The 72,089-nt window shown below is 36.5% G+C and overlaps 1 protein-coding gene and 1 pseudogene across 4 annotated transcripts; both read left to right on the top strand.

Annotated features, from left to right (window-relative positions):
- The first annotated feature begins 30,182 nt into the window (after positions 1 to 30,182).
- Positions 30,183 to 34,989, top strand: LOC126609838 (uncharacterized). 4 transcript variants are annotated; one of them, XM_050277762.1, is made up of 5 exons: positions 30,183 to 30,484; positions 30,586 to 30,816; positions 34,149 to 34,556; positions 34,646 to 34,830; positions 34,919 to 34,989. In XM_050277762.1, the coding sequence occupies exons 1-3, from the start codon at positions 30,439 to 30,441 to the stop codon at positions 34,442 to 34,444; spliced, it is 573 nt and encodes a 190-aa protein (XP_050133719.1). In that variant the 5' UTR covers positions 30,183 to 30,438; the 3' UTR covers positions 34,445 to 34,556; positions 34,646 to 34,830; positions 34,919 to 34,989. The 4 variants fall into 4 exon arrangements, with proteins under 4 accessions (XP_050133719.1, XP_050133718.1, XP_050133720.1 ...); XM_050277761.1 differs by having other exon boundaries at positions 34,646 to 34,989; XM_050277765.1 differs by having other exon boundaries at positions 30,190 to 30,484; positions 30,637 to 30,816; positions 34,646 to 34,989.
- Positions 34,990 to 51,220: 16,231 nt separating this feature from the next.
- On the top strand, positions 51,221 to 56,456 carry LOC126611865 (cytochrome P450 90D2-like; annotated as a pseudogene).
- Positions 56,457 to 72,089: the final 15,633 nt, after the last annotated feature.

Here is a 72,089-nt window from a genome sequence, read left to right as displayed (position 1 = left end):
ACGAAAGAGAATGGTCTCATGAATCTAACTTGTTTAAATTACATTCTCCTAATTACATATTCCTTGGACTTATCGTTTAAGCATATAACATTTATATGAGACGGCTTAAAGCAATAATCTTTGCCCTTGATATTAAACTAGATTAGTTTAACATGTGAAATGTCCGTAAAGTATCATCATATGATTGGTTTTAGGGCACATTTCCAACAATCTCCCACTTGCACTAGAGCCAATCAGCTTGGTCATGAATGATGATACCTTTTCTGTAGTCATTTCAAAAATGGATATCTATATGTTATCCATAGAACCAACCTTGAGAATAACGACGTCACCATTATACATGATTCTTAATCATGTGGTTTAGTCCCTCATTTGAGTTCGGATCTTGATGAGACCTTGATTCCCTGGCTTGAGCTATCGCTTCATTAGTGTTGTAGTGTCGGTACACTAGAGACACTTTCTAGTTGGAACCGAATAGAGAGTTCATAAATGAACTTTCTCATCCAAACAACATTGTTGTAAGCTTCTTTATGGCAATATATTTTGCATGCATAATGGAACACACTAAAGTCATTACTTTTAATGTTTCCATCCAAATATCTCTTTAGTCATAATAAAAGGATATCTGATTATCTCTTCATTCATAATGAAGAAACATCCAATGATGGATTAGATTCATAATCTAATACATTTACGCTTCCATTACGTTACTCTAATTCTTCCTCATTCTTTGAGGAATATATCCTTTAGTATTTCTTAAATACTTAAGGACTCACTTGACAGTTGCCATGGTTCTGATCCTGGGCTTGCATTGATATCGTCTTGTACCGATCTTGGTACAACTCATATCAATGTTTTTCATACAATATGAAATACGTAAATCACCTTTCTGCATATGCATAAAGGATTCTATTTATGCATTATGTTTCCTTAGGAGTCAAAAGGGTACGTTCCCTTTGAGAAGAGCAACTTCCTAGTCTCACTAAAGTTGTCCTTTTGATTGAAGTTTATCATCATATGAGAAACTTTCTAGCATCTTTTGTCTATCATTAGGGCTTGATATAATCCAATTATATCCTGAAATCTATCATTATAGATTTCCATCCCATGTTTATAGACTATGTCTCCCATATACATTATATCGTTATAGAATGTTTAAAGTCATAACTTTAACGAGGAAGTATTCTTTTCGTTTCCAAAATTAATATATCATATATGTGTGTGTGTGTATATATATATATATATATATATATATTCAAATTTAGGAACATGATTAACTCCCACTAATCTTTTGTAAACCTAGTAAACAAAAGATTCATTTACACCTTTATGAGAAATCAAACGATTTGATCTTTCTCTCATAAGACGCTTATAGCTCCCACTAGTTTGCTAAGATTCATGATGGATGGATCTCTACAACTTACATGTCTTGTGATTCATAGTTTTAGACATATATTATCAAGACTATCTTAATAATGGTTTCGGAAACCCATATTATGTCCAAACATTGAATCACCATTTAGTTGTAGCTAGCATTTTTCGAATTAATTGAAACCAAGACTATGTCAAAGATGGTTTCTTCAAAGTCAACCATTCTCTTTGATTGTAGTCACCTTAAGCTACCATTTAGCTATAAAGGTTTCATTATTTCAGGTCAAATGGTACTTTACCATTTCCTTGAGTATATGTCGTATATACACTCAATGTAGTCATAAGGATTTTCATTATTATTTCTTTCGAATTAAGAGGTGTAACTCTATGACATAGTCATAAAGTTCAAACCATTCAACTGAGATAGTTTATAAATCCTTCTCGACTACCTTGGAGCTTGTGGTATAGGAACTAGGTTGTTATATTTGTTGATCACTATCTTGTCTCTCAAAGAACCCATTCTTTGAGTTCTATCCCTCGTTCATTTGCTCTATCTTAGGCAAATCCTAGTGTAGGATTACAATGAACTACCCAACAAACAACATTTGTTAGTTGGTTTATAGAAGTGATATCCAAATGTCAATTTAAGGATACCACAAGATAATTCTTTAAACAAATATTGCTTATTAGCACAGAACCCCAAATCTTAACATGATTAAGATTTGTCTTTCTTTCCAACTACATCCTATGGAGTCATGAAAATTTTGGAAGATCTTCTCATAGACAATCATATTGTCTTAGAAGTATATATCCTATATATGGGTAATTGATAACATCCAACGAACTAAATCTTATTCGAGTTCGTTATTATCTTAATGGAGAAATCCATTATCTTATGATGCTTCTTTCCTTGATATCTTTCAAGGAAACTGTTCTAAAGTGTTACCTTTCTTTGGATCAAATCTAAGGAGGTAAATACTTTAGACGTCTTACTCATCAACTTACATTCTTGAATTCTTTGAAACCTTTTGCAAAGTATTCGGACTTGTGTTTATTCAAAATAAACGATAGTCCAACCGAGAGTGATCTTTGGTGAATGTCATACAACATGAGTAGTATTTTGTTGTGGACAAGTGCCACTAACATCTAATTGATTTAACCTCAACAACTTTGTGATTCTTTCTTCCTTTCCAAAAGAATAAAGATTCAAACATTTTGCCTCTATACAATTTTAACAAGAAGGCATTGGATCCGGATCTAACGATCCGAAGCATCCATCTATGACCAACTCGTAATTTATGTTTTAGAGGTATCACAACTCAGTTGGGATTAGTCACTACCTTGCAACCTTTTGGGTTTTAAGCATCGTTATATTCTAAACAGTTAACACTACCATATGATCTATACTATAGAGATAATCAATTAGATTACAATAATCTAATCATTCATTAATAAAGAATAATGTTTTGTCAAACAAAACATTCATCCATTTCTTATACAGAATTAAGTTCCTTTATTCAAATTGGAATGTAAAGACAATCTTTGTTTTTCCATTTTCTTTGGTAGTTCATATGAGGAAGTAAGTACTACCTGCTTTCGCAGAGATCTATATTTGATTCACGTTTCGAATGTGAAGTACTTTCTCTTCTCTCATTAATCTTCTACTTCTTATTAGCCACACTTTTACAACGATTGTAAAACATAGTTACTAATACGGAATCAAGCATTCAAGTAGAAGAACCAACTGCTTTGAACTTTTCAAGAACAATTTACAACACCTTCAAAAGGTGTGTTCTTGACACTTGCAAGACATTTCTTGCAAATACCCCTTCCAATGTCCATCATTTCATAAAGAAAATTTGTTCCGTTGGAGTTATTTCGCCTTCTTCATTTGACTTCTCCTTTGACTACAATAGTCATGGTCCCTAAACTCCCACTATCTCTCTTGAAACTTATTTCAATTGTGTTATACACATCAAACAATTTGGAGAGCGTGTGGTTATTGTTCACTATATAGTTTACAATAAACTTAGTGAACCATTTGGATAGGGACACAAAAGTGAATTCCTTGCCTAGTTTTCGTCTCGTGAAATGGTTTTAACACTTCAACACTCAATGATTCAAAATCATCATAAGTCTATGTTGATGGACTATTTTTGTTAACCAACCATTATGTTCTAAACATAATTACAAACTTTCAAGAGTTGTTCAAGGCAACTCTCATTTCTTCATACAACAATTTGTAAGTTAAGAATCATGGCACATAAAGTGTCCATGCCCTTGTGCTTACTTCTCAAGTTCCTTGTTTATGTAACAAAGAAACAAGCACTAATGTTTGCGTTAGCTAAGGGTTGTTCAAAGCAACTCTTATTTCTTCATACAACAATTTGTAATTGAAGAATTATGACATTAAAAGTGTTGTCCTCTTTATGATAGACTTATCTAACATGTTCTTCCAATGATACATTATCAATAGGAAGATTGAGAGGATGAGACTACTTAGGTATATATACAAGCCATTATAGACAATCTATGGGATTGTAGTACCAAGTTTGGAAACTAAAGCTTTCGGCTTTTTCTTTGTCAAGTTTTGGATAGTGTTTGCAAATATATTGGTAAATAAATACATAACGAATATAAATTGATTGATTTTAAGCCATTTGATCCGGGTCTTTAAATCAAATAGCACCACCCACTATTTTTGGCAAATTCCATATCCCTCATCGGAATTCGAGAGTTTTGGATGAAACTCTTAGTAGGGTATGGGAGACTCATCATTACCAAGCCCACCTCACAATGATATGATGTTGGCTAGCATCAATAATAATGAGAGAGTACGCTTACTCATTTGCATCTCTTGCAAGTACCCATCTTATTTGGCCTCTAGAGAATGAAGCCTCACAATGATATGATGTTGGCTCCATTACACTTAGTTAAGTCATTCCCGCCATGCAAGTTCAAGTAGGGGTTCAAGAACAACCTCACAATGATATGATGTTGATCATTCTCGTTGCCTACCTTCACAACATCATGTATGCATATACAACTCCTTCTGAGTGTAAGCACGCACTTTGTACTCCCCCATGATAGGGTGAAATTGGTGTACGAGTCACGAACGATTGGAGCCTACCACGGTGGAAGGCCACGAAAGAGTGTTCAAAGCACTCTCACGCTTATCAACTTAATAATGGTTTGGTTGAGGGTTTTAGGTCTCATCACATATAAGCATGCATTTTAATCTTATTAAAACAATTTGGTCCTATTACAACTATTGGTCTATGTGATTGATTTAGTTGTATATAATACTCCCACTATGCTTGTAAAACGGTTTTTAAAACAAGAGTATATGGTACTACTAACATAAGGTTTGCATTCATTGATGGACTGGAGCAAGGTGGATGAACGAAATTGAAGACTAAAGAGGCTAGGAATGTGTTAAAGAGAAAGAAGAATTAGTGTAGAAAGGACAAAGAGCTCAGCCACAAAGGGGTGTCACTCTACCATTCACCTTTCCATCATTGTTGTGCACCACCATTGCACTCCCTTTGGATTCCTATGACGTGCATCATCATCCATGTTCTTTCCATTGACTCATTTGTTGCATCATTCCACTTCATTTCCTTCATCTACCATGTGCACAATTTCCTTTCACCTCCTTGCACTCATTGATTCACCACTTACTCACCTTTCCACTCATGCCATGCATAATCACCCTTGTCCCTTTCATGCACCAGATTTCTTGCACTCATTTCATGCACCATTACACTCATTACACTTCATTGCCGTGCACCACCCTTGTCTCCTTCATTATTTTTTATTTCATGCATCAATACATTGAATCATTACACTCAATTACTGCACACTCCTTGTTCCCTTCACCCATCATATTTCATACAAATTTTACCTCCACTACATGCACTCATTGATGCACCATCCACCACCTTTGGAATCACATGTCGTGCATCATTGATAGGAGCATATTTATGCGACTTAGTATGTTTGTTTTCGTGCATTTATGTTCTTAGTTCTTAGTTATGTTAGTAGTTTAAGCCATTTTTGTGTGTTTGTAGGTTCTATGGGCCAAGAATGCAAGAAGATGCATTTTGGAGCATTTTGGAGCATTTTTGGGCCAAGATTGGATGGTGCAAACATGGAGACATGAGGATGGACGAATTTGAAGTCAAATGAGGCTAGGAACATGCTAAAAATGTGGTGAAACAAATACAAAGTGCAAGAAGGGATAGGTTTCTAGAAGGATTGGCCAAAACTTCACTCAAAAACCTCAATGCCGTGGCTTTTACTTCAAAGCAACCAGAAATTTGAGTGGATGATGCAATGCTTAACTCACCATGACATGTGAGTGGATGATGCAATGCTTAGCTCACCATGACATGTGAGTGGATGACTCAAAAACTACCCCAACAACAATTCTCCACCATTGCCGTGAGTTTACCTACCCATTCCACCAGAAATTTGTGCTTAAACAAGTCCATCCTCTCCCTATAAATACCATGCAGCAACCTCATTCAATTCATCCAGAAATTAACCATTCTCCAAGCCTTTCCTTGCCTCTCCTACATATCTAAACCCCTTCCCATCCATTCCTCCAAATAACCAACCCTTCAACATCATTCCAACCTTGTTGTTGCGGCAAGGAGAAGGAGAAAAGTCCTTGGACGCGCTTGCTATCCAACATGGATCGTTGGAACGTTTAGGTGCTTTCTTCCCTTTGTTTTTCAATGTTTAAATTTGTTTATCTTTGTTTTGTAATAATGAGGAACTAAACCCCCCTTGGCTAGGGGGGGATTCGAAACCATGTTAATGCTTGCAATATGATTTGATTACTTTTAATTGCGTTTCATAAGTTATGAATTCAATTTACTTATCTATTTGATTGATAACATGTTTATGTATGTTGATTAGGGATGCATACTTAGTTTGCATGCATAAATATGATGCTAGAGTATAAGGGAATTTCACCTAATCGTTATGAACTTATATTCATAAGTAGTAAAAGTCGCTAGTCACGATTGTGTTAAGTAAATCCTTGGCAAGAGTAACATGCGTATTCCATAGTTATGAATGCCTCGTCAATGCTTATGATTTCCATTGAACTTAATGATCTTTGATATGTGTCTCTATCATGCGTATTCCATAGTTAGGGTCCTTGATAAGAATAATTTGGTTGTAATGCGTATTCCATTCAATTCAATGAACCTAGGGAAATCTGAGAATTAATTTATGCATTTCATGGTTAATTTGGGGCGTTGAGAATTAATAAGTTATTGAAATGCAATTGGAAATCATTTTGTATGCAAGCAAGACATGTGTGGAGAAGAACCCCTTAGTTAGCCTTCCATTATCCATTCAACCAAAATTTGTTTAAAATCTATTTAAGTTTTTAGTTTATTCGTTTTTACTTTCAACTTCACCAAACTCAAATCCCCCTTTTACTTTCTTGTTTTAAAATCTTTTGTTTACATTTTTAACTTTGTTTCTTTTTGTTTTTGAGTCAGTTTAGAGGTTTTAGCAAGCCCTCCTAATCCCCGGTTTAGAACGATCCCTACTTACATACTTTGCTACAATTGTCAAAAAGAGGGTTTAATTTGTGTGTCAAGTAATAATACCATCAAATTTTGGCGCCGTTGCCGGGAATTAGCAACTTTGCTAGATCCCCATTGTTTCTTTTTATTTTCTATTTTTTTTTTGTGTTTTAATTTTAGTTTTAATTTTATTTGATTTTGTTTATTTCAGGTACTAGTTTATGACTCGTAGTTCTCAACCAGTTCGTGCACATATATCGGAGTTTGACGACAATTTTGAACGAACTTTGAGAAGGAAAAGGAAAGTACCAGAACCTAGTCCACCTAGTTCTAGTTCTGAATCTGAATTTGAAGAAAAGGAGGAGGCAGAAAAAGACATGGAGGTGGACAATCGAACAATCAAAGAACTTTTAGCTTCGGGATTGGACAATGCCGCACCTCTATGCATCCAATACCCCGCAGCAGCCCGAGGAAAGACAGAAGAATTTGAATTGAAATCAAGCTTGTTACACCACATTCCGAAGTACCATGGGTTGTCCATGGAAGATCCTAACAAACACTTGAAAGAATTCGAGGTGGTGTGTTCGAGCATGACCCCCGTCAATGTCGATGGGAGTATTTTGAAGATGAAAGCCTTCCCTTTTTCTCTCTTGGAAAAGGCGAAGGATTGGTTGTACGAATTGGCGCCCGGAACCGTCACATCATGGGAAAGCATGAAATGGGCCTTCTTGGAGAAGTTTTTCCCAACTTCTCGAGTCATCCTCCTACGGAAAAGGATAAGTGGAATTCAACAAGAGGAAGGTGAATCTTTTCCTACTTATTATGAACGTTTTAAATCTCTTGTTGCTTCTTGTCCACAGCATCAGATGAAGGAGGAACTTCTTTTGCAATACTTCTACGAGGGGCTACTACCTATCGAACGTCAAATGCTAGATGCCTCAGCGGGTGGAGCCTTGGTGGACAAGACCCCCACGGCAGCAAAGACTTTAATTTCCAACCGTGCGTTGAATGCTCAACAATACGAAGGCGTTGGACAAAGGAGTAACCCACGACCACATCAAGTCAATGAGGTAAGTGCCATAACCGAACTTTAAAATCAAATGGCTAACCTTACTACTTTGCTTTCTCAGGTAGTGGAAGGTCCAAAAGTGTAAAACGTGGCAGCTTGTGGCGTGTGTTCCATGCAAGGCCACCTTACGGACAAGTGCCCACAGTTGATAGAAAATGGAGGGTGGGAGACCCTCAATGCCGTGGGATTTGGCAACCAATACCAACCAAGGAATGACCCCTTTTCCAATACTTACAATCCCGGTTGGCGTGATCATCCAAATTTCAAATGGCGAGAACCCCAACAAGGCCAACAACAAAGCGGATTTAGGCAACAACCCCCGGGTTTCTATCAAAAGCCGTTTGCACCAACTCAACCCCAAGCACAACCTGCCCAAAAATCAGGTTCGTCTATTGATAATGATCAAATTTTTAATTTACTAACTTCTATGGCGCAGGGAATGCAAAATAGGGACAAAAAGGTGGACGAGTTGGAGAAACAAGTAGGGCAAATTGCCGAGTTCATGGGGCAGTTTCGAGAGCAAGGCAGGTTGCCTAGCTCAACCATTGCAAATCCAAAAGGAGGCTTTGAATCTGCCAAGGCAATCATGTTAAGAAGCGGGAAACAAGTTGGAACAACCCCACCACCATCCAAATCAGCCCCAAACAAGGTGGAGGAAGTGATAATTGAAGAGGAGGAACAAGGGTTGGCCACGGCAAGGAAAGAGGTTCCTTTGCCGCAAGTCTCCATGGCTCCTAAGCCATCCAATCTGCCAAATAAAGGTACAACCGAGTCCAATTCCATTCCTACTAATGATTTTCCTTTGAATGTCCCCTTTCCTAGTAGGTTCAAGCAAACAAAGAAAGAAGAAGCTGAAAAGGACATTCTAGAGACGTTCCGGAAAGTTCAAGTCAACATTCCCCTTTTGGACGCCATCAAGCAAGTCCCGAGGTACGCCAAGTTCTTAAAGGAACTTTGCACCACAAGAAAGAGGATTTCGAACAAAAAGGTGGTTCAAGTAAGTGAAAATGTCTCTGCTGTGTTACAAAGGAAATTACCTCCTAAATGCAAAGATCCGGGAAGTTTTACAATTCCATGTGTTATAGGCAATACCAAATTTGAACATGCTATGTTAGATCTAGGAGCCTCAATTAACGTCATGCCATACTCAATTTATGCATCAATGAACTTAGGAGAACTTAAAAACGATGGTGTTATAATTCAATTAGCCGATCGTTCTAATGCATATCCGAAAAGAGTTTTGGAGGATGTATTGGTGCAGGTGGATAACTTGATATTTCCAGCGGATTTCTACGTTCTTGAGCTTCTGTGATTCAGGCCCCCGTTCCAATTCCCGTTTCCACTAATACGTTGTTACCTTCTGTGATTCAGGCCCCCGTTCTTGAGCTTAAACCGTTGCCGGATCATTTAAAGTATGCATTCTTGGGAGAGGAAGAGACGTTGCCCATCATTGTCTCTTCATCACTCACGGCATTAGAGGAAGAAAAGTTGATTCGGGTGTTGAAAGAGCACAAAACAGCCATCGGATGGACATTGGCCGATATTAAGGGAATTAGCCCTACAACGTGCATGCATCGCATCTTTCTAGAGGAGGGGGCTAAACCAACTCGAGAGGCTCAACGCCGACTCAACCCTCCAATGATGGAAGTCGTGAAAAAGGAGATTATAAAGCTTCTCGATTGTGGGGTGATTTATCCAATTTCGGATAGCCGTTGGGTCTCACCGGTTCAAGTTGTCCCAAAGAAGTCCGGAGTCACTGTGGTGAAGAATGCCGAGGACGAGCTTGTGCCAACCCGTATTCAAACAGGTTGGAGAGTATGCATTGACTATAGGAAGCTCAACAACACCACAAGGAAGGACCATTTTCCACTACCATTCATCGATCAAATGCTAGAAAGGTTAGCCGGTCATTCTTTTTATTGTTTTCTTGACGGTTATTCGGGATATAATCAAATTGTCATAGCTCCGGAAGACCAAGAAAAGACCACCTTCACGTGCCCATTTGGTACTTTTGCTTACCGCCGCATGCCATTCGGTTTATGCAATGCACCGGCCACGTTCCAACGATGCATGGTAAGTATTTTTTCAGATTTTATTGAGAAGATTATTGAGGTATTCATGGATGATTTTAGTGTCTTTGGCGATTCGTTTGATGGTTGCTTGGAAAATCTCACATTAATCTTAAAACGATGCATGGAAACTAACCTCGTTTTAAATTGGGAAAAGTGTCACTTTATGGTAAAACAAGGCATAGTTTTAGGGCATATTATCTCTGAAAACGGCATTGAGGTGGATAAATCCAAAATAGATCTAGTACGTCACTTACCCTCTCCGACTTCGGTTAGAGAGGTTCGTTCGTTTCTTGGTCATGCAGGATTTTATCGTAGGTTTATCAAAGATTTTTCGAAGATAGCACAACCTCTTTGCCGTCTCCTACAAAAAGAAGTGGCGTTTGAATTCACCAAGGAGTGCACGGCATCATTCAATCAACTCAAGGAGTTGTTAACCACGGCACCCATCATTGTTCCACCAGATTGAAGTCTACCTTTCGAGCTTATGTGCGATGCATCCGACTACGCTTTAGGGGCTGTTTTGGGACAAAGGAAGGACAAAAAGCCACACGTCATCTACTATGCCTCACGGACGTTGAATGATGCACAATTGAACTATTCCACTACAGAAAAAGAACTTCTTGCCGTTGTTTTTGCTTTAGATAAGTTTAGATCATATCTAATTGGTACTAAAGTAATTGTTTTCACTGACCATGCAGCATTGAAGTACTTGCTCACCGAAAAGGAGGCCAAGCCACGGCTAATTCGGTGGATGTTGCTACTTCAAGAGTTCGACATAGAGATTCGTGACAAGAAGGGAAGTGAGAACGTAGTGGCTGACCACTTGAGCCGAATGGTGCATAATGAGGAGGCTTTGCCGATTTTGGAGACATTCCCCGATGAACAATTGATGTCCATAAAGGTTAGTGAGCCTTGGTATGCTGATTTGGTGAACTTTTTGGTGACAAAACAAATTCCAAGCACTTACACTAGGTACCAACATGATAAACTTAAGCATGATGCACGGTTTTATGTGTGGGATGATCCATATTTGTGGAAATTTTGCCCGGATCAAATTGTTCGTCGTTGTGTGCTTGATTCTGAATTTCGTTCAATTTTAAGTTTTTGTCACACATATGCATGTGGTGGGCACTTTGGCACACAAAGAACTGCCCTTAAGGTATTACAATGTGGATTTTATTGGCCTAGTATTTTTAACGATGCTAGAACTTTTTGCTTAACATGTGATAAATGCCAACGAATGGGTAACATTGGTGCTAGGGACCAAATGCCGCAGGTTTCTATCCTAAATGTTGAAATTTTCGATGTTTGGGGTATTGATTTTATGGGTCCCTTTCCTTCTTCGTATGGTTTTATATATATTTTGCTTGCAGTTGATTATATGTCAAAGTGGGTGGAAGCAAAGGCCACCCGGACTAATGATTCTAAAGTGGTTGCAGATTTTATTAGAACTAACATTTTTGCAAGGTTTGGCATGCCACGAGTGATCATTAGTGATGGAGGGTCACACTTTTGCAACCGGACCATTGAGGCGTTATTGAGGAAATACAATGTCAATCATAAGGTTTCTACGCCTTATCATCCTCAAACTAATGGTCAAGCCGAGGTTTCCAACCGTGAGATCAAGCAAATCCTAGAGAAGACCGTTGGGCCAACGAGGAGGGATTGGAGTTTACGGTTAGATGATGCACTTTGGGCGTATCGTACGGCATACAAGACACCCATTGGAATGTCCCCATTTCGGCTTGTCTATGGAAAACCGTGCCATCTCCCCGTTGAGTTGGAGCACAAAGCTCATTGGGCCGTCAAGAAGTTTAACATGAACCTCGATGAAGCGGGAAGTCACCGGAAGTTCCAATTGAATGAGCTTGATGAGATACGACACGAGGCATACGAGAACGCAAGCATTTACAAGGAAAAGACCAAGGCGTTCCATGATAAGATGATTAGAGGCAAAACGTTCGCAATTGGGCAGAAAGTGCTATTGTTCAATTCCCGTTTACGTTTGTTTCCCGGTAAGTTACGTTCCAAGTGGATTGGACCTTTTGTTATTACTAATGTTTTTGTTCATGGTGCAGTCCAAATCCAAAGCTTGAAAACGGGACACGAATTCAAGGTGAACGGGCATCGTTTGAAGCCATACTACGAGAACTTTGAGGAGCATACCGTGGATGACATTCCCTTGCATGCCGTGGACTCCATTGAGGAGTGAATGGGTTCTTCGTCCGGCTGTACGACGTTAAAGCAAGCGCTACTTGGGAGGCAACCCATGCATGCAACAAAGGAAGACCTAGAGAGCACTCCAAATTCCAGATTTGCGTTCCTAAACCCTTCTCTTTGTTGTTGTTTTCATTTATGCCATGTTAAATTGCTTAGTTGCTGTTTTGTTTGTTTGTTTGTTATTTGTGTTAGTCTATGCTTGAAACATTGAGGACAATGTTTGATTTAAGTGTGGGGGGGTAACCAAAGTATTTTGATACAAATTTGTAGGGTTTTCTCACTCATAATTTCTAATGTTGTTTTTCACTGTTTTTAAGCCTTTTTAAGCTGTTTTGGTGTGTTTTGAGTCAAAAATCCGAAAATCCCATAAAAATTTGAAAAAAAAAAAAAAAAAAAAATTGTTTTAAAAACCCAAAAAGAGTTGTTTTTGTGTGTTTGTTTGTGTCTTAGGGTACCTTCCAACACAATGATGAGGATTCGGTTTGTAATTGCATGACGGTTAAAGAAAGTTATAAACATAGAAAGAAGGGGTTTAATGCTCTTGATTTATGCTTGGTTATAGTTATAGTTTACGAATTCACATGTAATCACAAAGAAAAAAAAATCAGTTTTTGTAACATGCTTGAAGGAAGGAACTCAAACTAACATTACAACCTTGAGAGACTTGAGCCTAATACGTTCTTTGGAGAGTTATTAATCTGTGCATTTTTTGTTTTCTAAAGTCGTTGCATGATCTCATCATTCTTTGCTTGGTTGCTACTTAGAAGGCGTTTCATCATTTAAGTTCCAAATACTAGAACTTATGCCCGTTCCATTCAAAGCATGACATTGATATTCAAGATGAAGTTGTGTAGTGAACTAGAGCCAAAAAGCTTATCCCGTGCATATTTGTTTAAGTTTAACCCCGTTGAGCCTTGTTTAGCCTGTTTTCTTTGTTAAACCACATTTCCCTTACCTAGCCTAGATTAGGACTATCCATACCGTTGTTTTTAAAGCATAATGAAGCATGACTTAAAATGAATTCCTTTTGATTGTCCTTATGCAGAAAACAAGTGTGGGGGAATGAGATTTTTGTGTTTAGTGTGCCAAAAGAAAGTAATAAGGCACGGGTTAGAAAAGAAAAAGAAAAAAAAAAGAATAGAAAAAGTGTTGAAAAGAAAAGAAAAAGAGTTTGAAATAAGTGAGGAAAGGCTCACAAGTGTTGTTTGTTGTAGAAAGGGTCCAAAAAGTTGAAATCGGCCCTAAAAAGTTGAATGAATAACCCCATTGTGTTTAAAGTTAGTTGCTGCATTCAAAGGGAATTCTAAGCATCAATTTCATTACTTTGCTTATTATGCTTTAAAAACATTTGTTTCCTTACCTTTCATTGTTAGCCAATCACCCCTAACCCCGTTACAACCCTTAACTTCAATCTTGAGTGTTATGTGTTTCAATATGTGGAGTTTGGGATTGGTACGAGCATATGGTGTCCCTGGTTCTCGCATCTAAGTAGTAGCATTCCAGTCATGAGATCATATCTATACATGCTTAATAACTCCAGAAATTGCTTTCTTTACTATAAACATATGTGAGTGTTCGCTTTCATGTTTACATCAATCTTCTCACATACACCTAGTGTAGGGTGTGTAGTCAGAAAATCGGAGTGAAAATAAGAGTGTATCTTGTAAGGAATTGAGCAGATTCTCTAAAGCATGTTACTACATTCAAAACATAGTTTTAATTGGTTATATGTGAACTAGTATGTGGTGACTATAATTAAGTATGTGCTCAAGGGTGGGGAAGGCCAAAATATGTGGTTATGATGATCTTTTGCATGTCATGTTGCATTGAAAATCCCTAAGGTAAATATTGGAAGGTTCAGGTTTTGTTTTGTTCTTATGTTTTGTTTCTTTGTTTTGCTCGAGGACTAGCAAAAGCTAAGTGTGGGGGAATTTGATAGGAGCATATTTATGCGACTTAGTATGTTTGTTTTCGTGCATTTATGTTCTTAGTTCTTAGTTATGTTAGTAGTTTAAGCCATTTTTGTGTGTTTGTAGGTTTTATGGGCCAAGGATGCAAGAAGATGCATTTTGGAGCATTTTGGAGCATTTTTGGGCCAAGATTGGATGGTGCAAACATGGAGACATGAGGATGGACGAATTTGAAGTCAAATGAGGCTAGGAACATGCTAAAAATGTGGTGAAACAAATACAAAGTGCAAGAAGGGATAGGTTTCTAGAAGGATTGGCCAAAACTTCACTCAAAAACCTCAATGCCGTGGCTTTTACTTCAAAGCAACCAGAAATTTGAGTGGATGATGCAATGCTTAACTCACCATGACATGTGAGTGGATGATGCAATGCTTAGCTCACCATGACATGTGAGTGGATGACTCAAAACCTACCCCAACAACAATTCTCCACCATTGCCGTGAGTTTACCTACCCATTCCACCAGAAATTTGTGCTTAAACAAGTCCATCCTCTCCCTATAAATACCATGCAGCAACCTCATTCAATTCATCCAGAAATTAACCATTCTCCAAGCCTTTCCTTGCCTCTCCTACATATCTAAACCCCTTCCCATCCATTCCTCCAAATAACCAACCCTTCAACATCATTCCAACCTTGTTGTTGCGGCAAGGAGAAGGAGAAAAGTCCTTGGACGCGCTTGCTATCCAACATGGATCGTTGGAACGTTTAGGTGCTTTCTTCCCTTTGTTTTTCAATGTTTAAATTTGTTTATCTTTGTTTTGTAATAATGAGGAACTAAACCCCCCTTGGCTAGTGGGGGATTCGAAACCATGTTAATGCTTGCAATATGATTTGATTACTTTTAATTGCGTTTCATAAGTTATGAATTCAATTTACTTATCTATTTGATTGATAACATGTTTATGTATGTTGATTAGGGATGCATACTTAGTTTGCATGCATAAATATGATGCTAGAGTATAAGGGAATTTCACCTAATCGTTATGAACTTATATTCATAAGTAGTAAAAGTCACTAGTCACGATTGTGTTAAGTAAATCCTTGGCAAGAGTAACATGCGTATTCCATAGTTATGAATGCCTCGTCAATGCTTATGATTTCCATTGAACTTAATGATCTTTGATATGTGTCTCTATCATGCGTATTCCATAGTTAGGGTCCTTGATAAGAATAATTTGGTTGTAATGCGTATTCCATTCAATTCAATGAACCTAGGGAAATCTGAGAATTAATTTATGCATTTCATGGTTAATTTGGGGCGTTGAGAATTAATAAGTTATTGAAATGCAATTGGAAATCATTTTGTATGCAAGCAAGACATGTGTGGAGAAGAACCCCTTAGTTAGCCTTCCATTATCCATTCAACCAAAATTTGTTTAAAATCTATTTAAGTTTTTAGTTTATTCGTTTTTACTTTCAACTTCACCAAACTCAAATCCTCCTTTTACTTTCTTGTTTTAAAATCTTTTGTTTACATTTTTAACTTTGTTTCTTTTTGTTTTTGAGTCAGTTTAGAGGTTTTAGCAAGCCCTCCTAATCCCCGGTTTAGAACGATCCCTACTTACATACTTTGCTACAATTGTCAAAAAGAGGGTTTAATTTGTGTGTCAAGTAATAATACCATCAATCATGACATTTGCTGCACCTTTGACTCATTTCTGCACCATTCCACCTCCCTTTCCTTTCTATACCATGTGCACAATCATTCATGTTCCCTAGCTGCAACACCACTCCATTTTACCCCCATGCTTTGCATCATCACTTCACTTTCACCTTTGAATCATTTCAACACCACTCCTTGCACTCATTCCGGCAACACCACTCCATTTTACCCCTCATGCTTTGCATCATTACTTCATTTTCACCCTTGAATCATTGCACACACCACCAATTCACCTTCCTTGCCATGCAATTCCTCTATAAAAGGAAGTGTGTGTGGCAGCCATAAAGTTTAGTTTTTGCTTGAACATTCATCCCCATTTCAATACAACCTTCATCCAAATACATCCATTCATATTTACATCCTTTCCTCCATATAAAGAAACCTTCAAACACTTACCAACACCTTGTGCCATAGCAAAGGAAGGGAAGGAAAGTGCTTGGACGTGCTTGCTGTCCAACTTGGATCATTTGAGCATTTAGGTGTTTTCTTTCTTTTGTTTCTAATGTTTAAATTCATTTTCTTTCGTTTTGTTGTAAATATGAGTGGCTAAACCCCTCTTGGCTAGGGGTGATTTCAAAGCCATGATTATGTGTGCAATATAAATCGATAAATTCCAATTATGAACTTTTGAATCGTGAATGCAATTGGCTTAACTATTTGATTGATAACTTATTTGTATTTGTTAATTAAGGGTCGACACTTAATTGGCATGTATAAATCCGTTGCTAGAATATAAGGAAGTTTCACATAATCGTTACAAACTTATATTCACATGTAGTGAAGGTCGCTTTTAAACGATCGCGTTAAGTTTAATTCCTAGCATAAGCGACATGATGTCATAGTTGCAAGTGCTTTGTCAATGCTTATGATTTTCATTAAATGTAATGATCTTTGATTGTATCTCTATTATGATGTCATGTAGGGAACTTTTGAAGAATGTTTTGGGTTGTCGAATGATGTCATCCAATCCAATAAAACAAGGAAAATCTGAGAGTTAACTAGTGATGTCACGGTTAATTTGGAGCATTGTCGTTCATAATTCAATGAAGTAGTAACTGGAAATCAAGTTATTTGCATACATGTCATGTGTGGAGAAAAAGCCTCTAGCTATCCCATCATCTTATTTCTCAAATTTGTTTTACAATCTGTCTAGTTTTTCATACTTGTTTGTTTGTTTCAACTTCATCCAAATCAAAACCCCCCTTTTAGTTTCTTGTTTCAAAATGCTTCAAATCTGTTTTAGTTTGTGTTTTTAAGTGTTTTGATTCAAGTAAAAATCAATTTTCATCCAAAGTCATTCATAGTGTCTAGTTTAAGTTTATTTGGTTGTTTTAAGCTGTTTTGAGTATTTTAAGTTTGCTTTGAGTCTTGTGAGTCTTGTTAAGTGTTTTTAAAGTTTAGTTTTATGTTTTTGAGTCAGTTTAGAGGTTATTAGCAAGCCCTCCTAATCCCCGGTCCAGAACGATCCCTACTTATACTTGTACTACAATTGTCAAAAGAGGGTTGAATTTGTGTGTTAAGATAATTTTCGGATCAGGCCATCAGGCTAGTTCGGAACACCCACGGGCCTTAGCTCATATTTGGACCTGCCCAGAACCCTAAAACCCAGCCCGTTTCCTCTTAATTTCTGCTATTTGTTTTAAAGGCCCAAAGGGGCCTCGGATCGGTGTTATTCAAGTGGTTTTAAGCCCAGCTTTCTCTTTGGCTATTAGGCCTGCAGGCCGAGTATGTGTGGCCTGTTTGAGAGTGTGTTTATGTTTGAGTGTTGGGGTGTGTTTGTGTGTGTAGTATGTTGGGCCATGCGTGTGTGTGTGTGTGGTATGTATGTAGGCTGAGTGTATGTGTATGGTATGTGTTTATCGTGTGTGCATGTGTGCATGTGTTATGCGTGTATGGTGTGTGTGTGTCTATGTGAATGTGTGTGTGTGTGTGTATGTGTGTAAGCGTGTGCGAGGGTGTGTGGTGCGTGTGTGTGTGTGTGTGTGTGTATGTGTGTTGTGCCGTGCATATGTGTGTGTGGGTTTGAGCTTAAGCCTAAACCACCTCTTTCACCTTAATCCTTTTTAACCAAAAACCTTAGGACCCAAAACCCAAAATCTCTCCTAGGCCAATTTCGATGTTCTTAATCCGTTTTTGGCGTCCATTTCCTGGAATTCTATCGTTTGGGCATAGTTTGATAAATTGTACATTTTTGTGCTTAGGTGAAGTTGCTAGTGGGGATTTCCTTAATCATTTTCCGCACTACTCTGCTGCTACAGAGTATCTGTGAGTGGACCCTTTCTAAAATTTGCATAATTTTATAGTTTATTTGCATAAATGAAATACATGCCTTACGAGTTTATGAACTAATTTTATGTTAAGCATGTTTATTGAAATGTTGATTATCGTCTCGTTGTTTTGTAAGGAATTAATTGTTGGCCTATATTGAGCTATATTTTAATATATCGTATTTTTTATAAAAACCATGAACTGGTAGAATATCTGATGGATGACGATAGGATGCTAGAACATGTTTTCAAAACCCCTCTTTATAGTATAGACGATGGATGACTTTATACTATGAAGTGGTTATATTTGAGAGGTGTAACTATTTGTGCGTACCTAGTGGACACTATGCCGCTTGCGGCGAGGATCTGGTGTTGGCAGTTAGGTCGGGAGAAATAATCTCTAGCTACGGGCTGAGGGACACGGAACAGGCATTAGGTCGGGAGTTGGTAATCTCTGGTTACGGGCACAGAGACCACGGTGCTGGCATAGGGCCGGGAGTTATATTTAATCAGTGATCTTACTGGCAGGACACCGCGCTTATGAGACGACTTGTGAGACGATTGATATTTTGATTTCCGCGATGTTTTTCCGCGATATGTCTTTTGAGATGTTTTTGGCATGCTAGGGTTTTCAGTAAACCTATCACTTATTATGCTAGTAGTTTTCTTTGTATAAACTGTGGGGGTTAGTATCTTGATAACTGTTTTATTATTATTGTATATATGAACTTGGTCAACTCACCTTTGTTTTGCGCCCCTATTTAGATCTTAGAAACGAAGACTATGACACAACGTACGAGGCATTCCCCTACCAGTAGCAGTCTATCATTCACTTGTGTGATATCTTGTAATGATCTTTCCTTTTGTGATCTTGAATTAGAACGTATTTTGTGCACTCTAGACATCTCCTTAAACTTTTTCTTTTACCTTTAGATTCTAATGATTATTCATGTATATTTCCTCCTAATCATTACTCTTGTATTCAATAAATGGCTTTCGTCACCCTCGGGTGTCGGCCAGCACGTGCCTATTCGGGTATTCAGGGAATATCGGGGTCGGGACGTGTAAAAAAAACTTCCAAAATAAAAAGGAAAAAAAAAAGAAAAAAAAAAGATGATCAAAGAAAATGCAATCTCCAAGTCCTTTCACTTTTGAAAACAAAACAAAACAATATTACAACTAACAAAACATAACCTAATAGTTAAATAGCAAATTAACAAACCCAACCCTAGAAAAGTTTAAAAAAGCAGAAGACTTTGACTTCAGAAATGAAAAATATCACAAAAATATCATCTTTTTAAGTTTTTATCTCAATGTCTTCATAATCCCAACTGGGAAAATTACTAAACCCAAAAAAATGAAATTCAAATTATATAAACATAACATACACACAAAAATACATATACATACGTGTTTAGTTGGGCTTAACCTATGTGGGATAGCAAAGTAGTAAGATGGAGATATGGTGGGAGGAGAAGTGGGCAGTGAGGGTGGCAATAATGACTTGAATCTGGGTACGCCGGACCTAGTGCACTCTCCAATTCGATCTGATAACCCGTCAGGTAATCGAGTTGTCGGAACTGCCGAGAGATGTGTGGAAAGAGAAAGGAATGAGGGTTGGGTTGGTGCAAATGAGAGAAGGGAGGAGGGTTGGGTAGGCGCACAAGATAGAAGGGATGAAAGGTTGGGTGGGAGTAGGGGGTTAAGTTGAAGAGGGTGACATATTTTTTTTAATATCTACGTGGGCCCCATATTAACACGTGGCACCCAATCATTGTTCATGTGGGAGTCATGTCACCAGTTAACTGTTGATTTAACAACTTTAACGACACAATTATGATTTCAGGCACCACTTTAGGATGAAAAAAACTTCATGTACCAAATGTTGAAAACCAAGAAACTTCAGGGTAGTAAATTGAGATTAACCCTAAAATTTACATCAAGGATCACCTTTGACGATAAGCCTATGCTAGGGCATTAGGAGATGAGTTCTCAATGGAGTTGTCTTTGCACATATGGCGACATTTCGATTAGGTGCGGGGAGAACTGCCTATATATCCTAGGAAGAGAATCAAATTGCGTGTAGTTTGTGTGGTGCTTCTATGGATAATACTTTTTTAGCTTGTTGATGTTCCATTTTTTTTATGATCAGGGTTCTGTCCATGTGTTCCAAGTGGTAAGTTCCGTTGTTTCCTACTATAACGACCTTGTATGCATCTTCTCAGTTTGTCCCCAAGTTTACCTTCTTATGGGATTTTAATGTTTCTAAATTTCTCTTAAGACTAAGTCTCCTGCTTCCAAACTTCTTGGCTTAACGCCTTTGTTGTAATATGATCGAATTTGCTACTGATAAGCTGCCAGTTAAACTTGAGCACATTCTTGACGTTATTCCGCAAAATCGAGATTTATCTTCAGGATCCTCGCATTCTCCATAGTTGTTCATTTTCTAGTATGTAAATTTGACATAGTTGTGACCTAAATTGGCATGACAACCTCGATTCCATAAGACATGGAGAATGGTGTTTCCCAAATGGCCTTCCGGACAGTCGTGCTATAAGCCCACAGAACTCTAGGCAGCTTTTTTTGGCCATTTACTTTTCTTTTCGTCGAGTCTCTTCTTCAAGCATTGCAAGATGGTTTTGTTTGAAACCTCTACTTGTCTGTTTCCTCTTGGATATTTGGGTATGGAATTGAGGTGGCGGATTTTGAGTTCTTTGTACCAATCCATGACTTCGGAGCTGGTAAACTGTAGTCTGTTATTCGTCATTATAGTGTGGGGGATCTCAAATTGGTAGATGATGTTTTTCCAAATAAAGGGTTTTACGGCCGTAGCAGTGATTTTCGTAAGAAGTTCTGCTTTTATCCACTTAGAGAAGTAGTCTGTTGCCACTATCAGTTATTGCCTATTCCTTGTGGCTTTCATGAAAGGTCTAACCAAGTCGATGCTTCATTGCATGAATGGCCATGAACTTGTCAGAGTATAAAGTTCTTTCACATGTTGATGGTTTGTAGGGGTGTACCTTTGACATTTGTTGCAACTTTGAGCGCAGTTGCTTGCATCTTCTCCCATGCTAGGGCAATAGTAGCTAGCGGTTATTACTTTATGGGCCAACGATCTTCCTTCGGCATAGTTTCGCATACATCGGAATAGATATCATTCAGGATTTGCAAGCCAACTTCCCATGTGATGCACAAGCTATATGGTATGGAATATGAACGTCGGTAGAGTTTTCCACAAATCAATGTGTATCTTAATGCCTTTTGGATTAACTTTCTGGCCATGTTACAATTTTCTGGTAGTTTGTCGTCCCGTATGTAGTCGATTATCTTATCCATCCAGTTTTCTTAAACGTCGATGATAGTGATTTCCTCTGGTTCCATTACGTGGACACTGGGGACCTCCAGAGGTTCGAATGGAATTGTTCGTCAAAGGGAATAATCTGCATTCAAGGCTATTCCAGTAAGTGCGTTAACATGGCTGTCTTCCTCTGGGTATTTACGTGATCTCATAATTTTTGTACTTCTCAAGGAGCGCATTTGTCTTGTTTAGGTAGAACCCTATGGTAGGGGGATGAGCGGTATTGTCTCCTATGACATGGTTAATTACAAGCATGGAATCGTAGTGAATTAGAAATTATTTTACTTGAAGTTTTTCCACATCCTGTGTGCTGCTAGCAGGGCTTTGTACTTCGCCTTGTTGTTGCTTGCTTTAAATGCCAACTTAAGGGCTTGTTCAAGTATAGAGCCATCTGGTGTTTACAATATTAATCCCGCGCTGACTCCGTGTTTGTTAGACGACCCGTCTATGTAAAGCTTCTAGAGATGAGGGTTTTCTGGGGGGTTTTAAGAACTAATTCCTTCCTTAGTACTTTGTGTCGTTAGGGTGAACTCCGCTACGAAGTTTGCCAAGGCTTGGGGCTTGATCAATGTTCTAGGACGATAGATTATCTCGTGTTGCCCCAGTTTGATGGCCCACTTTGTAACTTTAGATGAAGTGTCAATGTTGTGTAAGATAGACCTCAGTGGGTATTTCGTCATGTAAACTACTCTAAATAACTGTAAATATGGCCGAAGCTTCCTTACTGCTATTACTAATGCTAAGATGAGTTTTTTCATCTTCTGATATCTTGTCTTTGGTTTGAGAAGAGCTTTTGATATGTAGTATATCGGTTTCTGCTCCCCCGAATCTTCTCGGATTAGAGCCGCACTTACTGTGTTGTCCAATACGCTAGATAGAGGTATAGATCCTCTCTATCGATGGGTTTAGACAGCAGCGGAGGTTTGGAGAGGTTTTCTTTGAGTTTTTTGAAAGCCTCTTCGCATTCGTCTATCCATATGAAGCCCTTGCTTTCCTTGATTGCCGTAAAGAACTGTTTGCACTTGTTGGTGGACCTTGAAAGGAATTTGCTAAGGGCGGCCACTCATCCGGTCAAACTTCGTATTTCCTACATGTTTTTAGGTGACTTCATTTCCATGATAGCCTTGATCTGATCTGAGTTTCATCTTCATGTTATACTTTCATAGTAGGTCGAATGATTCTTGGAGATGCACTATATGGTCATTCTTTTCTTTGCTATTGACAATCATATCATCCATGTAAACTTCCATTGTGTCTCCAATTTGTTCTTTGAAGATTCGGTTGACGAGTCGTTGGTACATTGCCCCTGTGTTTTTTAGTCCGAAAGGCATAACCTTGTAGCAGTAGGTACCTTTGGTGATAACAAAGAATGTTGCTTCCCTGTTTGGCTCATACATCTTTATTTGGTTATACCCGTAGTAAGCATCCATGAAGCTTAAGAGCTCGTGGCCTGCTATTGAGTCTACCAATAGGTCAGTTTGTGGGAAAGGCTATGGATATTTCACACATGCTTTGTTTAAGTCTGTAAAGTACACATATACTCTTCATTTTCTGTTCTTCTTTTATACCAACACAAGGTTCCCTAGCCAATGTAGATGGTGCACTTCGACAATAAATTGGGCGTCCTTGAGTTTATCTATTTATACCTTTATAGTCTTACTCCGTTAAGTACTGTGGTTCCATTTGCACTGGATAACTGGTCTAGCAGTTGGGTCTAAGTGGAGACAGTGACAGATTATTGAGGCATGTCCTCTGCTGACCATGTGAACATGTTTTGTTAACTCGCAAGAAGTTGGAAAATAGTTCTTTTTCTTGATCAGTCAGCCTTGAGTCGATTCAAGCGTTTTGTTCCGTCTTGTCAAGGTCGAGGCTAATGTAGACGACATCTTCGTCTGCTTCGGACTCTAGGTTGATGTTGTTCTGAGGGTTGAGATCCAAATTAGATTCTTTATAATTCGCTTGTGGACCCCCTGACTGTGATTGCTATGCTAATTCATCCACACATGTGCTGGAACTTTGTTCCCCTTTCCTATTGGAAATGTGCCTTAAAGCCAATCATATGATGATACTTTATAGACATTTCACATGTTAAGCTAATCATGTTTAATGTAGGGCAAAGCTTATTGTTAATCACTATTTATTGTATTATGTGTTTAAGCAATAAGGGAATCCAAGGAATGTGTTTAGTCTAAGAGAGAAGTGATCTAAGTAAGTTAGATTAACGAGACCTTTCTCTTATGTTCATTCCTAAAAACATTCCTAGCCATAGGATTGCCAATTGGGCATTGACAATTCGCTAAGGTTAGTATGTGTTATGTTTAACTCAAACGTGAGTATGACTAGTCTCAAGTCATTTAGTGTTGGGCACATAGGTGCTCAAAAGGTAATTGAGTACACAAAACTACGATCAAAATAAGAGTTCGAACATACATGTCATGTAAGAACTCGTAAGTTGCAATATGTAAAGTAGTCATTTGACCTGAGGTATCATAGATGTCTTATGGTTAGGTCCTTGGTCTTTGATCATATCAAAGGCATTCCATCGAAAGTGTCCACGACATTGTTGGGGTCAACCTATCTAGTCATGTAGGCATATGAATGCACAACAAGGGATCTTTAACCTTCCATGGTGGAGGGAGAATACTTTGAGATATGATTCGGGAGTCTTTGGCCAAAGCATACGAATATGACTTAGGAAGTTTGTTCCAAATCATATTCAATTGAATCATATAGAGAAGTATCACATTGGATAGTAGACATGAAACAAACTACCACTCAAACAATGTGATTAAGAGTATTGTATTAGAAAAGGACTTTACTGCATTGTAATTGTAACTGGATAGGTTCTCCAACCACTTCTACTTAGCTTCGATAGCCATGACATACTGCTAGGTGTCACTCATGATTTGTGAAAGCCCTAAAGATTAGCAAACACTAATCTTCATCAAAAGGAGAATTGAAATGTAGTTTCAATTCACAATCGATCGTTAAGAGTAACAATCGCCCACTGCCTCGCTAATTGGAACCTAATGGATCGTACACCGAGTAAGGATGAAAGTGAAGAAATGTAAATGAGATGGATAAGCAATTAAATGGTTTAATTGAGAATGGTCAAGATTAATTAATTAGTTAATTAATTATACGAAAGGTTTGGGCTTTCAAGTTAGTTTCGGGTCTTGGGGCCCAAAAGTGTTTTGGTCCACAAGGCCCATTATGTTTAAGTTGTATGACAACTAAAACAAAATGGACAATTAGCCCAATAACAAAAGGATGGTCGGCCATAGGGTGAGTGGTAGTGAACTTGGCATAATTGCAAGTTTGCCACTCAATTGTGAGGTGCTATAAAAGGAACTTTATAGCTATTCTCTCACTAGGGTTTTCTTTGAGGCAAAAGAGCAAAACTCCTTCTCTTTTTGCCTTCCAAAGAGGCCGGCCACACTTAGAGGAAAATAGCTAGCAATCTTCCTTCCTCTAAGTCATCCATCTCATCTTCACACCCCATCCTTGGTGTGGAGACTTAGAGACACCAACCTTTTGGTGTTCTTGGAGTTTCTCTCCTCAAATCCTCAAGGAGAAAAGGAGAAGCAAAGTAGCAACCATCCAAGAAGCAAAGGAATGAAGGCCTTCTCTCTTGGGCGATTAGCCTTTGCTTATGCAAAGAGGATTCAACAAAGGTATAATATTTCTCAACTCACTTTGTTCTTGAATTGAGTCTTGGTTCACCACTGATAGGAGCATATTTATGCGACTTTGTTAGCCTGTTTCTTTGCATTTAGTGAGTTAGTTTCTGTTTATTATAGTGATTTAAGCCATTTTCGTGTGTTTGTAGGTCCAAATGGCAAAAGTGACAAGAAAAGGTAATTTGGAGCATTTTAGAGCAGTTTTGGGCTTGGAATGGACAGCATATGAATGGAGCAAGGTGGATGGACGTTTTTGAAGATGAAAAGAGGATAGGAATGTGCTACAAATCTGGAAGAATAAAATCAAGACTTGGAAGATAAGGAATCAGCTAAAAGGAAAAAACACCTTAGCCTATCTTATCCTATCCTAATCTTATCCTACCTTATTTCCAACTGCAAGGGGAACTCCTTTTCATATTAAACCACCTCTTATCGGATTTCTAAGAGTCCTAAAACAATGCTAACAATTAATCCATTTCCTCTACAACCTTGGTGTTGAACCCTAGCCCTATAAATACACCCATCTCTCACCACAATTCGCACCACACATCCATCATACACAGAAATCCCTCTTGTGCCGCAACCTTGCAAGGAGAAAGGAGAGGAGACCCTTTGCTGTGCCCTGCAATTCAAGCTTGGATTGCTGGAGCGTTCTTAGGTGTATTATATCTTTTGTTTTCAATGTTTAATTTAAGTTATCTTTGTTTAAGTGCAAACATAAGGAACTAAACTCGTTTTAGCTAAAGGTGAATTCAAAGCCATGAACATATATTACATATGAATTGATTACATTCAGTTATTATTTCATGAATCGTGAATGCAATTTGCTTAACTATTTAATTCAGAACTTATTCTTGTATGTTGATTAAGGGTGCACACTTGGTTTGCATGCGTGAATTTGATGCTAAAATATAAGGGATTTCACCTAATAGTTATGAACTTATTTTTATAAGTAGTGGAGGTCACTGGTCATGATTGTGTTTAAGTAAAATTCCTGGTAGGAGTATCATGTTGTTCATAGTTACAGATGCCTTGTCAATGCTTATGATTTTCATAGAACTTAATGATCTTTGATATGTATCTCTATCATGTTGTTTGTGTAGGGAACTTGATAAGAATAATTTGGTTGCGACATTAAGTCTAATTCGATGAATTTAGGAAAATCTGAGGGTTAATTAGTGTTGTTCACGGTTAATCTGGGGCGTTGTCATTCATGGTTTATAGAAAGAATAACTGGAAATTGATTCGTATGCGTATGTGTCATGTGTGGAGAATGACCCTTTAGCTAGCCATTCACCCATTAAATCACCAATTTCGTCCAAAGTTATTTAGAGTTTTAAATTTGTTTAGTTTTAGTCTTAAATTCGTCAAAAACCAACTCCCCTTTTATATTTTGTGTTTTTAGTTAGAATCTATCCAAAACTAGTTTCTTTTTAGTGTTTTGAGTCTTTTAGTTCAAATTTCATCCAAAGTCATCCTTAGTGTTAGTTTTGAGTCAATTTGTTAGTTTTGTGTAGTTTTGAGTAGTTTGAGTCAGTCTTGAGTCATAAGAGTCTAGTTTAGTGTTTTTAAGTCTAGTTAAGTGTAATTGAATCTAATTTGAGTTGATTAGCAGTCCTTCCTAATCCCTGGCCTAGAACAATCCCTATTTATCCATACTACAATTCTCAAAAAGAGGGTTTAAGTTTGAGTGCTAGTGTATATCACATCAACCACAATTACTAGGCCTTAAATTTCATGGGTAAAGTTTTGTTTTTGAGTGCATACAAGCATGATTCCGCCTTTAATTGTTAAATTGCATACAAAGATGTTGCTTAAATGAACTAGTTTTCACAAATTATTCCTTCATTTCCTTATCATGTTCATACATTCGATAGGGCAACAACATATTGCCAACTAGTCTCATTTTACCTCTTTACTCCACCAGGTGCTGGGTAGCGAAGTACCTGGAAGAAATGGCCTTCATCTTGTGTAATCAGTTTCAGCCGATGATGGCATTATGAGGGTCGGGCAATCCATCACATGGAAGGCTACCAGGTGGTTGTGGGGTTCGTCCTGGATGACCAACTTTACAGTTCTTAGGGATTGTACTAGTGTCCTATTAAAGGTGTGCAAGGTTGTATTCTCTATATTGATGTTGTCAAGAATCCCCATATTTTCAGCGACATCTTTGAAGAGGATGCTAAATCCCGAACCATTGTCTACTAAAATGCAGCTGACTAGGGTGTTCGAGATGTGGACCTTAATGACAAGGTGAGTTGATGTCTTCCAAATCTCGATCATAAACATCAAGATGTTAGAGTCGATAGCAAGTGGCTTGTTGATGTTGGCAACCAGCCTTGGTTTCTTGTAAACTGCATTCCTTTCTTTTCTGGTGTTTCCAAGGTATTCTTGTTCCCCATACATGCAGTTAATCCTATAAGTCGATCGGATTGACAACCAGCCTTGGTTTTTTGCAAACTGCATTCCTTTCAAGTGCAAATATAAGGATAGTATAATGGCACAAGTACAAGTAAGGATGTCAAACCACAAGGACTAATTAGACCTCTACAATTACTAGCTTTATGTGAACCCTAAAGAAAATGCAAATAAAAACTGAATTTAGATTTTTGTTTTAAAAGCTAAAGTAACTTAAAATGCAAGACAAAATAAAGATGAATGATAGATTAATTTAAAAATGATGAGAATGGAATTAGGAATACCGATTTCACCATTGCAAGCCAATGTAATGAAAATTAAGTCAAAACGTATTCAACTCTCCAATCTGCAACTAGGGTTCGTTTTAGTTATTTATGATCATTCATTTGATGTGTGGTTGTGATCAAGTACTCCTAATCTGCAACCTAGTTGTGATGCTCAACTTAGATTACCAAATAAGGATCCATTAAGAACAAGAAAACTTTAAAAAACCAAAGAAATCACATGGTAGGATGTATGCATAGCAGTTTCTTCATTCATTCATATGTCCACCAAGATTAAGCATAGTAGGATGTATGCATAGCAGTTTCTTCATTCATTCACATGTCCACCAAGATTAAGCATGATGTGTACTATAACCTTGATCAAATAATTCATAAGCAGCCCTAATGGTGATCAAACATTAAGATTAACAAACAAATTATACTATAAAATTACTGAATGAAACAAGAACACAGATTTGTAATTTCAATACTTTAACTTAATAACATAGAGTATATTTGCAAGGCTACATCGAAATTCCCAACTATGAACTTAATTACACAACATGATTACAAAATATATAAATTTCAAGATCAACATGAGTGAAATTAAAGTTCACAAAAAAAGGTAAAATGCAACTAGTTTAACTCAAAAATATCACAAACGGACTAGGAATAGATGGCATAAATGTATGAAATATATGAGTTATCAAGTGTTGGGATGATTCTTCAGACGTCAGATCGATCGCCTCCTTCCCTTGAGTAGCCAATTTCTCTAAGCGTGAAATTGCTTCTTAGGGATCTTTCATGCGAGCCCTTATATCAGCGAGTCGGGCAAGTTCTCTTCCAAGGATAAATAAACATTCATGACATTTTTCACATCTCATCAATGGCTGTGACACCACTGTACCCCTAGTAGGCGTCGTCTGGGGAGAGGTAGGACCTTTGTTGTTAACTGAGCTCTTTGACATATCAGAGGGTGGATAGGTCTGGTTAAGAGGAATATGGGTTCTCTCTCAATTAAAGCACCAATTATTGAAACCAAATTTGTGTACCTTCATGAGCCGTGGTTGAGCACAAATCTGTGTAGTATGGAAGAACTTGCAAAATAGCGAAACAATTGTAAGCAAACCTTAAGCCGCGCGGGCGAGGGGGGTGTGCTAGCCAAAGGCTCTTTGGCGATCAAGTTAGCGAATGATTTTAGACTTAAGCAATGGGTAAGAGAATTCAAGTGAATAGATTGCGTTACCGTAGATGAACCCTAGATAGATGCATTTATACCGTGGGAGAGACCTTTTTAGTATAGAATCCTTGTACTAAGCAAGCATAATCCTTGAGGATATCTAGTAAGTAGATATTGCATCCCCTTATGAATCTGATTACTTGCGGGTAGGGACTCCAAGACTTATAAGATTTGATTAAGTCCATATCCAAAATCAAATCGCATGTTTTTGGAACAAGCATGGTCATCCTATTACCCCGAAGTAGAGTGATGGTGGCACCCTGCTTCGTCTGATACAGCTGAATCCATGATCGGACTCCTGAGGTAACAGTTTTCATATTAACTTTAGTCTAGCCCTGAAAAATTATGGTTCCACAAAGAGGATTTGTTCTTTTTTTCCGAAGAACTTATACTTCCTTCCTTTGTAGGGCTTCCAATGTTTCATTTGCTGTAGTGCATCTATACTTCTGTACATAATTTTGCTAGTGTGGACTGTTCAGAAGGTTTCATGATTGGTCTTAATTGTTGAGCCTGACATGCCCAAAAGAACCCAAATATTTAATGCAGAAGTCTCTAAAACCCACAAATTTATGAAAAAGTTACATGAAATCTGAAAATTTTAATAAAATCAAATTATTTGAATCACAAATTCAAATAAGATGTTCACATCCAATAAATTTAGAATCTACCTAGAGTGATGCTCACTCGGGAAAACTGTCGCAAATAAGTGGGCGAGTTCTTTGTTGTAGCTACATCGCTTGGTTCAGATCAGATAGAGGACATGGGATATGTTGGTCTATGGAAGGAGATGAAAATGGTGATTTTTAGGTCCATCGTTGAAGAGCGAGAACGAGAATCTTTTTGTTCAAGCATGAGTTTTTTGTTGGAATCAAAATTAAGCAGGATGGAAAAGGTTAAGAAGAAAGTGCGATCCCACATGTCAGAAATTGCAGAAGTGAAATAAAAAAAATCAAGCAGGGGTAAAAGTGAGAGAACATTGTGTCTTAGAGTAAAATGTGTTTTAGTACATATTAATTTAGATGGATTCTAGTAAAGACCGAGTTCTGCGTACCATCAACTTGAGCCCAACCTTAACTCGGCTCCCCGGGATAAAATTTCATTGATTTTGGGCTCGAGTTGAAACTTCCTAACTCAAGCTCTAGATCTGGCCGGTCTAAAAGCGGACCCTCATCAAACTCGGCCTGGCCCATTCACATCCTGATTGCAAACTGAACTCTGGTGTAGATAGTAGAGTAAGCAGAGGAAGACGACTTTCGAACTTTCGTGAGAAGAAAGAAAGGAACTTCGGGCGTTCCAGCAACAATGAGCGAAGATGGTCCGAAGCTTTACGCCAACAAACCCAAGAAAGGTAAAAGCCCAACTTCTCTGCCAGTCATTTCTGCTTTTATCAAAATCAGAAGCAGCTTTTTCTCAACCGCTGTTGAAACCAGAATCTTGTTTGCTTTTCAGTAATTGGGGTTTTGGGATTTATTGATCGCTTTCTGTGTTTTCGAAAAACAGCGCAGCTGAAAAAGTTTCAGGATCAACACAAAGGGAAGGATTTTTCTTCGCCGTTGTCGCCGACAATGGCGGCGGCTCAGGCTTCGTCACCGCCGCCACCTCAGCCCCCGAAGGAGTCGTTTGCTCGGCGTTACAAGTTTCTCTGGCCTCTGCTCTTGACTGTCAATCTGGGCGTTGGAGGTTTATTCCCATTCTCTCATTCTTTGATTGAATCCTTTGTTGGGTTTTTTTTGTAATCATGATATCTGTTTGTGACAGAAAGTATGAGAGATGAAATGGGTTTTGAGATCATGGCTTGGAAATGGATTTTGGTGCTTATTAATGCATTCCTTGATGGCGGTTTTGTTTGTTAAGTTGTCGCTTAACTGCTAATCCACTCTGATTGTATATGTTTGGTCAGAACCCAAACCCAATTGTTCCACATAAAAGAAGAGAAGAAAAACATGGTGGGTTAGTTTAGTTGAATATCAGAGTGCACAACGAATAAGACTACAACTTAATAAGAATATTATTAAACAAACTATAATGCCGGAACGACTACAAAACCCTAAGGGACTACGTTGTGAATAGCTTAATTTCGAATGAATAACAAAGCACTCTATTTATAATAAACTAACCCTAAACCCTAATGCTAACGGGCTAAGCCCAGAAAACCAAATATTAAAGTAAACCTAAATACTAATATTTTCCAACATCCCCCGTCAAACTCATGGCGGTATACGACATGGGTTTGCAAACAAGCAGATGCAGACTAGCTCTGTTAGGCGAACAGACAGACAGGCAGGCTCTGCCGCAACGCGGACAGACAGACAGGCAGGCTCCGCCACAACGCGGACAGACAGACAGGCAGGTATGCAAACTTGACTTGACTTGCGAACTGGTGAACTTGCGAACTTGACTTGACTTGATTCTTGACTTGACTTGACTGGAAAACTGGCTAGAGTTGAGAGTATGGAAAGAACCCGTCACTAAACGGACGAGGTTTCCATATTTCAATTATACCAACAAACAACGAAAACAATTCCAAACAAGGCAACCAACAATTCTTGCGGGCCTAAAACAAACTTAAACCATATTTTTGACTTTTGCCCGTGGGGGCCTCAAAAAACTCCAAACAATTTTTTTTTCTTCTCTTTTTTTTTTTTTTTTTTTCCTCTCCTTTTTTTCTCTCTTCTTCTTTTTTCTTTCCTTTTTCTCTTTTCTGCTGGGCTTCTTCAGAACTGCAGCAACATGTTTCTTGGTCTTGTGCGGCGGTGAGTTCAGGAGGCAGTGCAACAAGGATGTGATGAGCAGCGGCAACCTGGGTGGATGGTGATTGGGTGCGCGGGACGACGGCAAGGGATCTGGGTGCAGGTGCAAGCAGGTTGTTCCGGTGGCAGCGTGGTGGTGATCTGATGAAGAAACGATGGCGGGTACGGTTCAGGCAGATGCGAGTGCAGGCTGGTGGTCTAGTGCGAGATGGTGGTGCGGTGGTTTAAGCAGGCGAGGTGCAGGGTTCATGTCACAGGGAACTGGACGCAGTGGAAGGTTCAGGTTTTTTGTTTTCTTCTGCAAACTAAACCAACAACAAAAAACTAGCATACAAACTGACAAATAACATACCAACCCGACCAAGCAGATTAAATCCCAAAGGATTGAACCTGCTCTGATACCAAGTTGAATATCAGAGTGCGGAACAAATAAAACCATAAACTAATAGAAATATTATTAAACAAATTGAATGCCGAAACGGCTACAAAAACCCTAACAAGCTACATTGTGAATAACTTAATTTCGAATGAATAACAAAACACTTTATTTATAATAATAAACTAACCCTAAACCCTAATGCTAACGGGCTAAGCCCCAAAAAACCAAATATTAAAGTAAACCTAAATACTAATATTTTCCAACAAGTTTATGATCTCGTGAGCTCCTGTTTTAAGTTTGTTTTAGAGGGAGAACTTCCGCTCGTGGGTTCATTCCATTTGGCATCGGAGTAGGTTCCACCGCGTGACGTGTAGGCTGGAGGATTGAAGTGCCTTTGGTATTATGTATGGGATTTGTATTGTGAATGTGCGGACTGAATACTGTTAGATGAGTGAATCAGGCAAGTATAATAGGTGGCCAATGAGGACGTCTTGAAAGAGTAGAGAGTTTTGGTGCAGTGTATGAACTATTTGGCATGTGTTTCTTTCTTGGAAGTTGGTTGTGTAGGTGTAAGTTCTGCCCTTCACCCTTTGTGGTCGTTATTCAAAATTTAATTATATGAATCAAGTGGGGAAAACCTTTGAACTTTTTTCCTGTTCCAACTTTGACTTTGAAAGAATGAGTTTTATTTTGAATTTTTCCGTGAAGGGAATTGAGTGTACCTGCCGAGGAGAGCATGACCACTGTTAGCTCTGAATTGTTATGACATATAATTGGAATGTTTTCTCATTGTTGCTCCTATTTGCTGAAGTCGCGTGAAATTTGTCATGAGAAGTGATGATTGGTAGTACATTAATGTTTATTTATGAGGAAGAAGGGTAGATTGGATGTCTAAATCATGGTGTGCGTGATGCTTGCAAATAATTACCAATCCCAAAACACGTTTGAGAGTGCCTACTTTACACTGATGATTGCTACTCGTATGTAGTTAATTAGATAGATGGAGTTTTATTTTCCCAGCATTATACTTCCACTAATAATCGCGAATACAAAAAGAAGGTGGGGGGATTGTAGGCTGTATCAGCTTTCAAGACGTGAATTGTATCTGATGGAAATTGTATCAGCATAAGCTTAAAATAACTCTGGCGGCTTTTAACTTTCTCTTGAACTTTTTCCTCACATGTACTACATGACAAGATCTACTGAGGAAGGGTAGTTTGTATGTTACATAGTACAATGCTATAAGCTCATAGTAAACTTCAAGATATCAAGTTTATTACATTAATCTTTCTATCGTTGTGCGACTATGATGGCTTGCAGCATTAGTTCAACTTCTGTTGTTGATTACAAGAACATGGCCATTGTGTTACTAGGGATGCTGATACTTAATGGCCGTTGTGCAACTAGGGATGCTGATGGGTAAAATAAAGAGAGGAGAAATTTGCCATTTAGCGTAGGTTGCACTTCACAATTTTGTTTTAGCAGCAGTTCAATTGAAAGACCTTGTTCATCAGTGAGGAACCTTATTATAGACCAAATGCAACTAACTTTGTGAACTTGACCAGCATAGAATGTCTTCTTACCAGATCGTTATCCCTGTTAATATGAACCGGCTATTTACAGTCTGCATTCTCTGCCTCTGTTTGCGACAGAAAAGGGATGAAGTTTTTTGAAACATTTTGAAACTCTAAACCTGGCTTTCCTTTAGTTTACCTGCCCATGATTCTATTAACACTTGTGCGTATGGATGTAGGATGTGCTAGAGTGCAAATTACCTCACTAGGAATATGATTGCTGCAATACTTTATTTGCTTCTTTCTTGCATAATTATGGATCTTAATGGACTCTTATTTTGACACTGATGTTTGGAATTACTTTTGTAGCTTACCTGTTTATGAGAACAAAAAGGAAAGACATAGAGGAAAACGTGATTGCTACAGTTTCAACAACAGCTCAAACAACTACTACTGAGAAACCCCTACTACCTTCACCAACCATCACAGAGCCCATAAAACTGCTGGAACCAATCCCGGAGGATCACCAACACCAACTTTTCAAGTGGATGCTGGAAGAGAAAAGAAAGGTTAAACCAAAAGATCCTGAAGAGATGAAGCACCTTGATGAGGAGAAAGCAATTCTTAAACAGTTTCTCCGGGCGAAATGTCTTCCAACAATCTAACAGAAATAGCCATTTCTCCTGATTTGACTGGTTTGCTGTATTTCCTTGATTCGTCTCTAGAGTGGATCGTGTCGTGCTGCACAAATTTAACTGTCATTGTCCATTGAAGAAGGTTCTGAAAATCGTCTTTCCTTTGTGTAATACAAAGATTATTGTTCATTTGTTTTTTTTGAATAAAAGATTATTGTTTATTTGAATCAGTGAATATGTGGTGCTTTTGGACCTGGGATTGTGCTCGTCATTCTTTACAAATCAGTCATCAGTGTGAGGTCTGGTTGGGACAAAAGTTTGCAAACGTGGGCATACTTGAGAAAGCTTTCGCATAATCTGAAACAAGAAAGGACAATGAAGAAACCTTTCCGCCACCGATTTTCGCTGTGAAGATGGTGATTTTTATTTGAGCAAATTGATGTTTATCCTTCTGAACTATCACGTAATTGTTAATTTACCTCATTAATTTTTTTTTTTATTCAGCCATTGCATCCTTTGAGTAAATTGACAATCACCTGATAGTTTGGAGTTAAACGGCAGAAACCTTTCCACGACTTCACTATTGCAAAATACACACAAGCTAGACTATTGCAATGATTCCAAAACCCCATGGTTTGGAGACGATCAACAAATATATCCAAAATATTCTCTTGGATTCTGAAGATACGGTGGAAAGTTAACCAAATGGGAGCCGATTAAGAGCCCAATTATTTGATGAAATGATGATGTATGTGAATAAAGTATTAATTATTTTACCTATAAAATGATGACATCACCTGACTAAATATATAAGGCTAATCATAAGTTAGGTTAGTTTGAAGTTTGAACAAGGAAATAAAAGCAAGGCTGCATAAAAAAGATGGGCAATAACAAATGGTCCATTCATGTAATTGGATATAATTTGAATTGGGTAATTGGGAAACTAGTTACTAGTTAAGTGAAAGAAGCATAAAGTAATGAATTAACATTACAATTGTTGTAAATGGAGGTATGAATGACTATAGTAATAGGCAACTAAATATGACCGTAGCTTTACAATGTTGTTAGAGAAAAAGTCTTGGTAAGATTGCTAGGTTGAAAAACGTGACCAACCAAATATGATCAAGAAAGAATGAAAACCTCTCTATATAAAAAGGTATTTGCATCATTGAAGATCCTTTTACTTTATCTTCTTACTTCTGTACGACTAATGTTCTTAAAGCTAATATACATCTTATTATATAACTATTATTATTATTGGCAGAAAATCTAACAGCTATGTAAACAGCCTCTGAATTCCAACTTCTTGACCTTGGATTGAAACACTTCATTCTTAAAAGTTGTTCGTCCGCTAGTACCTATAACACATCCAAATTTTAGAAAAATCCAATAGTGCGATCGGCACAGATGTTTGAAGCACGAACCCAGTTTCCAATTCCGTAGCAAACTGGACAACCATCTTATGAGTGCCAAAACCCCATTATTCAATAGCTCAGATTGATATGGTTTCTTCATGAAAGTTGTTCTTTATCCTCCTATCCATATCATTATAAAATTTGGGTCAAATCCAAAGGTTTGTTCTTCCTATAATTCTCAGACATTGCCATTGATAAATGACCAAGGTTAGAACGAAAAAGGGAAGTATAGTGAATTAATATTTACTTTTTCCTTATCATTATTAATCTTGTTAATAATGTGATTGGTGCCGTATAATCGTCCATCGTACATTAATATAAATGGTATGGATTGATCACCCTCACCCTTCATATATATATATATATATATATACACATACATGTGTGTGTGTGGCACTGTCACCCTTCTTATAATAACAATTATTGTCTTTAAGTTTGATATTTATGTGAATGGTGCTGAATTAAAGCCCTTGTCACAATCATTACTTATTTAAAGCAATTTATTTATAGTAGCTAGAATTACCTCCTTCTTCTTTAATTTATTTATTGTACTACATTTTGTTATGATGAATATATACAGGACCCGAGGTTCCTTGTTCAAATTAGAACATGAAGTTTCTTGATCCTCATCATATAAAATGATTGGACATAAAGTTCCATCATATGAAATGATCAGACATGAAGTTTCTTGATCCTCATCATATAAAATGATTGGACCTGAAGTTCCATCATTTAAAAAGATCGGACCTGAAGTTCCTTGATCCTCATCATATAAAATGATTGGACTAGAAGTTCCTTGATTCCTGTGAATGAAGACCATAAGTTCCTTAATCCATGTACCGATTAAGTATGGGCATGAATTCCAAAAATATGAACTTAAAGGTTCTAATGAGGTCGATATCGAGAATAAATTTGGAGTACATATGAATAATGTTTTGACCTAAAGTTCCAAAATAATAATGTTAAGAACTTGAAGTTCTAACATTTTGTGTAGACGTGTGTTATATATGGTATGAATTAATTATCGCAAGTTCCGTCATACCTGAATGTCGTCCTTTTTGCAATAAGAAAATGGTGAACTTAACAAAGCTCAATTTTGTCCCCATCATCATTATAGGCAACAAATATTTTCATGGATTTATGATGGCTGAGAATTCATGTAAAAGCATTTATTTGATATTAGGAAACATCTTTGCTTACAAACTCATGATACATATTAATGAAACCAGAAGTTTCCATAGATTTTCATATCTAATGAAATGAACCAGAAGTTTCAAGCATGTATAAAACTAGAAAACATGAAATTTTTCTATATATATACCAAATGACGGAAGCCAAATATATATATGGATATGAGAAGCTCAAGATATTTGATGAGAATCAAGTCAAGATTTATAGGGAATCGGAACCCAAATGAATCACTTATAATTACATAAATAATTAAAATCAAATTGAAAATAGGTGTAATGTTCATTATAAAGTAATGAATTATGTAGATATTTATTTGCAAATAATTTTATTTAAATTGGAAACCAACTTACAATTTCGTCTATTGACGATTGATAAAGAAAACGATGGAGCACGCAGGCATCCTTGATTGAAAATTAAAATACAAGTGTTTGATAGTTTTGGTGAATGGAGAATGGAGCTGAACTATGACTTCTGTTCTTTTTAGAAGTCGCAGAGAGTCTCAGCTTGTTCGACGAATGTCCCCTCCTTCTGTGAATTCGCCCCTCTTTTGTAGAGAGAGGGATGATAATTGAGATCCGGGAATCTCGCTTTGCCTGTGCTGTGTGCTGGAAAGGTACCAAAGGCTGATGAAATTGTCGGACCACTGTAGAATCACGCTTCTTCTTTTCTGAAATGAAATGATGGCTACTGTTGATGAATAGTGAAAAAGTGATTTTACTATTCATGAATAGTAAAATGTCTGGAATGATTGTTGATGACTGCTACTGCTTTTGATGTCTTCTTCTGATAATTATTACATGGTAAAACTGTTTATTCACATGCTGATTACAAATCAAATGGGTCCTGGGAATCCTGATAATCTGCCCATAGGGTCTTCTGGCTAGCTGGATCGGTAGGATGTTGTGATGAAGCATCTGATGAAATTGAACTTGAATCTTCGTCTTCATCTTCACTGTCTAGTAAAGCTGCTTTTGCTATAAGCTTATCTGCCATTTTCAATAATTGTGAGGATTTCCCTTTCTTCTTCGAACTTGAAGTTTTTGATGATTTGGATTTTCCTTTGAGAGATGATGAATGACTAATGTCTGATAGTGATTGGGTATTTTCTGGGATTTCTGGCAATGCCTGTGTCGATGTTGTTGGTGGAGATATCATTGGAACAGGTGTAATTGGAAATTCTAATGAGACTAAACTGACAATTTTTCCATAGTCGAATTTATCCCACCACTTGACCCATCTGGCTCTGTAAATTTCACCTGTTTCATACTCATAATTCCATTTAAAAATCAAAGGGACTTTATATTTAGCCATAAATAATGAAAGAAGGGTAATTCTATCATCGAAACGGCTTCTGTCAAAATGCTTCTAGAAACCAGATGAAAGGAATTGCATGAGTTCTTCGGGTAGTAGGCTAGCAGTTGGGCCGTGAGCTAACCACTAGTTTGGAAACCAAGCTAGAAAGTTCATCCTGAAACTTTTATCAAATGTAACAAACCATGAATGACTAAAGTCAGATGTTTGGTGAAGAAATATGTTGTTCCAGGCTTGGATGTAGTCAAAATAACTATATTTGTTGTTTGGGATGAGTTCATGTTTGGTGTGAAGTTGTTTGGTATGATAGAGAGGGAGTCCCCAATCTTGTTCGGTAAGAAATTTGCCAATATGGAGTGAGTGGTAAAGAAGTTTAATTGGATAGGTGGTGCTGTAAATGGGTTTAATGGAAACTCTTTCGGTCTCACTGAGAATGGCTTGGTAATATTGGAGGGTTTTGAAAGATTCAGTTGGGACATAGTGGAAATTGGGGTGTAAGATGGCTTTAACTATTTTGTCTGGCGATTGCCTTTTGTTAATGTGATTTGGAATGCAGAAAAGTTGTTCCATAGGATGTTTCTTAACATATGGGGATGTTTTAGCAAAGCTCGGTGTTCTTGGGGTTGAATGTGATGGCATTGATGAATATGAGTCATATGGGCTGGTTAATGCCGTTTGTTAATTTGGTCGGAATTGGCCAACGGTTGATCCTAAAGGAGATCCTAAGGGAACAAATCTGTTGGTAATGGCTAGGGCCGATGATGAGGAATCGGGAATAGATTCCTGTTTTACTGGTGGTGGAGGTGGAAGAGTGGCTGGAAGCCTCATCTGACTATTGCTGTTTTTCCCTGACATTCTTCCCCTGCAGAAATTCTCTTGTTAAAAAAATCTGGAATGCAGTTATGGCTGCCTTTAATGTATTCAATATCAAAATAAAAAATGCTTAATATGGCTTGCCATCGTGCAAAAATCTGTTTGGATGCAATGTTTTGAACATCTTTTTATAAAACATGTTTTGCAGATTTGCAATTGACATGAACTAAAAATTTTTGATTTAATCAATCATCTTGAAATTTACTAATGCATAATACAATAGATAGTATCTCTTTCTTTATAGTACTATAATTAGTTTGTGCCAGATTCCAAACTCCTGAATGGAAACGAACAATCTATTCAGGAGACTCAGAAGAAGTTTTTTGTTTGAGGATACCTCCATAACCTGCATCAGATGCATCAGTTTCAACTATTTTAAAAGAGTTGGGAGTTGGAATGCCAAGATAGGGCAATGTCTTAACATGAGTTTTAATCTGTTTGACAATGGAAGTATGAATGGTAGACCATGCTGGAGGATTATCTTTAAGACGATCAAACAATGGTTTACATTGTTGACGAAGATGAGGATAAAATTCTGAAACATAATTTAATGATCCAAGGAATCTTTGAAGTTGGGTTTTATCAGTGATCTGATCTGGAAATTTATCAGCAAATTGAATAACTCGATCTATTGGTTGGATGGTAGACTGATGGATGTTATAACCTAAAAATCTAACATTAGTCTGAAACAGTTTAATCTTAGAGGCTGATACAACTAATCCATTGGACTTAATAATTCTAGCAAATAAATGCAAATGTTTCCAATGTTCGTCTATTGACTTTGAATATATAAGCACATCATCAATATAAACAATCAAAAAATGACTATATTGATTAAAAATTTCATTCATAATATTTTGAAATTCACTTGGTGCATTCTTTAAACCGAAAGGCATTACATTCCATTCATGATGTCCAAAAGGAGTTACAAAAGCTGTTTTGTATTTATCATTTTCATGAATTTGAATTTGCCAAAAGCCTGATTTCATATCAAATTTTGAAAAAAATAACTGCTTGAGAAAGTCTCTTTATCAAATCTCTTTTGTTGGGAATTGGATACCGAATCCATTCCAAAACTTCATTCAATGGTTTATAGTTAATAACTAATATGGGAGTTCCTCTTTCTAATTCTGCGTTTTTCTGAACATAAAATGCAGGACATGACCAAGGTGACTTGCTCTTACGGATAATTCCTTTATTAAGAAGTTCTTGGATTTCTGTTTTACAGAATTCCATGACTTCTTGACTCATCTGGATAGGTCTAGCCTTAGTAGGTATTTTAGATTCATTAAACTCTTTTATATAAGGAAGTTTAACTATGTATTGTTTACGGTGCAAAAAAGCATTGGGGATATCAGAACAGATTTCATTAATAAGTTTCTTTTGAAATTTGTCAATTGTGTCTAACAAAGTTTTATTTGTTAGCTGTTCTTTAATTCTTTTGTGATTGATTTCTTCTTTTAAGAAATTAATGTGTTGTGACTTATTAGTGATAATACTAATAGTGTTTGAAATACTATTTTTTTGTAAATGTCTTAATTTTTTGAGATATGTTTCCAGACAGAACTCAAATACGACCTTTTGTCCTAAGACTCTGGTGGTAATCCTATTGTGATGTACCTTAAAAGGATATATAAGTGCTAAAAATGGGAGACCTAAAATAACTAGGTCAGAAATATTTCTTATTAGAACAAATGGGGTTTTGAAACAAACATCATTTTGGCAAACATGTGCTTTTGGTATTTCATATTTCAAATGCATTGGTGACTGGTTTGCAGCACTAAGTATTTCTGTAGACTTATGAAAATATCTAGTAGGTATTAACCCTACTTGAATACAATTCAAGTCTGCACCTGAATCGATTAAAGATATGGTTTCTAAATGAAAATCTTCAATTATTATTTTAATTTTAGAATACTATTTTTGAATTCTTATTTTGTCTAAAAGACTTAAGACTAAATTATCTGTGGATTGAGAACTTGTATCTGAACTGGAGGAAGAACTGGCAAGTTCTTCATCATGAGGATTTACTAACAAATGTGTTTGAACCTTACTAAGTTGTGTTCGAACTTCTATATTTTCGGATTTTATAAGCCTAATTTCTTCTTTGATTTTATTAACTTCCCGCTAGAGATCTTTGATAATAATTTCTTTTTTACTCTTATTAAATCTTTCTAAGGTTGTGCTAAGAGAGATTTTGGGAGTAGAATGAATTTGGCTAGTGCCTGGTTCGTCTGAGGAAACTAATTTCTTTAGTTTTTTGAGAGAAAAAGATTTAAGTTCTGGGTCATCGACTTTACTTATTAGTTCAAGTAAAAAATCTTCTTGTTCTTCTTGTTTATTAAGGACTAAGATTTTGTTATTGCAACAAGAATCTACACATCCTACCTTGATATTTGGAGATGAACTATTGCTCAATGAATTATTATTGGAAGAGGATAATTCCAAATCATCTTCTGATTGAATATGATCTGTATCTTTTAATTCCAAAACTTGGATTAATTGAAGTTTTTCTTCCTCAGAGATCTTCAACTGGTTGATAGTTTTCTTTACTCTACATTTGTTGGCATAATGACCAAATTTGCCACACTTGTAACATTTGCCCCTCTGGGTTTGGTCTTTTGGAAATTTCTTGGAAGGCTTCTTCTTCCATTTTGAATGTTTAGGTTTTTCATAAAATTCATTTCTTTGAAAATCCTTATTATTATTTCTGTTGTATTTAGAATATCTTTTGGAATATTTGTTGGATACCTATTGTAGATATCTGTCCTTTTCTTTTTGTTGGAATGAGCAATAGGGGGTAATCCGTATTGTTCACAGAACGTTCCTAACTCATACTTAGCAATGAATTTATCTTTATTAACTTGTTTTGAAATTTTCATATCGATACACATTTCAAGCCTTCTTTCTGGATAATATTAATTATATTTCCATAAGTAAGGGTATGATATGGTATGATTCCTTCTTTGTTTACTAAAACATTTCGGATTTTATGTGCAAAAAAATTTGGTAATCCATTTATAAATTTTTCTTTCCAAAATGGTTGATTACTGTCTTCTCTGAGCATGACTCTAGACATGAATACATCTTTGTACCATCTAAAGTCGCTTAGAGTTAGACGTCTTAGATTGCTGAGTTGATCATGAATCCTGGAGGTGACATTACTAGGTGTTCCTATGAAGTGTTCTATGATTGTGAAAAGAAGTGTGTTAATTGCGTCAGGGACGCCTTGTCCAATATGTTCATCAAAATTGGTATTCCTTCTTCATCTTTTTTAACAACATTTAAAATTTCATTTCTGGATTGTTCAGTGAGATGTTTCTCCCACCAGGAATGAAGCATTTCGGTGAATCCAGTGACCAAAAGGTCGACGATTTAGGATTGGCTGAGATTATAATTGGTAATATAACTATTAGGAACCATGGACATATGTTGGAGCTTATTAAGAAGCTCTTGTTTTGACAAACCATCTATTCTCCATTCATAGAGTTTATCAGAAGAAACTGAGAATTGGTTTTGAATGTTTCTTTCTTCAAATTAAATATCAAGAGGGGTTGGTCTGGGATACCAGTTTTTTGTAAGAGATGTAGGATTGATGCGTCGATGATTAATTGTTTTGAGTTCAAGGTTCTGAAAAGCTTGTTCAACTTTTCAAATGGAATCTGTACCAGTGTCTGGTTCAGAGGATGGAAGTGATGATTCTGATTGAGATTCATCAGGATGATTTATGGTTTGGACAATTTTTTCTTTCTTTAATTCAAGTCATAATTGATCAATTTTTTGACTTGTGGAGGTTGAGGATGATTTCAAGGCTACTGCCTTTGAAGAGGATTCTGAGAAATGTACTAAAGGTTTTTCTTTGATTTTTTAGATAGAAAGGTTATCAATCTTTGTCTCAATTTTATGTAATTGTTTACCAATTGTATGAAGACTCTGATTGGTAAAATTATTTTGTTCAATAAGTGGTTTGGTTCCTGCATCTTCTTTCGGGATTTTGAAAGGAGTTGCTGGAATCTGTTTATTAGCAGTTGTGATGAGAATAGTTTCTTATGAGGGATGACTGGAAGAGACAATAGTCTTGTCTTCTTTAAGCCAATTTTCTTTAGTTATTACTTCAAGTTTTTTGTCAGACTCGTAGTACTTCTCAACCTAATCGAAAAAAAATACTTCAAATCTATGAGTTTCCATAAAGGTATTCCATTTTTTATAAATTTCTGATTTTTCTTCTTGAGTGTATTTGTTTCGGAAAATATTCATCCGTAGAATATTCTCTTCGGCTACAATATCAGCATTGAGCCTTTTACTATTCTTTTTAAATGGTTTGTTTAAAACTAAAAGTTGATGATGAACATGACTTGTTTCAAAGTCAGATTCAGTAGGAGAAGTTTGTCCTCCTTGTTCTTGAGTTTGGGGTTGATAGACTGGATGTGTCACTTAAGAGGCTGTTTTTACTGATTTTAGTTTGATATTGATCAAATCATTGATTAATTCTTGTTAAGTTACTGATGAACTAGTGTCTACTGATTTTAATTTCCTATTGGCTAGTGAATTAATTAACTCTTGATCCTGACCCATCCTATCGGTTGGTATGGATCCAGAAAAAAGAATTTCTGCTAGGAGCAAATGATTTTTGTGAGTGGACTGACTCACAAGACCTTCTGGCTGGATGATCAAAATTAATTTTAACAGTCCCATCAAAATACTGTTCTATATTATCTAAATTTACTAGACTATTCTGGATAGCTACTGGCTTACTTTCATTAATTAAACACCAGTCTGAAGGTAGACTAATATCTGACCACCTAATGGTTCTTGGTACTTTAATGTTTACATTTTCTTGATTGGTTTGAATTAAAAGTGTATGATCTCTCAGACTTTTGGTTAAAGCCTGAAAGTTCATATTTGTGCCAGTGACTTTATAGTAGACTCGATAGATTAATGCCAAGGGTTGTGTTCCTTCAAGGACTTGGTATCCTGAAGTTTTAATATTCAAAGTGAGTGCTTTCAGCATATGTGGGCCTGAAAGGCTTATGGTGAGGTCTGGAAAACAATCAAAGTGGATAAGTCCATTATAGAGACTCGACTCTATCATACCAAGTAGCTATCACTAAACTTAGTGAATCTAGCATCTCAGAGACATAACAAAATAGAGGTATTAAGACCTTTTCTTGTTAATGGTTTTATGGCTATTTGAACTAAGCCTATATGAATGTAATTATGACCATCTTTCCTATGGGATTTAATTTGTTCAGAAGAAAACAATTGACAAGTCTTATGTTCTTTACTAAGAGCATAAGCTTTATATATATATATATATATATATATATATATATATATATATACACACACATACATACAGGTGCAAACACATGAGTTACAACTACAAAAACGAAAGAAAAAAAGGGAGCTTTCACAAAGGTTGACCATGTGAAGCCTTAGTACTTGGTAGAATTCCAGAAGGATAAGGCACTGTAGATTGCTAATGTGAAGCCTCAGTACTTGGTAAAACCCTTGAAGAGGGAGGCACTGGAGATTGATCATGTGATGCCTTAGTACTTGGCAGAACTCCAGAAGAAGAAGGCACCAGAGGTTGATCATTTGAAGTTTCAGTCCTTGGTAGAACTCCAAACGGTAGAGAGACAATGGGTGCCTTCAAAATAGAACCACGAACCTCTTATGGTCACTTTGAATTCGACTTTCAGATTTCTGTAACTGGTCAAGCTTTCGTTTCATGTTCATTGAGTAATTATTTGCAAGTATGTGCAACTCTTTATTCTCATGCTTGAGTCCTCTAATCTCTCATCTAAAACTTGCCACCTTAGCCATTAATGATTCAACTTGGTGAGTTCGATCAAGTAGACGTTGACCTATGTTGGATACAGAACTGGCACACAGAACACTGAAAGCCAAAAAGTCTTGAATAGCTAATTCATCAAATATTTTTTAAAGTGTTATTTTCTCTTTGAGAGCGACAATGATCCTAGCTACTACTGTGGCAATTATATCATTCTTCATTATAGAGTCCCTAACTGTAAGAGGACCATTAGAGGATAAGAAGAATGGGCGCCTGATATTGTCTTGAAGAGGCACGTTTGTATCTTCCACAACATTCAAATAAAAATAACAATCAGATGGCAAGCCATTTTTAGAAATGATGAAAGAAAAGGAATCCAGATAAATTGAAATCTCATAAATTCAATAGGGTTGATTTCCACAGGCGGCAACTTTCTGAGCATGCATTTTGGATACAATTGATGCCTCTATAAAAGAAGAGCCAACAAGGCCACTTATTCAAAGATCAAAGAAACACCGCTCTTTGAATTTCAAAAGTTGGATTTTTTTTAACAAAGTTCATTGGCTTTTTTCAAGCACAATCTCAGGTTTCTGGATATTAAGGACAACTTTATCAAAATATCTCTAACAAAGTTGAAACACATGAATTTTACTATTCCAACTACATCACTGTTGCTGACAAGGGTGAAGAAGATGGCCCCAACAGCACCATTACCTACTATTAGGAAATCCCTATATATGTCGATTCGACCTCTATTCTCCATGGCAAGGCAGAGCTCTAAAAATGTCTAACTCTTCTTCTTTGCTGAGAATAAATCTTCAACCAAGCATCCCAAATTACTTAACTTTCTAGTTCTTTGAGAATACCTCTTCAACCAAGACCTTCAAAATGCCAACTCATTTCTTCAATAAGAAAATATTTTTGATTGAGAAGTTTTAAATCAGTATCAAATTCTTCTATTGTTGTTTTTCAAAAGCAAAAGTACCTCATATCATCAAGGTTAAGAGCAAAAGTGTCTCATATCATGCTTTTTTCCTATCCTTTCTTTTGCCCTTGCTCTTTCTTGCAAGACAAAGAGAAAGAAATCGATTGGTTGGAACTTGAAATCAAACTTCTAGTTCGAAACCGATTGCCTGGAACCTTTGCCTAATTTCATACCTTGCATTGCTTTCAAGTAGTCATCTTCAACTATTGTTGGAGTCGGGTTTCAAGTCACGAACGTCGCATAATAGTTGGTACATTGTTGGCTATTTACACTGAAGAAGCCAAGCATGGATGAGTCACCGAAATGTGATGCTTTTAAAGGATCATTCAAAGGCAAAGGGTGTGCACCACTTTTGTTATGTAGGAGGCTAAAGATGAAAGATCAACGATGAACCTATAAAAGTTTAAAGGGAGAATGAGTGGCTAACTAAATGAAAAACCAAAATTCAATGAGAATCCTACTCACAGGCTCAACAAACTCTACCTGAGTCTATGAGGCAAGAACGACTTCAGCTATTATTTTGCCTCACCAGTTTATATCATTCAATGATGTAGAAAAAGTAATATAATCTTCACAATTACTAATAAATTACTAAATGCGTTAACAAGTTATAAAGATGCCGCATGGATTGAGGTCTCAATAAGACAATCCATAGACTTGGTACTACTAAATTATTGCATGCCTAAAGCATGATAGCCGCTGCATGGATTCAAGTCCCCAAAGGACAATCCATGGGCATAGCAATTTTAATATATCTCATGCCTGAAGCATGATTGATGTATAGGTTCCAATGATTTAACTCCCTAGAAGTGGAGATTAAAAAATCCAAGCTCTATAATGCTGTAAAGGAGATTATGATCCAAGTCCTCCAAACGATTCATTGAATAAGAGATGACTGTCCTACAAGAGACAATGTAAAGCCCCTGAAAAAACAAGGATATCCAAAGTAATGAAATGTTAATAAAATATGCGTGCACATGTACATGGGAATTGTGGATCACGAATTGATGATAATCAATGTTAATTTGGGTTTTGCAGTAGCTACTAAATTCATCAATGAATTTTGTTTATATTGAGCGATGTTATTTTGTTCATTGACGAAAAGAAAAATTATTAGCCAAAAATAGAGAAAGGCAATTCCAACACTCACATGATATGACACAAGGTTCCTAGTTAAAACCTGAAATTGTAATACACTCCTGGAAACTTGATTTCTCATTGTGAAACTTGTTCATTTAAGTGGAGAATTATATATATGCCCAAAGCATATCTCCATAAGTAAATCCCTCAAGTATACATAAAAGCAAATTGCTCTGTATAAATTCCAAAGGAGAATGCGTCATGAAGTGTAGAAAATCTCTGAAGGATCCAAATTGCTTGAAGTAAACCCTGGAAAGGACAAGCAAAAGTCGTGTACTCAATACCAATGGATGGTATAAATTGTACTTTCATTATGAAATTGTTGCAACATACTAAATCTCTTGCAAGATTTCATATTAGAATGGGACTCCTGAAGAGTCTACAAAAATTATATAATGTTGAAAAGAATATTGTCTTGAGCTGCAAATCGAACAATATGCCAACACGAATTCTTATCCATTGAAGTTTTATTGTTAAAGAACCATATGGATTGAAGACTATGAGTTGAACACTTAAAGTATTAACAATTATTAAGACACTTAGAAGGATCATTCATCCTCGTGAGGGAAATGATGAATTGATATTTGGTCCAGAAATACCATATCTTAGTGGAGTATGTGCCTTAGTGTATTTTGCACAATACATTAAATCAGATGTTACATTTCATGTGAAGCACAATATCAACATATGGGTATTATAATGAAGTAAAGTTTATCTATTGATATCTCATGGAAATTATAGACATGTGCTTATTCTATTCCAAAGAACTCACATAGCCATGGTCTTATTAGGCAAGCTTAATTTGAATATCTCTCTAGCCTACATTCAGATCTCTCTTAGAAAGGATTTGTATTTACATATGGAAATAGATTTATCCTACAATGATCAAGGAAGCAAGCATTCATTGCTACATCTTCATATCTCTTAGAAATACATGTGTTTGGTTAAGACCTGTGGCCCATTAAAATTTGGAGCGCACGTGATCCACCTTCAGAAGTAAACACTCCAACTATCTTACATGGCATCGGATTACATCAACATTGTAATTAGTCAAATTGAAGAATTCGAAATCAGGGGGAGCATCCAAAACAGATGAAGGTTTTAACTAGGCAATCGATATTGATATGGGCATCCAAAGGGAGTGTTGTAAATGGAGGTGTGAATGCCCATAGTAATAAGCAACCAAATATGACCATAACTTTACAATGTTGTCAGAGAAAAAGTTTTGGTAAGATTGTTAGGATGAAAAACATGACCAACCTAATATGAACAAGGAAAAATGAAAACCTCCATATAAGGAGGTATTTGCATCATTGAGGAAAACAACACAAAAATAGAGAGAAAAATATGGAGGAAAGGAATGAAAAGATGAAAGGAAGAGGGAAAAGAAAGAAGAGATGTGCAGGAGAAAATTCCAGTGAGCCAGGCTAGAGAGAAGATAAAAAATAGTCAGAGTTATTTTGTACTCCTACTATTTCAGATAATGAAAGATAGTACTACTGCTGCCCTGAGGACGTAGGCACACTTGCCTAATGTCATAAATATTGTGTATTATTTACTTTATGTTCCACTGCACACATGTCCTTAATTTCACAACAAAAATAACATTTTAAATTTCATTTTTGTCTATGGTAACGGAAGAAATTTAAAAAGTTAAAGAAAAGATGTTTCTCCTTTGCAACATCCTTACCTCAAAAGTTATTTACAAAAGATTGACAACTAAATTTGCATTGTATTTTTTTATTAATAAGAAAAACAAGTTCGAACATGAAACTTGATTATGCATTCAAAAGAAAAGTATCGATTAACCAAAATCTAGTATTTACTCATCACATAAAAATGACTAACACAATAGCATTCCCATATTCGTATACTCAATATCTTTCGCCGAAGAAGGGGAGCGCACATGTAGCCTCAAGCCCCATCTGCCATACATGTCCTCAATTTCACAACAAAAATAACATTTTAAGTTTCATTTTTGTCTATGGTGATGGAAGAAATTTAAAAAGTTAAAGAAAAAATGTTTCTCCTTTGCAACATTCTCATTGTAACATCCCACATCGTCCAGGGGAGTGGATTCTATAAGCTTTATATGTATATTCTCATCTCTACCTAGCACAAGGCTTTTTGGGAGCTTACTGGTTTTTGGTTCCATCGGAACTCCGAAGTTAAGCGAGTTCGCGCGAGAGCAATCTCAAGATGGGTGACCTACTGGGAAATTCTCGTCTAAGTTCCCAGAAACAAAACTATGAGGGCGTGGTTGGGGCCCAAAGTAGACAATATAGTGCTACGGCGGATTCAAGCCCGGGATGTGGTGGGGACCCAGGCTGGGATGTGATAATTTGGTATCAGAGCCAATCCCTAGTCAGATGTGTGCTGACGAGGACGTCGGGCCCCTAAGGGGGGTGGATTGTAACATCCCACATCGCCCAGGGGAGTGGATCCTGTAAGCCTTATTATATGTATATTCCCATCTCTACCTAGCACGAGGCTCCCATGATGGGTGACTCACTGGGAAGTTCTCGTGTGAGTTCCTAGAAACAAAACCATAAGAGCGTGATTGGGGCCTAGGCCGGGATGTGACACTCAGCTCAAAAGTTATTTACAAAAGATTGACAACTAAATTTGCATTGTATTGTTTTATTAATAGGAAAAACAAGTTCGAACATGAAACTTGACTCTGTATTCAAAAGAAAAGTATCAATTAACCAAAATCTAGTATTTACTCATCACATAAAAATGATTAACACAATAGCATTGCCCATATTCGTATACACATTATCTTTCACCGAAGGAGGGGAATGCCCATGTAGCCTCAAGCCCTATCTGCCATATATGTCCTCAATTTCACAACTAAAATAACATTTTAAGTTTCATTTTTGTCTATGGTAATGGAAGAAATTTAAAAAGTTAAAGAAAAAATGTTTCTCCTTTGCAATATCCTCAGCTCAAAAGTTATTTACAAAAGATTGACAACTACATTTGCGTTGTATTGTTTTATTAATAGGAAAAACAAGTTCGAACACGAAACTTGATTATGCATTCAGAAGAAAAGTATCGATCAACCAAAGTCTAGTATTTACTCATCACATAAAAATGACTAACACAATAGCATTGCCCATATTCATACACTCAATATCCTTCTCCGAAGGAGGGGAACGCACATGTAGCCTCAAGCCCCATCTTCCATATAAAATGAGGAAGGATGGGAATGAATGTGCCATGAGAGGTTGGTCTAAGATTGTAGTGTGGAGGAGAGAGAAAGACATATTTTAGAGAGAGAGAGAGAGAGAGAGAGAGAGAGAGAGAGAGGACAAAAGTTTAGGGGAGGGGAAGCGGGGAAGGGTAAGGGGATGATGATGAAGTGTGGTTGGACAAATCAAAGTCTCACATGTAAGGTATGAGGCCGCCCAGCTGAGCCTTTGCCAATGCGGGGCCGCCTCAATCCACATTCCACACAAGATGATCAATCATCTTGTGGGAACTTGTCTATCGATTATATACACACATATATTATATATACATATATGTGTTATATATATATATATATCTGTATTATATCCCAACTTACTTAATCATGAAAGGATTTCAAGTTCTTTCAGCTACTTTTGCATCAAAAAGTGAAAATAGAAAAAGAGCAAAAGAGAGTTATTTCTTATCATAATCCCATGCCATATGCATGTCCTCTTACGCACAGATCATCAGACATATCATGTTATTAATTTGTTGGTTTGATTTACTTACTCAAACAGGTATCAACTTAGTGAATTCACCAAAACTATAAACATGTACCTTGTGCTATAAAGTTGGCTTGTCATTAAATACAATGTATCTTAAGTGCTTGATTGCTAAATGTTTAGATTGATGTAAATTACTAAATTTTAAATTAACGAATTAGTGGTTGTGAATTTCATGGTCAATACATAATAAAAAGAATCTCATCCATCTCCCAATACATATTCCTTAATTTGTTTACACATTCGTTCTTAAGCCACAAAAATATCCTCATTGCAACCATGATTGCGAATGTTATTATTAAGGGGAAGCAGAGTGCTAAAGCTTAAGCTTCTTTTCGTTCGTGCGACAACTTTTCAAAAATGGACAATTTGTTGATTGTACTAATATTGGTAGCAGCAGCAACAACAACAATGTCGATCTTGTCCATAATATTCCTCTACAGAAACAACACCAACTTGAACTTTCTGAGGTATTTCAGTTCTTCTGCTACTTCTTCACTCATCAGATCAAAACACAACAGAATCCAACTTCCTTTAGGAACTCTTGGGCTTCCATTTCTTGGTGAAACCATTGAGTTTGTAACTTGTGCTTACTCTGACTCCCCTGAGAACTTCATGGACAAACGCCACCACTTGTAAGTTAAAAAAAAATGTAATTAGTGAAAACAAAAGTTAATTAGTACCCAAATAACATGTATTACTTTCAAATAAACTCTTCGTTTTGTATCAATAATTTTCCATGCTTAACTTGATTAGATTGAACTAATGAATATGCTTCATTGGGTTTGTGTTTTGCATGACAAAGAACAAATCCAATAACCGCTTTTATGGTCTAATGATTCAGCTGATTTAACTTCATTGGTCATTTCTAAACTTGAAAACTTGAAAATTCCCATGCGTATATTTGCCATGCTTAACTTCTGATTAAGATTGACTTAATCAATATGCTTCATTTGGTTTGCGATCTGCATAACAAACATCAAACCCAATAAGCACTTTCCAGTTCTAATGATTCTGCTTCATGTTTCAACTGATTTACTTCATTAGTTTCGAAAGTCAAAATCTCATACTTATTTGAATCTTTGGGGTGTTTAATTTGTAGGTATGGGAAGGTGTTCAAGTCACACATATTTGGAGGTCCAACAATTGTATCAACATATGCAGAAGTGAGTAAAATTGTTCTGCAGAGTGATGCAAAATCTTTTGTGCCATGTTACCCTAAATCTCTCACAGGGTTGATGAGGAAGTCTTCGATTTTGCTCATCAATGGAGCCCTGCAGAGAAGAATCCATGGACTCATTGGAGCCTTCTTTAAGTCCCCACATCTCAAAGCTCAAATCACCATAGGCATGGAGAACTATGTCCAACAATCCATGGAAAATTGGAGAGATGACCATTTCATTTACACACAAGATGCAACCAAACATGTTAGCTCTCTCTCTCTCTCTCTCTCTCTCTCTCTCTCTCTCTCTCTCTCTCTCTAACTCCTAGGTCCAGGGGAGAGAATTTAATCTTTGAAGTTTGAGATTGTTTGGGTTTTGAGAAGAGTTCCAATGCACAGAAGACAAAACAAAAGATGCCATCTCTCTTACACCTACCTATGGATTTTTTTTCTTGGATTTAAAATGTATCATATATTTGAATATTTATTTGTGGCTTTACTTAGGTTAAGAGGAAGAATATGATTTTCTAGAAAGAAATGAATAGGGAAAATGCTTTTGATACTCTTCATTTGTCCTCCAGCACTCTTCACCTGCTTGTTTCCGTTTCTCTTTTTTAGCAGAAGTACGATATTCATTGATTTAGAATAAAACGTACAAATATGAGGATAGCATAATGGGCCTCGTATAAATATGTTTCCTCCTCTTAATTCACTGTTAATTTATCTAATCACTTGACCAGAAACAAGGAAAGTGAAAAAGGATAAAGACAGAGTCTAAAATGCATTTCCCAGTTGTGAAATGCCAAATGGGGTTCATAATGATATTGTCTGCAGAATTAGATTCATAATTATTATGTTTGTTAACAGTCTTTTACAAAAGTTGATGTCCTTTTTGTCTGCAGATTGATTAGTTTGGATCTTGTTGAAGACAAGCAGTTCCTAAAGAAACAGTTCCAAGAATTCATCACTAGCCTCATGTCTATTCCCATAAATATTCCTGGAAGTAGACTTTATAGATCATTACAGGCAAGTTAATTATCAATGTACTTTATAAGAGAAATGTTACTTTGTCAGACAGTTTAACAGCATAAGATGCTTATATTGCTGGAATGTTGTTGTGTCCCTTTCAAGTGCAAATATAAGGATAGTATAATGGCATAAGTATGGGTATCGAACCACAGGGACTGATTAGAACTCTACAAATTACTAGCTTTATGAGAACCCTAACTAAGCAATGAAAATGAAAAACTGAATTTAGATTTTTGTTTTGAAAGCTAAAGTAACTTAAAATGCAAGAGAATGTAAATATGAAGAATAAAATGATTAAGAAACAATGGGAATGGAAGTTGGGATACCGATTTCACCATTACAAGTCTCCCATATGCAACTAGGGTTCATTTTACTTATTTATGATCATCCATTTGATGTATGGTTGTGATCAAGTACTCCTAATATGCAACCTAGTTGTGATGTTCAATATAGTTTAGCAAGTAAGAATCCATTAAAACTTCAAAGAACCAAAGTGTTGAAGTTCCTTTCGAGTGCAAATAGTATAGTGGCACAAGTAAAGATGTCGAACCACAGGGATTGAGAAACAACTTAGTAAAACCTTTGACTCTTACAAATTAGCATTAGTTAAAGACTCCTATGACTTAAAATGGGGGGTTTGAGTAATTTTGGAAAAGAAATAAAGACAGAAAGAAAAGTGAAAAATTAGAACTATCTAAAAACAAACCTAAGACATGGAATAGGTTAGAAATGTTTTTATGATATAAATCTGACTTCAAATAAACAAAGGCCTCCCCCTAAACATTCTAGAATCAGTGATACGATCTTTTAACTTATCATTTTCAAATGCACAACTAAGATGTTCACATATCTAGCACAACATATAACTAGATTGTATGAATCTTCTCTTACTTTGCATGTTAGATGCATGGCATAAACATAGAACTTATATTTGTAGGTGCAACCTAGCATGGCATATACTCAGATTTAGCACCTAGAAACTCATTAAGAATGAAGAGGATTATGAACATCACATGAACCCTAGAACATGGCAATTATCCTAGAACTTCATGGAATCAATTTACATGATTAGTTATGAACCTAACCACACGTTGCTAATGAATGAAAGAAGATATGGCAGTCATCCTTATCATTCTCAATGGAAAGCAAAACATAAACAAGGTAGCTAAGCTTGAAAATATGTGCTTGAAATGATTGAAATGGAAAACTGATTCTAGCTCGCAAATGAAATTGATAAACTAAAGCTGCATCATAACATTAATTTAATCATGTCCAGGGCTTCAAAGCAGCCCTAAGTATCCATTAAACAAAATACATAAAAATTCAGAAAAGCTAGAACCTAGAAACTGCTCAAGGCTTAAGACTCCTGCTTTCTCTCCAGATTCTCCTCCTTCTGTTGAGTATTTGTCTCCTATTAAGAGGCTTAGGACTTATCTAACATCTGACACATGTACATCCTTGAATTGATTCTCATTTATAGCTCATAACAACCAGCTTTTAGTATTGGAGTAATTGAAAACTAGCTATTATCAGAATTTGTAACTGAACATCTTCTCTTTATTCTGTCATAACTTCTTGTCGAAACCTCCAAATCACAAGTTGTAAAGACCATTAGAAAGAGGACTTCCAAGGCTTTCTTACCATACATGGCCCATTTTCTAATTCGTTCTAAGTGCTTTGGGGAAAAATTTGCAAGTTGGCTGTTCTGCAAGGGCCTTTTCTGGCGGATCTTGGGCCACTTGTTACAATATTCAAAATAAGATGATTTCTTCAAGTCCTTACTTTCATCCTAAAATACAATACAAACAACCTAATACCTTATGATGCATAGAGATTTTAAGTAAAAAACCTAAGTAAAAAATGGCATATAAATATGACTTTATGCGCTCAACACAAGGAAATCACATGGCAGGATGTATGCATAGCAGTTTCTTCATTGATTCACATATCCACCAAGATTAAGCAAGATGTCCACTATAACCTTGATTAAATAATTCATGAGCAGCCCTAATGGTGATCAAACATGAAGATTATCAAACAAATTAAACTATAAAACCAATGAATGAAACAAGAACACAGATTGGTACTTTGAATACATTAACTTAATAACATAGAGTAGTTTGCAAGGCTACATCGAAATCCCCAGCTATGAACTTAATTACACAACATGATTATAGAATATATAAATATCAAGAACAACATGAGTGAAATTAAAGTTTATAGAAGAAACCCCCTTGAAGCAATTATGATTTTGAACTTTTCCAAGAACAACGCGGCTGCGTGGTTTCTTCAGTGGTAACGGATGGTGAAAGAAAATAAGGTTTTGTTTCTGGAAGAAAGGCCAAAGAAAGAAAAGAGAGAGAGCTCTGGGCGACCCTCAAGGAGGCTTGTGAAAAAGTGATCTGAAACTCTAGTATGTATAGGCTAAATAAGGCTGTAGCTGATTGCAAGGTGATCCCAACCATTAAGCCAAAGTTTTGAACGTTTTTCCTTATTTGGCTTCTCCAAATCAGGCTAGATATTCCAATTCCTTTCCCATTCTGCTCCTGGTCTTCTAACAAGCCAGATTCTTCTTGGATTCTTTATTTGGGCTTCAAAACAGGCCATTAAACTTCTTTCCACGTTTGAATAAGGGTCAACCCCAAAAATTGCATCTTTTCACTTCTTTTGCCTTCAAATTGATCCTAAAGTACATGTAACTGCACACTAACACAAAATAAGGTAAAATGCAACTAGTGTAACTCAAAAACATCACAAAGAGACTAGAAATGGATGGTATAAATGCATGAAATATATGAGTTATCAAATACCCCCAAACCTGGTTTTTGCTAGTCCCCCGAGCAAAACTATAACTAAAAACACACAAAAGCAATGAAATCTACTATAGCACTTTCGTTGGCTAAACGATTGCACTGAGCAAGTGTAACAAGCCTTTAAACCTCTAGGTGTCCCTAGTTGGAGGAATTGTGTCTCCTGAAGGTTTACAGTGATGACACCCACAAACATCTACAAACTCTACCAACAAATTGGTTAAAGCATACTTGAAACAAACTAATAAGAACCAATGAAAGCTTAGTCATACATCCAAACCAAAAGTCTAGCACTTCAAAGAATCGTATCATGTGTAAAGTGTAAAAATATTACTCCATGATTCATGACTTCAAAGACACCATACTCAAATGCTAGAGATAGAATTCGCCTCAACTCTATTCCTCACAAATATCACTCAAATTTTCACTTAGATTCTAAAGTGCAGTCTCTCCACAAATATCATTCATATGGTATCTGCAACATAGGATTATTCTTAGCATTCAATCAAAGAGAAATAATGAGATCATTTAAAGTGAAATTGAAAGAAAAACATTGGAGCAGAAACACTTTAAACCCTCTCAAAGAAGCAAATAAGCTCAAAATAGCTCACTTGGGTCATCTTCACTATTCTTCTTCCAGAATTTATGCATGGTACTTTAACCATCATAATTCCAAGAGTAACAACTTTGTAAAAGAAAATAAGATATGAAACTTTTTTATGACAACACTGTAGTTTTGTTTGTAAACATAGCCCTCATATACATTCACATTAGTAAGCAAAAGCAAACTTAACCAAAACTAAAAACAAACAAAAATTTTCAATCCCACACCCCCAAACCTAAACTAAGCATTGTCCTCGATGCTTAAAAGTGAATGGAATGCACGCAGTGTAAATAGGCATGAATGAAATTCGTTCAAGGCATCAATCTTATCGTCTAGCCTCAAATCTTCTTTCTTATGGTGAATGGGTAGCAATGATTTGTCATCCATGAATTAAAATTAGACATAGATTTTGAAATCTTCTTTCTTATGGTGAATGGGCAACCTCAAATCTTCTTTCAACATGGAGAATTTGACATAGATTTTGAAAAACATTCAATTGAATTAGAAGATTGAGGAAGAGCTTCAAACACTATGTCTAGCACAATTTCTTCAAGCACATCTATGGGTGGCTCATCATGCTTTTGTTTGACAAATCTCCCTGGAAAAGGAATTGGTGGAACATATGGCTTGGAACCTCACTATGAAAATATGAACAACAAGCTTCCTTTGGTTATTCCTTCTCTTCTTGGACCATCTGACTCAATAGAATTTCCAACTTAGTTAGTGCTATGGAGTGGTTCTGAATAATGCTACTCGTTGATCGTTGAAATTGTAAAGTGCTTTGAGTAAGTAGATCCAAAGTGTCCTCCAAAGTAGTGTCAAAGGATTCCTGCTGTGATGGAGGTGCAAATGCTTGATTTGGAGCTTCTATGCTGTTCTAAGAGCCATGATCAAAGTTCCTCCAAGCAGGGCTATATGTGTTGGAAATGTGCCCTAAAACCAATCATATGATGATACTTTACGGACATTTCACATGTTAAACTAATCTAGTTTAATATCAAGGGCAAATATTATTGTTTTAAGCCGTCTCATATAAATGTTATATGCTTAAACGATGAGTCCAAGGAATATGTAATTAGGAGAATGTAATTTAAAAAAGTTAGATTCATGAGACCATTCTCTTTCGTATACATATCCTAAACGTTCCTGATCATAGGATTGCCAATTGGGCATTGACAGTCTGTTAAGATCAGTATGTGCTATGTCTTCTCTTAGTGAGAGTGATTGGTCTCGAGTCATTGGTGTGACTGACACTAAGACAAGTACGTAGGTGCTCAATAAGGAATGAGTTCACTGAACACGATCAACGAAGAGTTCTCATACTCATGTCACATGAGAACTCATGGTTGGGATAATGCAAAGTAGTCCTTTGACCTGAGGCATCATAGTTGTCTTGTGGTTAAGTCCTTGATCTTTGATTATGTCAAAGTCACTCCATTCGAGAGTGTCCACGGCATAGTTGGGGTTAAGCCACTTAGCCATGGAGGCGAGTGAATGCGCAACAAGGGATCTCTAACCTTCAAACCGTTTGAGGGAGAATACTCTATGATATGATTAAGAATCTCTGGCTAGAGTATGAATGAGATTTAGGAAGTCGTTCCAAATCACATTCAAAGTAATCATATAAGTAAATGAATCACATTGGATAGTAGACATGAATAAACTATCAATACAAACAATGTGATCAAGAGTATTGTATTAGAGAAAGACCGTATTGCATTGTAATCCTAAACTGAATAGGTTCTCCACCTCTTCTGATTAGCTTGGGTAACCATGACATACTGTTAGGTGTCACTCATGGTTTGTGGAAGCCCTAAACCTGTATAAACACTAAAGGGAGAATTGAAAGTAAGTTTCAATTCACAATCGATTTGAAAGAGTTTTAATCGCCCACTGCCTCGCTAAAAGGAACCTAATGGATCGTACACCATGTAAGGTAGAGATTGAAGAAACAACGGAGATGAGTAAGAATAATTAAATGGTTTAATTATTTATGGCAAGGATTAATTAATATGTTAATTAATCAAACGAATAAAGTTCGTTAAAAGACCACGGGTTAGTTTTGGGCCTCAAGGCCCAATGGGCTTCGAACGTCAAGCCCATTGACTTAAGTTGTATGACAACTTAATGACAAATAATTCACAAAGGCCTTAAAAGCCCAATGAAACCCTATGGCCGGCCATTTTGTTAAAGGAGTGGGTTTTGGACTTAATTACAAGTTTGCCACTCCAATGAATAAAAGTATAAATATGACTTTATAGCCAAAATTCATTTAGGGTTTCTTTTAGAGAATTGGAGAGATCATATCTCTCTCTTTTCTCTCAAAGAGGCCGGCCCCCTTGGAGGGATTAGCTAGTAATCTTTCTCCTCCAAGGTCACTCATCTCTTCTTCACATCTTACCTTGGTGTGGAGACTTAGAGGTTCTCTATTTTGAGAACTTGGAGAAACATATTCTTCCATCCAAATCCATGGATCTAAGATGCTAGGAATGAAGGCCCTCTCCTTGGGTGATTAGCCTTTGCTTATGCAAAGAGGAATCTACAAAGGTATAAATTTCTCAACTCACTTTGATTTGAGTTGAGTCATGGTTCACCAATCTACTAGGCTTTGAATTTCATGGTTAATGTTTTGTTTTTAAGTGCATACAAGAATGATTCCACCTTTTAATTGTTAATTGCATGCTATAGATGTTGCTTAAATGAACATGTTTTTCACAAAATTTCCTTCAAGTGGTATTAGAGCCTAGGTCTAGTAGTTGGTGAATCCTTTTGGGTTTTGTAGTTCATAGTCTTTGATTTAAATGTTGTAATATGTTACAAGCTTTATTCTTGCTTCTTTGAATGTAAATTTTGTTAGAAAATTTGCCATCTCAAATGTTGTAGATGTAGTTCATATGAGCATGAATATTAGAGCTAAAATTTGGTGCCATGTTTTTGGGAAAATTCGGCCAAATCCAAAGAGTGGATTTTTGGGTTCATGTTTGACTTGTTAAAAGTGTTTTCAAGTAACTTTTGGAACCCCTATGTACCCTAGTTTGGTTATATGATATTTCCCTTAAGTTTGAGTGTTTTTGGGATGTCTTTGGATGAAAAATGTTCATGAAGCTTTTATGGGTTTTTCATGAATGTTCTTCATTGTTCTTGACATTTTAGCCAAGAACAAAAAGTTTGGTGTTTTGATTTAAAGTTTTGATTTATTTCATAAAGTCTTTGTTTTGTGCTTTATCAAATGTTTTAATGTGATTGAAATTTTGAAAGGTGATAGAAATGGTGATGGGTGTGTAAGAAGTACTTCTCTTACACACACACCACTTGCATGAATTTATGTCACACACACCACTTGCATGGCTTTATGACTTTGTTGAAAAATTTCAAAATTTTGCATTCCTCACTCTCTCTAAAACCGGCCACCCTACAAGTGGGGTGCTTTTGGGGCTTTTATGCAATTACATAAAGTTTTGGTACTTTTGTGTAATTTGTAGTTTGACCCAAAAGTTTACGTATTTACGTAAAGGCCCAAAATCATTAAAGGACAAATTGTTTTGTTCCTTTAATGATGTTTTTCAATTTGTTGAATTTTTGGGTTCTAGTTGTAATTACATGAAGTAGTGGACTTTTGTATTTTTACAAAATGAGCTCAAAAGTTTAAGTTTTGCAACATAGCCCAAAAGGTTGAGGTTATTGCATTTTGGCCCAAATTAGGTTGAGAACAAAATGGTTTTGTCTCATTAAATGAGAATTGGATTTTCATTTCATTTAGCTCCATTTAAATCAATTCTATGGAAACAAAAACCAAATGAAAATATTGCATTCAATTTAATTAGTTAAAGTGTTAATTAATTAAAGGGTGATTATGAACCTAAGCCTACGATAATTGAGCTATGTGAAATGCCGTTTCAAATTTGTTTGAACCATGGGAATGTGTAGATTAGATTTTGGTTGTCATTTGATTTGATCAAATGTTTTAAAAGAGTATAAGCTCTTCTTTACTTTAAAGTAATTTGTTTTGATCAAATGTTGTAAAAGAGCATAAGCTCTTCTTTACTTTGAAGTACTTATTTTCTTGTTTTATTTGATATGCATGAAATTGGAGTAGCGGGTCCAACGCCCAATAAAACAACACGCCTTAATGTGATTAAATGCGTAACTAAAATCAATCACCATCCCTAGACCGAGATTCAACACAAGGCTCGTGTTGGATCTAATTAAAAGGTTCATAGTCATCCTAAGGCCCTAAGGCAACTATATAGTCCATCAAATGAATGCAAACCTTATGTTAGTAGTACCATATACTCTTGCTTTAAAAACCGTTTTACAAGCATAGTAGGAGTATCATGTACAATTAAATCAATCAAATGGACCAATAGTTGTAATAGGACCAAAATTGTTTTAATAAGATTAAAATGTATGTTTATATATGATGAGACCTAAAACCCTCAACCAAACCATTACTAAGTTGATAAGCAAGAGATGCTTTGAACATCTCTTCGTAGGCCTTCCACCATGGTGGGCTTCTCGTTTGTGACTCATACACCGTATTCGTCCAGTTCTGGGGTATGCAAAGTATGTGCTTACATTCAGGAGAAGCCTATAAACATATGATAAAGTGAAGGTAGGCAACTAGTATGGTCAATATGATATTCTTCTGAGGCCATTCTTGAACCCCTACTTGAACTAGCATGGTGGGAATGACTTAACTAAGTGCAATGATGCCAATATGATATTCTTCTGAGGCATCATTTTCTAGAGGCCAAATTAGATGGGTAATTACAAAAGTTGTAAATGGCTAAAGCGTTATCCTCTCATCATTAACTTGATAAAATCGAAACTAAAATTGACAAGATTTCTCAATCAAAACCATTAGTCAAAGAAAAACCTTTGATTAATTTCCCAGAATCTTCTTCAAATGCAGTAGCTTTGAAAACAACCTCTGCTTCCACAAATCAAAAAATTGAACAAATGTTATTAGAATTAAAGAAAGAAAAAACTGTCCACACCATAAACCATCCTGAGGATTCCAATCAGGAAAACTCTACATCATCCTCTGAGTCAGAAAACGATTCAGATTCTATTCAAAAAGTTGAACAGGCTTTCCAACATCTTGAATTAAAACGTATTAACAACAGAAGAGTCAATCCTACCTCTCTCACAAAAAATTGGTATCCAAGACCAACTCCTCCTGATATTCAATTTGAAGAAAGGAATATTCAGAACCAATTCTCTGTCTCTTCAGACAAACTCTATGAATGGAATATAGATGGATTGTCGGAACAAGAGCTTCTCAATAAACTCCAACATATTTCCATGGTTGCTAATAGTTATATTACCAATCATAATCTTCCCCAAACCACCATCATTGATCTATTGGTCACTGGATTCACTGGAATGCTTCATTCTTGGTAGGAGAAACATCTCACTGAAGAATCCAGAAATGAAATAAAACATGCTGTTAAAAGAAATGAAGAAGGAATACCTATCTTTGATGAACAAATAGGACAAGGCGTCCCTGACGCAATTAACACATTACTTTTTACAATTATAGAACATTTCATAGGCACACCTAGTAATGTCACCTCTAGGATCCATGATCAACTCAGCAATCTGAGATGTCCAACTCTAAGCGACTTTAGATGGTACAAAGATGTATTCATGTCTAGAGTCATGCTCAGAGAAGATAGTAATCAACCTTTTTGGAAAGAAAAATTCATAAATGGATTACCAAATTTATTTGCTCATAAAATCCGAAGTGTTTTGGTTAATGAAGAAGGTATCATACCATATCAAACTCTCACTTATGGAAATATAATTAATATTATCCAAAAGGAAGGTTTGAAAATGTGTATAGATATGAAAATTTCAAAACAAGTCAACAAAGACAAATCTATCGCTAAGTATGAATTAGGAACGTTCTGTGAACAATACGGATTACCTCCTATTGCTCCTTCAAACAAAAAGAAAAGAGCAGATACTCACAATAGGTATCCAAGAAAATATTCTGGTAGAAAATATTTTAAACAAAGAATTTTAACAAAAATGAATTTTATGAAAAACCCACACATTCCAAATGGAAGAAGAAATCTTCCAAGAAATTCCAACCCAATGACCAAAGCCAGAAAGGTAAATGCTACAAATGTGGCAAATTTGGTCATTATGCTAATAAATGTCGTGTAAAGAAAACCATTAATCAATTGAAGATTTCTGATGAAGAAAGACTTCAATTAATTCAAGTTTTAGAACTTAGAGACATAGACCATAGTCACTCAGAAGATGATTTGGAATTATCCTCTTCTGATTATCAGTCAATGAGCAATAGCTCATCACCAGACATAAAAATTGGTTGTACTGATGCTTGTTGCAAAAACAAGATTTCAGTTATTAATAAACAAGAAGAACAAGAAGATCTTCTACTTGAATTAATTAGTAAAGTTGATGACCCTGAACTTAAAACTTTTTATCTTAAGAAACTAAAGAAATTAGTTTCTTCAGAAGAACCGAGCACTAGCCACACTCCAGTAACTCCAAAAATCTCTCTTAGCACAACCTTGGAAAGGTTTAATAAGTCTAAGAAAGAAATCACAGTTAAAGATCTTCAAGTTGAAGTGAATAAAATAAAAGATGAAATTAAATTTTTAAAATCAGAAAATATAGAAGTCCGTACTCGTCTTAGTGAAATCCAAACCTAGTCATTAATAAATCCTCAAGAAGAAGAACTTGCTAGTTCTTCCTCTAGTTCTGAGTCAGGATCTCAATCAACTGAGAACCTAATTTTAAGTCTTTTGCACAAAATAAGAATTCAAAAATGGTATTCTAAAATTACAATAGTAATAGAAGATTTTCATTTAGAAACAATTGCTTTGATTGATTCAGGTGCAGATTTAAATTGTATTCAAGAAGGGTTAATACCTACTAAATATTTTCATAAATCAATAGAAATACTTAGTACTGCTAATCAATCACCTATGCATTTGAAATATGAAATACCTAAAGCGCATGTTTGCCAAAATAATGTTTGTTTCAAAACCTCCTTTGTTTTGATCAAAAATATTTCTGATTCAATTATATTAGGTCTTCCATTTCTAGCACTCATATATCCCTTTAAAGTTTATCATAATAAAATTACCACCAGGGTCTTAGGACAGAAAGTCACATTTGAGTTCTGCCTGGAAACAGACCTAAAAAAACTAAGACACTTACAGAAAAACAATATTTCAAAAACTATTAGTATTATCACTAATAAATCACAGCATATTAATTTCTTAAAAGAAGAAATTAATCACAAAAGAGTTGAAGAACAGCTAACAAATAAGTCTTTGTTAGAAACTATTAATAATTTTCAAAAGAAACTTATTAATGAAGTCTGTTCTGATATCCCCAATGCTTTTTGGCATTGTAAGCAACACATAGTTAAACTTCCTTATATAAAGGAGTTTAATGAGTCTAAAATACCTACTAAGGCTAGACCCATCCAGATGAGTCAAGAAGTCATGGAATTCTGTAAAACAGAGATCCAAGAACTTCTTAATAAAGGAATTATCTGTAAAAGTAAATCACCATGGTCTTGTCCTGCATTTTATGTTCAGAAAAATGCAGAATTAGAAAGAGGAACTCCCAGATTAGTTATTAACTATAAACCTTTGAATGAAGTTTTGGAATGGATTAGATATCCAATTCCCAACAAAAGAGATTTAATCAAAAGACTTTCTCAAGCAGTTATTTTTTCAAAATTTGATATGAAATCAGGTTTTTGGCAAATTCAAATCAATGAGTCTGATAAATACAAAACAGCTTTCGTAACTCCTTTCAGACATTATGAATGGAATGTAATGCCTTTTGGTTTGAAAATGCTCCAAGCGAATTTCAAAATATTATGAATGAAATTTTTAATCAATATAGCCATTTTTCAATTGTTTACATTGATGATGTGCTTATTTATTCAAAGTCTATAGACGAACATTGGAAACATTTGCATATGTTTGCTAGAATCATTAAGTCCAATGGATTAGTTGTTTCTGCCTCTAAAATTAAATTGTTTCAGACGAATGTTAGATTTTTAAGATACAATATCCACCAATCTACCATCCAACCCATAGATAGAGTTATCCAATTTGCAGAAAAATTCCCAGATCAGATTACTAAAAAAACCCAACTCCAAAGATTCCTTGGATCATTAAATTATGTATCAGAATTTTATCCTCATCTTCGTCAGCAGTGTAAACCATTATTTGATCGTCTTAAAGATAATCCTCCATCTTGGTCTCCAAATCACACTTCCATTGTCAAACAAATTAAAACTCATGTGAAGACATTGCCCTGTCTTGGCATTCCAACTCCCAACTCATTTAAGATAGTTGAAACTGATGCATCTGATATCGGTTATGGAGGTATCCTCAAACAAAAAACTTCTTCCGATGCCCCTGAACAAATTGTCCGTTTCCATTCAGGAGTATGGAATTTTGCACAAACTAATTATAGTACTATTAAGAAAGAGATATTATATATTGTATTATGCATTAGTAAATTTCAAGATGATTTATTAAATCAAAAATTTCTTGTTAGAGTTGATTGCAAATCCGCAAAACATGTTTTACAAAAAGATGTTCAAAACATTGCAACAAAACAGATTTTTGCACGATGGCAGGCCATATTAAGCATTTTTTATTTTGATATAGAATACATTAAAGGCAGCCATAACTGAATTCCAGATTTCTTAACCAGAGAATTTTTGCAGGGAAAGAATGTCAGGAAAGAACAACAATAACAGCCAGAGGAGGCTTCCAGCCACTCTGCCATCACCACCACCAAAAAAGGAATCTATTCCCAATTCCTCATCATCGGCCTTAGCCATAACAAACATATTTGTTCCCTTAGGATCTCCATTAGGATCAACCGTTGGCCAATTCAGACCAAACTATCAAACGGCTTTAGCCAGTCCCTATGACCCATATTCTTCAATGCCATCACCTTCAACCCCAAAAACACCTAGCTTTGCTAAATCATCCCCTTATGTCAAAAAACATCCTATGGAACAACTTATCTCTATCCCTCATCATATCAATAAACAGCAATCGCCAGACAAAATAGCCAAAACCATTCTTCCCCCAAATCTCCATTACATCCCTACTGAAAATTTCAAATCCCTCCAATATTATCAAGCCATTCTCTCTGTAACTGAAGGAGTTTCCATCAAACCCATTTACAGCACTACCCATCAAACTCCTAAACTTCTTTACCATTCAATCCACATTGGAAAATTCATCACTGAACAAGAATGGGGAATCCCCCTCTACCATACCAAACAATTAGCCATCCAAAATGAACTCATCCAAACAACAGATATAGTTATTTTGATTGCATACAAGCCTGGACCAATATTTTCCTTCATCAAACACCTGATTTTTCTCATTCATGGTTTGTAACCTTTCATAAAAATTTCAAATTAAACTTCCCATCATGGTTTCCAAATTGGTGGTCCACTCATGGCCCAACTGCCAGTTTACTTCCAGAAAATCTCATGCAATTTCTTTCATCTGGTTTCCAGCAGCATTTTGACAGAAGTCGTTTTGACTCTAAAATCACCCTCCTTTCATTGTTTATGGCAAAATACAAAGTCCCTTGGATATTTAAATGGAATTATGAGTATGAAACAGGACAAATTTACAGAGCCCGTTCGGTCAAGTGGTGGGATAAATTCGACTATGGCAGAATTATCAGCCTAGTCTCATCGGAATTCCCAAGCTCTCATGCTTCAGCTTTAACTCCGTCAGCATCAGCTTCACAGGCATTGCCTTCTGCAACACCATCAGCTACTCAAGCATTGCCAGAAATCCCAGAAAACACTCAATCATTATCAGACATTAGTCCCTCATCCTCCCTTAAAGGCAACTAGTCCAAGACAGCAAAATCCTCCAAATCTTCCAGCTCGAAGAAAAAAGGAAAATCTTCCCAACTCCTGAAAATGGCCGATAAGCTCATAGCAAAAGCAGCTTTGCTCCAAAGTTCCAGTGAAGAAGAAGATGTTTCCAGCTCAGACTCATCAGACGTTTCGTCTCAACCAAAGAAATGGGCGGATCAAGTAGAAAGATATCCAGATGCCCAAGATTCGTATCCAGATGCCCAAGGAAGGAGAATGGAAGGGGAAAAGGAAAGGTGGTGCGGCAAGGGCTAAAATGGTGCAAAGAACCTTTGGTTTGTGTCCTAGAAAGCATAGGAGACCTTCAATGTTGCTGGAACTTAGGGACATTTAGGATTAGGAAAAGTTAAACCAAAATAGGAAACCTTGGCTTAACTTTCCTACTTTGAGTAGGAATCCTCAGTCTTCTAGGAATCCTTCTTCAACTAGGAATCCTTGCATCTTTAAGTCTTCAATTTCGTCCATCCACCTTCCTCCAATCATATGCTATCCATTCCATGCCCAAAACTGCTCCAAAAGGCACCAAAATGCACTTCTTTGCCTCTTTTACCCTTTGGACCTACAAACACACGAAAATGGCTTGAAATACTTAATTAACTAAGAAATAACAACATAAATGCACAAGAACAAGCTAACTAAGTCGCATAAATATGCTCCTATCAAATTCTCCCACACTTAGCTTATCAAATTCTCCCACACTTAGCTTTTGCTAGTCCTCGAGCAAAACGAAACAAACAAAAGAAACAAAACACAATCTAGACCTTCCAACAATTACCTCAGGGATTTCCAATGAAACATGACATGCCAAAGATCACTACTCACATGAATTTTAGCAATCCTTACCCTCGAGCATACACTTAATCATAGTCACCACTTACTAGCTCACAATCAATCAATTGAAACAATGGTTTGAATGTAGTAACATGCCTTAGAGAATTCACTCAATTCCTTACAAGATACTCTCTATTTTCACACAGATTTTCTGACTACACACCCTACACTAGTTATATGTGCGAAGATTGATACAAACATGTAGACTAGCACTCACATATGTTTATAACAAAGAAAGCATTTTTTGGAGTTATTAAGCATGTTTAGATATGATCTCATGAATGGAATGCTACTACTTAGATGCGAGAACCAGGTATTCCATATGCTCATACCAATTCCAAACTCCACAGATTGAAACATATAACACCCAAGATTGAAGTCTAAGGGTTATAACGGGGCTAAAGGAATTGGCTAACAAAGGAAGGTAAGGATAAACAAATGTTCTTAAAGCAATAGTAAGCAAAGTAATGAAATTGACACTTAAAATTCACTTTTAAATGCAAAAATCCACTTTAAACACAAAGGGAAGATTCACAAAACACTTAGGGTCAGATTCAATCTTTTGGACCCTTTCTTCAACAACCAACACTTGTGAGTTCATTCTCACTTATTTTCAACTCTTTTTCTTTCTTTTCTACACACTTTTTCTTTGCTTTTTCTTTTTCCACATTTTTGTTCTTTTTTTTTTCAAACATGTGCCCTATTTCTTTGGCACACAAAACACACACTTTGAAAACCCTTCCCCCACATTTGTTTTTGCAATAATGTCGCCTAAAAGGAATTCCTTCTAAGTTATGCTTCACTATACTTTAAGAACAAGGGTATGGATAGTCCTATTCTAGGCTTGGTAGGGATAATGTGGTTAACAAAGAAAATAGGCTAAACAAGGCTCAAAGGGGTTAAACCTACCAAACAAATGCATGGGATGAAGGCTTTTTGGCACTGGTGGTAACTACTAAACAACTTCATCTTGATTATGTGTTATGCACTCAATTTTAAGTTTTGAATGAAACAGGGATGAGTTCTAGTATTTGGAACTATAATGATGAAAACGCATTCTAAGTAGCAACCAATCAAAGAATAATGAGATCATGCAATGACTTAGAAAACAAGAATGCACAGATAGCGTTAGTTTGAGTTCCTTCCTTCAAGCATGTTACAAAAACTGATTTTTTTTCTTTTGTGATTACATGTGAATTCGTAAACTATAATTACAACCAAGCATTAACCAAAGAGCATATCAAACTTTCATCCATGTTTGTAACTTTCTTTAACAGTCATGTACTTAAAAACCAAATCCTCATTATTGTGTTGGAAGGTACCCTAAGACACAAACACACAAAAACGACTCTTTTTGGTTTTTTTTCAAAACTTTTTCTAATTTTTTTCAAATTTTCGAATTTTCTTTTCAAAACACACTAAAACAGCTCAAAACACACTAAAAAGACTTAAAACATTGAGAAACAACATTAGACGTGATAGGTGATAAAAACCCATGAACTTTCAATAAAAACACTTTGTTTACCCCCCCCCCACACTTAAATCAAACATTGTCCTCAATGTTTCAATCATAAACTCACACAAAAGCAAACAAACAAACAACAAACTAAGCATGGAAAAATAAAACAGCAAAAAGAAGGGTTTAGGAATGCAAATCTGAGTTTAGAGTGAAAATTCCATCGTTCCTTTGTTGAATGCATGGGTTGCCTCCCAAGAAGCGCTTGCTTTAACGTCTTGCAACCAAATGAATCTCCTCTTTAAGCTTGATTAGATCCCACGGCATGGGGGGTGTTTCCTCCATCACATGCTCTTCGAATTGCCCCTGATTTGGCTCTATGAATGAAAGATAGTAGTGATCCTTCCTAATTGTGGCATTTAGCTTTCTAAAGTCAATGTAAATGCTCCCACCAGTGTGGATTCGATTGGGGACCTGCACCAAAGAAGGTAACAACCTATTAGTTGAAATGGGAATTGGAATTGGACTAGATGACTCACCAATATGTTGCAATGAAGTGGCAGCAGTGTCAACAGATTCTCCAATGGTGCTCTCAGCTAGATTGTGCATTTTGAGGATATGGCTGTGTTCTTTGTGCTCCACTCCAATCCCCTCTTCGTTGGTGGTTTGGAATTCATCCTTCTTAATTGATGGTGCACGTTCCTGCCCTATATTTTCAATTACATTAATGGCAAAACAAGAACAAACATCATTAAGATTCTCAATAGATTCAGGAATTTTAAAGTTAATCATATCGCCACCAAACGCCATTGTTAATGCTCCATTGGCCACATCAATCTTGGTTTGAGCTGTTTCCATGAAAGGTCTTCCAAGTAAGATTGACGATGGTGGAGAGTGGGATGAATCCTCCATGTCAAGCACATAGAAATCTGCAAGAAAAATCAAGTGGTCTACCTGCACCAAAACATCCTCCAAAACTCCTTTCGGGTATACATTAGATCGATTGACTAATTGAATAATAACACCATCATTTTTAAGCTCTCCTAGATTCATAGATGCATAAACAGAATATGGCATGACATTAATTGATGCACCTAAATCTAGCATAGCATGTTCAAACCTCGTATTTCCAATAACACAAGGGATAGTGAAACTACCTGGATATTTGCATATAGGTGGCAGCTTTCTTTACAACATTGCAGAGACATTCTCATTCACATGTACCACCTCTTTCTCCCGAATCCGTTTCCTTGTTGTACAAAGTTTCTTTAAAAACTTAGCGTACTTCGAAATTTGTTTGATTGCATCCAAGAGCGGGATATTGACTTCTACCTTCCTAAATGTCTCAAGAATGTCCTTGTCACTTTCTTCCTTTTGTGTTTGCATAAATCTGCGAGGGAAAGGTACATGGGGTGGAATAGGGTAAGAATTAATAGAATTTGAACTTTTCTTACCTGTGGTGAACGATTTAGGGGGGCTAGGAGTGTACGACAAGGTTGTTTCCTTCCTTGCCATGGGTATGTGTTGGACATCCTCCTCTTGTTGCAGCTTCTTGTCCTCCGTTTGGGCAAATTTTGATGGTTGAGGGTCCGTTCCAACTTCTTTTCCACTTCTCAACGTAATGGCCTTGACGGATTCAAATCTTCCCATTGGATTCACAATAATTGTACTAGGCAGTTTGCCTTGCCCTTTGAATTGCCCCATGAACTCCGCCATTTGGCCCATTTGTTTCTTCAACTCATCCACCTCCTTAGCTTGATTGAGCATTGTTTTGTTTTGATTTTGCTACCCTTGCACCAAAGAGGTTAGTTATTGAACAATTTGATCATTATCCATGGATGTACCTGAATTGGTTTGGGCAGGTTGTGGTTGAACTTGAGTGGGTGCGTATGGCTTTTGATACATCCCAGGGGGTTATGGACGAAATCCTCCTTGTTGGGCAGGTTGTTGTGGTTCTCGCCACTTGAAATTTGGATGATCTCTCCACCCCGGATTGTAAGTGTTGGAGTAGGGGTCATTATGTTACTGATTGTGGCCTTGACAACCCACGGCATTGAGGGTTTCCCATCCTCCATTCTCAATCAATTGAGGGCATTGGTGATTGAGATGTCCTTGCATTGAACACACTTCACATATGGCTGCATTTTGCATTTTTGATCCATCCACAACCTGTGACACAAGGGTAGTGAGGTTAGTTAATTGAGATTGAATTTCAGAAATTGCACTTACCTCTTTAACTTGGGGTTGTTTCCGTGGGGCCTCTCTTTGTCTAACGCCTTCATATTGTTGTACATTTAAGGCCTCGGTTGGCAATTAGGGTTTTGGCAGCCACGAGTGTTTTATCCACCAAAGCACCTCCCGTTGAGGCATCTAGCATTTGTCGTTCAATGGGAAGAAGTCCTTCATAGAAATATTGAATGAAAAGCTCTTCTTTAATTTGGTGTTGGGGACATGATGCAACAAGAGCTTTGAAACGTTTGTAATATGCCGAAAATGATTCTCCTTGATTTTGTTGAATACCATTGATCCGCTTCCTCAAAAGAATGATTCTTGATGTGGGAAAGAACTTCTCCAAAAATGATATTTTCATGCTCTCCCAAGATGGGACAGTTCCGGGAGCTAATTCATATAACCAATCTTTGGCCTTTTCCATGAGAGAAAAGGGAAAAGCCTTCATTTTCAAAATGCTCCCATCAACATTCACAGGGGTCATGCTTGAACAAACAACCTCAAACTCCTTCAAATGTTTATTAGGATCTTCCATGGACAACCCATAGAACTTAGGAATATGATGCAGTATTGTCTTGGGCCGCCCTTGGATATTGAATGCATAAGGGCACGACATTATCCAATCCTGAAGTGGAAAGCTCCTTGATTGTTCGATTGTTCGCTGTCATAACTTGTTCTTCCTCAAAAACCCTTGTCGTGGCCTCCTCTTGCTCTTCTACTTCTTCTTCTTCAAGCATAGGGTCAGGGCTAATGTTGGAAATGTGCCTTAAAACCAATCATATGATGATACTTTACGGACATTTCAAATGTTAAACTAATCTAGTTTAATATCAAGGGCATAGATTATTGTTTTAAGTCGTCTCATATAAATGTTATATGCTTAAACGATGAGTCCAAGGAATATGTAATTAGGAGACTGTAATTTAAAGAAGTTAGATTCATGAGACCATTCTCTTTCGTATACATATCCTAAACGTTCCTGATCATAGGATTGCCAATTGGGCATTGACAGTCCGTTAAGATCAGTATGTGCTATGTCTTCTCTTAGTGAGAGTGACTGGTCTCGAGTCATTGGTGTCACTGACACCAAGACAAGTACGTAGGTGCTCAATAAGAAATGAGTTCACTGAACACGATCAACGAAGAGTTCTCATACTCATGTCACATGAGAACTCATGGTTAGGATAATGCAAAGTAG

This window comes from Malus sylvestris, chromosome 17, assembly GCF_916048215.2.
Source record: "Malus sylvestris chromosome 17, drMalSylv7.2, whole genome shotgun sequence".
Taxonomy (NCBI): domain Eukaryota; kingdom Viridiplantae; phylum Streptophyta; class Magnoliopsida; order Rosales; family Rosaceae; genus Malus; species Malus sylvestris.
This window is presented reverse-complemented; position numbering and strand designations above follow the sequence as displayed.

Bases quoted from the DNA above. Each gene is read 5' to 3' on its own strand.
- LOC126609838 (XM_050277762.1), top strand. From the start codon at position 30,439: ATGAGCGAAGATGGTCCGAAGCTTTACGCCAACAAACCCAAGAAAG. The intron at 30,485-30,585 runs GTAAAAGCCCAA...TTTGCTTTTCAG, and splicing joins CGCCAACAAACCCAAGAAAG to TAATTGGGGTTTTGGGATTT. The intron at 30,817-34,148 runs GTTTATTCCCAT...TTACTTTTGTAG, and splicing joins TGTCAATCTGGGCGTTGGAG to CTTACCTGTTTATGAGAACA.